Source organism: Theropithecus gelada, chromosome 4 (assembly GCF_003255815.1).
Source record: "Theropithecus gelada isolate Dixy chromosome 4, Tgel_1.0, whole genome shotgun sequence".
NCBI lineage: Eukaryota > Metazoa > Chordata > Mammalia > Primates > Cercopithecidae > Theropithecus > Theropithecus gelada.
In genome coordinates, this window is record NC_037671.1 from 22,653,699 (window position 1) to 22,725,680 (window position 71,982).

The 71,982-nt window shown below is 38.0% G+C and overlaps 1 non-coding gene and 2 pseudogenes across 1 annotated transcript; 1 reads left to right on the forward strand and 2 right to left on the reverse strand.

Annotated features, from left to right (window-relative positions):
* The first annotated feature begins 12,043 nt into the window (after positions 1–12,043).
* On the forward strand, positions 12,044–13,324 carry LOC112622997 (annotated as a pseudogene).
* Positions 13,325–36,263: 22,939 nt separating this feature from the next.
* Positions 36,264–60,623, reverse strand: LOC112622528 (annotated as a pseudogene).
* Positions 40,778–40,880, reverse strand: LOC112623905. The gene has a single exon (XR_003119261.1). It is a non-coding gene; the product is annotated as a U6 spliceosomal RNA (small nuclear RNA).
* Positions 60,624–71,982: the final 11,359 nt, after the last annotated feature.

A 71,982-nucleotide genomic window follows, 5' to 3' on the forward strand; every position in this document is an offset into this window, starting at 1 on the left:
TCTTCCAAAAATGCATACTTGTCAAGCAGAAGGGTCTAAAAGAAAATGACAGAGAAATCTGCGTATTGTAACAGGAAACAATAAGAATGATGCTATGAAGTCTGAGACCTGAAAGATTTCCTAGACTTTGTGCTTCCCTCTTGTCCACCAAGTACTTTTATTCCAGGAAGTTTGCAAAGAATTGGAAAGTGGGAAATTAAGAAGCATGCTTTCTCTACAGACAATAGGCTTTCACTGTCAGAATCTTGGATTTCCAGTGTGCAATGCACCCACCAGGTTTTCTGGGTTTTGTCCCTGTCCAGGCCCAGCAGCATCTGGCTACTAAGAGGGTGCACCTGCAAGCTTACAGGCATGGTTTCTCCTCAGGCTCCAGCTCTGCCTCTTCTAACTAGTCCTCTCGCTTTCAGAGGACACATTCAATTCTAAGATAAAATTGGCATCCATTAATTAACCATATATTGCACTTCGTTGTTTTCCTTCTATGTCACCTATTTTACCACTACAGAGACTCAGATTTAATTATCTCATCTGTCAGGACTATAGTCTAAGAAAGAAAATGTTTTGGATATTAACATAGTCTCTTTTCTCCCCCTGTAAATTTAATGGAAGTGTATTCCAATTTTTAATGATTTCTCAATTACTGTAAGATAGAAAAATAGCCAAAAAAAGTGCCTCTTTCAATTCACATAATTAAAATGAATATCTTCCTTAGATAATTTTCAAGTTGCCATTCTTGAAACTGAACATGGTTTAATTGTTCATAAGTGGTAGGACTAATGACTACAATGGAAGAGAACTTTACAGTTTAATATCTCATCTTTCCTCAACTCCTCTTCATATAAACAAATTCTTCCTATAAATGATAATTAGTGATAAAAGCCATAAAACACATTATATTTGAGGTAGCCAGTGTCTTCACATATACCAAGGCATACTCTCCCACTTACCATTTATAAAAATGTTTTGTCTCACAAATTTATGAAATGAATATCAGATAAATGAGTTTTCCAACATTTATAATTCCACTAAATTTGAAGATAAAGAGAACTAGTTCCTACCTGAAGAAATGAAATATTCCTCAAGCAAGTAGACCCCTAATTTTACACATGATGGAAAAGTATTTTAGTCATGGATAAGCTCCCAAAACCCTGTGATCTGAATTCAGAAATTAATTAAAAAGTAAATTTTTTTCTCAGTTTCCAAGTTAACTGAAAGACCTGCATGCAGGAATATTGGAGCCTCAGCATAGAAAGCATTCAAAAATAATATGATTCATTGTAAAGTAGTTCTCTCTTGAACTCCATCTGTTCTAATTATCTATTGCTGTGCAACAAACCACTCCAAACTCAGTGACATAAAATAGCAACCATTATGCTCACAGGTTCTGTGGGTTGGGATTTTGAACAGGGTACAGTGGGGAGGGCTTATTTGTGCTCCAGGACATCTGGGGCCTCAGCTTGGAAGGCTCCAGTGGGTTGAGGGTGACTCAACAGCCAGGGGCTGGAATCACCCGGATGCTTCTTCACTCACAATCTTTTATTTTAGGAAGTTTATTCTAGGAAGTGCCTGAGCTGGGGTAACTCAAAGGCTGAGCCCAACTTGGACTGTCAGTCAGCATGCCTGCACATAGTCTCTCCATGTGGCTTGAGTTTCTCACAGCATGGCAGCTGAGCTCCAGAAAAAGCCTTCTGAGATGGAGCATCTGGAAAATGAGTCTTCTAGAAGACCAGGGCTCACAGGACTTGGTTTTATTCCTGCCCAGCCTCAGAAGCTATACAGTATCACTTTCACCAAATTCCACTAGTTACAAGCGAATTCTGAAAGGCGGCCCAGTTTCAAAGGAAGTGCAATGAGACTCTTCCCCTTGATAATAGAGTTGCAAAGTCACATTGTCAAAGAGTATATGGGTTGGAAGTTATTGTTGAAGCCATCTTTGGAATATACAGCTTGGCCAACCATCAAGGGAAGAGGATTGAATGTGAAATGTTTTTATTATCTTTTATATAACAATCTATGCTAGGTAATTTACACATAATATCATTGAATTACCAACAACTTTATGCTTCAGTTCTAACACAAGCCACATTATATTAGCGATATCTATTTTTAATCTGTCTCCTCAACTAGTTGATAAATTACTCCAGAACAATAATTTTATTTTTATCTGTTCCCAGTGCCTTGCATGATACCAGGCATGTAATACATGCTCAAATATTCATGAAATAAAAATCTTCTCTGTAATAGATCTGGTCATAATTATTCATTCACATACATGTTCCCTGTTCAACTCTCTGCCTCTTGCTGGCTTGGACTTTGTCTTGCTTATCCCCAAAACTTAACACTATGCCTGGTACACAGTAATTTCCCAAAATATATATATTTAGAGCTGAACTAGTCTTTGTTAAGAAGATAGTCCCACTATATTGAAACCAATAATGGAACTGCTGTGAGGTTAAAGATAATTAACTACATCCATGCCCCTATAGTAATAGAAACCAAAAGTACATATTTCCCTTATCAAATAAACAAATTAATTTCTAACAAACTACTCCAAAAGCTATTGGGTTAACACAACAAATGTCTTATTATCATTTGAGATTCTGCACATTGACTAGGCAGTTCTGATATTGGCTGATTTGCAGTTACCCAAGCACTCAGTTGATCTGGAACCACCAAGAAGACTCCCTCCCGTTGCTGGCAATTGATGCTGGTTGTTGGCTGAGAGCTTAGATTGGCAGCCTGCTAGAAGTCTTGCAGGACGCTTCTCCCTGGGAGACATGAGCATCTCACTGCCATGGGGGCTGTGCTCCAAGAGGGTGGACCAAGAACAAGCATTCTAAGGGAGAAGAAATGGAAGCTGCCAATCTTCATAAAAGCTAGACTCAGAACTGCCACAGTATCCAGTACTTAGCCATATTTTATTGGTTAAGCTGTCACAGCACCAGTGAGATTCAAGGGTTGAGAAAATAAGTTTCATTCTGAAAGGGGAGTGATCAAGAATATGGAATCATCTTTAATCCACCACAAAATGGGAAAAAGGAAAAACAAATACAGACTACTTTGGTACAACTTCTTTTGTTTGTGAATAAGTAGAAGAATCCAACACTACACCAATGGTTAAGCAAAGCTCAAGGTGAAGATTCTAAACTGATTCCTGCACAGTTCAGAGACAGAAAACCTGGCCTTTTCCTGGTTGTCTAGTAAGATTTGGGTGCTCCAAAGAAGGGATTTATGTTCTCTCTTTATAAATCATTTGAGATAGCCTAAGTGAAGAACACAAGCCAGTTGGACATATACCAGCTAACACCCTGCCCACTTATTTTAACCAATGCTAATTAGGGAAAAAAGTTTCCTGGGAAAACAGTCATAATTTTAGCTAAAAAAGAAAAAAAAGAGTTACAAACTTGTATTTATAATATCATCCCAATTATGTTTTACTCGTGTGTAGTAAGTTGAAGCATGTTAAACAAATTTTATGGGAAGCCACTGTTTTGGGCTGAGCTCCTGCATTAGATTCCTATAGACTAGACCAAATCAAAATGGAGTCACTTGTGCTAAGTGCCACATAATCAAATTGAAACTTTAAGCATTAGGAGATATACCTAATGTAAACAATGAGTTAATGGGTGCAGCACACCAACATGGCACATGTATACTTATGTAACAAACCTGCATGTTGTGCACATGTACCCTAGAACTTAAAGTATAATAAAAAAAAAAAAAAGAAAGAAAGAAAGAACAAAGAATTTCCTGGCTTACCAAGCCAAAAAAAGAAAGCAGGTAGATCACCAAACAGACTAGTTTTTTTTCCTGAAAACAAGATGCTCACAACAACCAATTGGAATGGGCCCAGTCAATCTGATTCAGTGTAATAGGGAAGTCCCTTCTGCTTTAACCCTTATAAGATAGGTTAAAATGAAGTAATGAGATGTTAACCAATCCGCTTTTTCTAGTGTGTTGTTTCCTTGTTCCCATCTTAAAAAACCCAGCTCTTCTGTCATACCCTGCAGAATACATGGTCTATTTTATACAAAATGCTGTCCAGATCTAGGATGTCAAATAAAAGTTAATTAGATCTTTAAGTTAAACTTGTAATTTTGTCTTTTGGCAGGTGTTGGGCATTTGTTGCAATAGTATATGAAAACTCAAATTTGTTATCTTCTGCTGCTTTTAGACGAAGCTTCTTATGCATACTTGGAGGATGAGTTTTCAGGTATTATATGTCAAGACTGGAACCGCCTTAGCTCCTGGTATGTTAAATGGTCTGTGCTGGGTCTAAGGGCCTAGAATCTGGCCATTTCAAAGAGAAAGGTGTTTAGGTGAGTTTTTAAATACTATGATTCAAATGAACAGGAAATAAAGGCTGAGTATTTCTCAGGGTTGAAGGAGAGTGTGGCCTGATTTGGGATGAACAAATCAGCAATTAGAAGAGTAGAGGAATTCCTCAGGAATGTGAGGAAAGAAAAAGAAGGTTGCCGGTACCTTCAATGAGACAGCCTAGATGGCAAGTTTAAGTGTTCTTGTCTTAGTCTGTTTCGTGTTGCCAGAAAAGAATACCTAAATCTGGGAAATTATGAAGAAAAGGGGTTTATTTAGCTCATGGTTCTATAGGTTGGGAAGTTCAAGGGCATGGTCCTGGTTTCTGGTGGGGACTCTCCTGCTGAGTCACAACATGACAGAGACAGTCAAAGAGAAGTAAACACGTTGGAAGAGCTAAAACCCAAAGGGCATCCTGGCTTTCTAACAACGCACTGTCTCAAGAGTTAATCTATTCCCAGGAGAACTAATCTACTTTCACAGAGTAAGAACTCATTGTCAAGAGAACAACGCTAAGACATTCATGAGGAATCCATCCCCTGTGATCCAAACACCTGCCACTAGTCCCCACCTCCCACCACCACCACCACCACACGGGGCTCGAATTTCAACATGAGTCTTGGTGGGACAAACTAAATCACAGAAGTGCTTGAAAGGCAAGCTGGAGGTGTCAGGACCTCCACACGCAGGTGCATGGGAGGGCCTCTGAAGGCAGAACACTAAGCTCAGTGGATCTGGGAACCACAACAGGTCCCCATGTGGAATGGGGCAAGGGGACTGGGAGGTGCAGTCTCCAATTCACTAGATAAACCGAAGAACAGAGGTCCACCCTAACTTCTTGGATTGTAGAAATGCTGCCAATCTGTCCTAGCCTAAGAAAGGAGGAGGAAGGCACTAAAAATAACTAAGAGTAAACTGCAACATAATAAACAAGAATGCAGTCGACGAAATTTGATTGTACCCATTGTTAAGAAATGTGACACAGTGGCTCACACCTATAATCCTAGCACTTTGAGAGGCTAAAACAGGAGGATCACTTGAGCCCAGTAGTTTGAGACCAGCCTAGGCAACATAGTGAGACCCTGTCTCTACAAAAAATTTAAAAATTAGCCAGGCATGGTATGGTGGCTTTCACCTGAGGTCCCAGCTACTCAGGAAGCTGAGGCGGGAGGATTCCTTGAGCTCAGGAGATTGAGGCTGCAGTGAGCCATGGTATGCCCCTGCATTCCAGCCTGGGTGACAGAGCAGGACTCTTGTCAAAAAAAAAAAAAAAAGAGAAAGAGAAAACAGAGAGGGAAAAAGGAAGGAAAGAAGGAAGGAAGAAAGGAAGGAAGGGAGGAGAGAAGAGAGAAAGAGAGAAAGAAAAGAAAGAGAGAAAGAAAAGAAAGAAAGAAAGAAAGAAAGAAGGAAAGAGAAAAGAAAGAAAGAAAGAAAGAGAAAGAAAGAAAGAAAGAAAGAAAGAAAGAAAGAAAGAAAGAAAGAAAGAAAGAAAGAAGGAAGAAAGAAAGAAAGAGAGAGAAAGATGAAGGGAGGGGATGGGAGGGGAGGGGAGAAGGAAGGAAGACAGAAAGAAAGAGAGAGAGGGAGGGAGAGAGGGAAGGAAGGAAGGGAAAAAATAAAGAAAGGAAAGAAAGAAAGAGGAAGGAGGAAGGAAGGAAGAAAGGAAGGAAGGGAGGGAGGGAGGGAGGGGAGGGGAGGGGAGGGGAAGGGAGAGGAAGGGAGGGGAAGGGAGGGGAGGGGAGGGGAGGGAAGGAAAAGGGAAGGGAGGGACTAAATTAGATTACTATTTTTTTTTTTTTTGAGACAGAGTCTCACTCTGTTGCCCAGATTGGGGTGCAGTGGCGCAGTCTCAGCTCACTGCAAACTCTGCCTCCCAGACTCAAGCAATTCTCGTGCTTCAGTCTCCCGAGTAGCTGGGATTATAGGCGTGAGCTACTATGACCGCCTAATTTTTGTATTTTTAGTAGAGATGGGGGGTCTCACCATGTTGACCAGGCTGTTCTCGAACTCCTGACCTCAAGTGATCCGCCCGCCTCGGCCTCCCAAAGTCCCGGGATTACAGGCATGAGCCACCGTCCTTGGCCGAGATTACATTAAAGAGCAATTTAGACCTATTTCCTCCCTCTCACAATTTCTCTCTCATACACACACAAAGAAAACATGCTATAACTTAACAATTGTTATTTATATGCCATTAAATTATGGCTGGCATTGTTTAATTTTTCGAGTCTTTTTCTTGCAGTGAATATGCATTAACTTCAAAATTGCAAAATATACACAGGAAAAAAGAGCATAATTAGATGACAAGCCAAAACCCAAAGTATATTCTACTTTCCAGCAGTTCCTCTTGATCTGTAATAAGACACATGGCTCCAAGCAAAATCCAAGGCATGAGTTTATATGGTCAAAAGCAGAGCAAGAAGATTGAAGCAAAAATAGTTCTCCTAAGTAGAGAAGAACTAGCTGCCTAGTGTTTACACATGCTGGCATAAACCGCCTAACAGCTCTTACTTTAGCACACTTACTATCTATTTTCACTATTTCCAAAAGGTAGGAGATTACTCTGCAGTGGATTCTAGGAATATGTCTTTACTCTCATTTCAGTGAAATTAAGCTTTCTATGTTGCTCCAGAATAAAAGAACAAATAAAACAATATTTCAAAACAGTATCCATTTTACTTTCACGTGTCTGGATGAAGTGAGTTCTAGAGGGAGGTGAGAAGGAGAAGGCAACTAGAGAGCAGAATAGTCAAGACACTGTTTTCAAAAAATAATAACTAAAAGAAAAAGTATGAGAAAGGATGTCACTTTCATGAGAGTGGTATTTCTAACGTATGTCATACTAGAAACCCCCAAAATATACATTTCTTTCTCTAAGACTCAAGGAGTGACAAACAGAAATGATGTGGAAGAAATACACACTCTCTTTCATCAAGCAGTTTAAGGTTGAGACATATGGAATGGGACCAAGGCAGAAAAACATGACATGACACAGTGACTTCCAAGTTCATCAACTGTCTCTTTAAAATATTGCATAAAAACCCAGCTACTCGGGAGGCTGAGACAGGAAAATTGCTTGAACCCAGGAGGCGGAGGTTGCAGTAAGCCAAGATGGCGCTACTGCACTCCAGCCTGGGCAACAAAGCGAGACTCTGTCTCAAAAATATATATATATATTGCGTCAAGAAACTGAATAGGGTGTGTGTGTGTGTGTGTGTGTGTGTGTGTGTGTGTGTGAAGGGGGTAGAGAAAAAGAGAGATTGATTTTTAGGACTCAGCTCATATGATTGTCAGACTGATGTATCTAAAATCTGCAGAGTAGTCCAGCAGGCTGGAGAACCAGGGAAGAGCTGATGTTGCGGCTTGAATCCAAAGGCAGTCTCCAGGCAGAATGTCTTCCTCCTTGGGGAACCTAATTTCCTTTAAGACCTTCAACTGTTTAGATTAAGTCCACCCACATTGTGGATAGTGCTCTGCTTCACTCAAACTCTACCAATTTAGAAGTTAATCACATTTTTAAAATACCTTCATTGCAACATCTAGATTGGTGTTTGTTCAAACATCTGGGCACCATAGCCTGGCCAATCTGACACATAAAATTAACCATCTTGAAACCCAAACACTTGAAAAAACAGAGAGAACTCAGGAAAAAAAAGTAAAAGATGACTCAATCAGATGATTAAGTGCTGTCATAATGGATGTAATTTTTCTAAACAGACTATTCATTAACAGAATTCAGAGCATCAATTTGAATGTAGTTACTCTACAGTGGTTGGAAGTCAACCTCCCTGGTTAAAGAAAAAGGTATCAGATTTCATCTGTTTCTCTGAATCAGGTGAATGTTTCAAAGTACCTTGTCTCCAAGTCAGTTTTCACTATGACATTGCTTTTCAGAAAGCACTATTGATTCCTATGGCTATCTTGTGGTTGATGCAATAAATCTAAATTATTCCTGGGTCTCAAGTGAGACTCTCATCATCTGGCCACCACACTTAACCTTATTTCCTTTAATTCCCCAGCTGCAACTTCAGCTACAATCAACATGTCTCTTCCTTCTTCTACAGACTCTATACTATTCATGCTGTGTAGCTTTTATTTTCTTTTAGTCCACAATGACTTCCCCATTTTTCTCTGCCTATTCACCAAGCATAACTATCCTTCACAGATCAAATTAAGTTCTACCTAATCTATCAAATCAAGTTCATCTATGAATTCATCTCTGACTACTCTTGCCAATAGTAAATAGCCAACCTTCCTGGTTAAGGAGAAAAGGATCAAATTCCATCTGTTTTTACCAACAAGCCTTTCTTTACTGAATACTTTATAATATAATAAAGTAACATAATATCATTGATACTAGTGTAATAAATTCAATTCCATTAATTTTTTTGAAAATTTTGCTGATATAAGGAAGAGAAACAATAAACATTGTTCTAAGGAACTGCATCATTGTCCAAATGATTTATACTTATATAAGCATAAAATTTTATTTTCAGTAAAAATATTTATTGAACCTCTCAATAAATAAAACTAATTATATATAGTTATATATAATATATAAAATATGTATATTGAGGGTGTGTGTGTGTGTGTGTGTGTGTGTATAATATATACCAAGGCTAGGCTTTTGAGATAAATATATACTGGGCTAGGCTCTTGAGATAAATTAAGAAATACAATCACAATCTGGTAGGGAAGAAGAAACAAACCAAAGATCAAGCTTATTTTCAATATATCATGATACCTGTGTAGCAGATACATGAGCAAAGTACTAAGAAACCACCTAATGCAGCTGCGTTGTTTCAAAGCTGAAAATACTGAGCTCATAAAGAGCATGTATATTTAGGTAGTGGAATCTGGGACTGGACTCCAAGCTGTTCATTGCTTGCTTCGATCTAATTAAAGTCTACAAAGAGAAAATTATCTACAGAGAAAAGGTTTACTCAATAGCATAGCAAATCAGCACAGCTCTGGATTTCACCTGAAAAACATCTCACCACGCTCTCAAGACCTCCGGCCAGGAATATGTTTTGGTTTTTTTTTTTTTTTCTGGTTATAGAGAAATGGCCCAGCTGGGGAGTGGTAGCACATTAATCTCACCATTAAGGCTCTGACACTGCTGAGGTCTTTACCACCAGTGAGTAGCAATTATTTTTGTAGTAGAGGTCCATGTACAGAGAATTGATTCTCCAGTGCATATGAATATCCCCTATTAGCCCCACTTGATAAGTGGGAGCTGTGCTTTCGCCTGCCGTGGAGGGCGACGATTGCCCAATCGAACACTCCCTCTTCATGCATAAACATCACTCCTGCTATCACTAATGGGAAAGGGTTCCACAGGGCTGTGGAAAATAGAGCCCACAGTCTTTTGATAAATCTGTCAAATGTGACATGTTCTATGTGAAGAGCAGCACCACGGCTGATTAAATGAGCAACCCAGTGTACAGTACAATAATGTGTCAAAGCACTTCAGTGCAGACAGCTGTTTGCAGTTCTGGGAGAAATTCAGGACTTAAAATAAGAGTCATTAGCAGGAACCCAGGTAAAAATGTCCACACTGCCAACATCACAGACCTCTCTCATTAATATGCCCTTCACCTCCCTTCCCTCCCTTACCTTGTTTTGGTCACTTTCCTAGGACCAAATATGTACACCTGGACAAGGAATTCTGTGGTACTGAGGTGACAGGCTGGAGACAAGAACACAGCTTACCTGTCATCTGTGTGGATGCAGCACAGGCCTATGACCTCTCTCTTTCTGTCCTTCAACATAGTGGCCACAGGACATGCTGTGCCTGGCAAAATTCTCACCAATCAAAGCTTTCCCTTGATGGTCCCTGGTCTTCCTTCTGCATTCATGCACCCAAGACCCTCACACCGCTCCACAAGTCCCATCCAGTGTCTACCAGGATCCCCCCGGAGCTCCCACCTCTCCATCATCTGCCTTGGGGCATGCAAGGAGTTTCTAAATTCAGTAGAATAAAGGCTATAGTGTTATCCCTCTTTTTTGTATTTTAAGTAATTTGATAAAAATCTTACATGAATTGGTTGAAAGCAGGCTGATCCTTAGAACAATAAAATTAGCAGATCCCCTCTTATGCTGATGAAATGGACTTGTAAATGTCAGCTAAGGGTAACATTAAGAAATAACTGTACCTGGAGGCTAATTGTTACCAGAAATAACAGTTTAGCATTAGCCATGATAAAATGAAATTATTGTATGAAAATTTCCAAATTGGAGAATATTTTTTAAAATAGGTCAATTCATTCAGATACCTGGAAGAATACTTTTCACTTAATAATTATAAATAAGAGTATTAAGCACGTACCACATATTTAGCATTGTGCTAAGTGTATTGCCTCATATCAGTCTCACAACAGCATCCTGAACTGTGTAGCACCCTTGTGTATACTTTATAAATAAGAAAATTTATAATTAAAAGAGTAATTTGCCTGAGATCCCACAGATAATAAATGATGGAGCTGGGATTTGAAGTCAGGCTTATCCGACTTAATCATGTCTGGGGCTGATGGCTAAACAATATTGTTTCTCATGAGCCAATTTATGTCCATGAGCCCAAAACAAAGGTATCGCGTTCTTCTAAAGTCAGTTGCCCTACAGGGCTCTTTGATGGTCTAAGTGTCTAATTGGTAATACCAGTGCTTGCATTTTTTTCTTTTTTAAGGTAAAAAAAAAAAAAAAAAAAAGCTTCCTTTCATATTGTGTGTCCAGAATGCTAGAATCTTCTCTGAGTATTTGCTCAAACATGTAAGGAGATTAAACTCCATTTTAAGAATAGTAATGGCTTTGTTTATAACTATTCTTACAGCCTACCTCTACAGGTAAGGTTAAAATTGACATCCGAGTAACTTACAACATTCGAATTTCTTTTTAATAAACAATGAAAAATATTCTCCCTTTAGTCTGATCACATAATTTAATCATGAGCTAACTTTGATACTAAAGGTGATTGGAACGCTCATCTTTGAACCAAAGGAGCAGGAGGAAACTCACTGAATTAAGTTTGATTATCAGAAACATGTGATCAACTACAGTTGATCATCAATTCTAGTAACTCAGATTTTAGAAAATGCTTTCTATGAGTTACAATTTCATGTTACAACTTCAACTTTTATAGTCAATACACACTGCTCTCGATTTGTGGAAGAACTGTGTATCTTCTACAAAATAACTGAGCATAGCATTTATCATGTTACCCAGTGTCCATTCCATAAAGATACAAATGACAGATCCCTTCCAGAATTTATTGCAATTGTCTTTCCAGAATAACTTGTAGCCTCCATAATTACTCTTCAATAAATACCATCTAACCCACTGGATTTCCTGTATTGTTTTTGTGCCAAGACTATATTGTGCTTTGTCCTTTGTGAAACATGGAGCCCAATATAATCTTATCAATAGCAACTAACCAATCATGAGTTCCTGTCAAATTTCTGCTGTTTCTCTAAATGATTTTTGATATATCCACTTTTTTTTTCTTTTTAATGTTTATCTTTAGTGTCCAACTCTATTTATTGTTTAGTTTCATAAATTGTTGCTTATATTACATGGGTAAAGTCAATAGATAACTGTAAATCAGATAGATGAATGGATAGCTATACACATTTACATAACATACATAAATAAATACATACACTTGGTCGTTGGCAAAGCCTGAGTCCTGTCCTCTCGCTCTCTACTCACTCCTCCCCCAACCCTGGAGAGCATGAACTTCACCACTGGCTCCACCTTCTCGACCAACTACTAGTCCCTGGGCCCAGCTATGGGTCCAGCCAGTCAGCAGGGTGGCCAGCGTCTATGCAGGCACTGGGGGCTCTGGTTCCTGGATGTCTGTGTCCTGCTCCACCAGCCTCCAGGATGGCATGGGGTCTGGGGGCCTGGCCATAGGGATGGCTGAGGGTCTGGCAGGAATGGGAGGCATCCAGAACAAGAAGGAGACCATGCAAAGCCTGAATGACCACCCGGCCTCCTATTTGGACAGAGTGAGGAGCCTGGAGACTGCGAACCAGAAGCTGGAGAGCAAAATCCGGGAGCACCTGGAGAAGAAGGGACCCCAGTTCAGAGACTGGAGCCTTTACTTCAAGACCATCAGGGATCTGAGGGCTCAGATCTTCACAAATACTGTGGACAATGTCCGCATCTTTCTGCAGATCAACGGTGCCCATCTTGCTGCTGATGACTTTAGAGTCAAGTGTGAGACAGAGTTGGCCATGTGCCAGTTTGTGGAGAGCAACATCCATGGGCTCCTCAAGGTCACTGATGACACCAATGTCACTCGGCTGCGACTGGAGGCAGAGATCGAGGCTCTCAAGGAGGAGCTGTTCTTCATGGAGAAGAACCACGGAGAGGAAGTAAAATGCCTACAAGCCCAGATTGCCAGCTCTGGGTTGACTATGGAGGTAGATGCCTCCACATCTCAGGACCTCGCCAAGATCATAGCAGACATCCTGACCCGATATGACAAGCTGGCTTGGAAAAACCGAGAAGAGATGGACAAGTACTTGTCTCAGCCGATTGAGGAGAGCACCACAGTGGTCACCATGCAGTCCGCCAAGGTTGGAGCTGCTGAGATGACACTCATGGAGCTGAGACGTACAGTCCAGTCCTTGGAGATCGACCTGGACTTGATGAGAAATCTGAAGACCAGCTTGGAGAACAGGCTGAGGGAGGTGGAGGCCTGCTACGCCCTGCAGATGGAGCAGCTCAACGGGATCCTGTTGCACCTGGAGTCAGAGCTGGCACAGACCCAGGCAGACGGACAGCTCACCAGGCCCAGAAGTACAAGGCCCTGCTGAACATCAAGGGCAAGCTGGAGGCTGAGATCGCCACCAACTGCCTCCTGCTGGAAGATGGCAAGGGCTTTAATCTTGGTGATACCCTGGACAGCAGCAACTCCATGCAAACCATCCAGAAGACCACCACCAGCCAGATAGTGGATGGCAAAGTGGTGTCTGAGACCAATGACACCAAAGTTGTGAGACATTAAGCCAGCAGAAGCAGAGTACCCTTTGGGGACCAGGAGGCCAATAAAAAGTTCAGAGATAAATATAGATATAGACATAGATATAGATATAGATACACACACACATACACACACACACACACAGAGGTGGTACAGTAGAATGAAATTGAAGATGGGGACTTAGATTCTAATTCAAGATGGCTAACTAGAGACATCAGACATCCACCCTCTCCAGAAAGAAGAACCAAAATTATGAACAGACAATCATACCTCAAATAGAATATCTAGTAAAGAACACCAGAATTCAACAAAAAACCCACATGAAACATCTGAGGCACTGAAGGGGAAGGAAGCAAGTGACCACTCAACCAAGGTTGGCCGGGAGCCCCAGGGGCCTCAATATTGCAGGGTAAGAGTTAGCAAGACAGCTTTGTTGCCCCACATGCCTGCCATGGACTCCTGCCATCTGAACTGCAGGAGAGCTCTTCTACCCATATGTACAGTGATCCAAGTATGAGTGGCAGTTTGGAGACCCTGCGAGGTCATTGCAGCAGACAGGAAACTCACACTGGGCCACTTATTCCCCACCCCGATACTTGAACAGGTGTGAGAGGGTGCCATTTGGGGAGTGCAGCCATCATGGGACTTCATCTTGCCCTGAGAACAACAGCCCCCATATCTCCGTACCCTGGGAGCTCTCACTGACATTTCCCAGTGTCTAATAGGAGGGCTACAGCAGCACAGAGCTGGCTGGTCCTGAAGGTGTTACAGGGTCCTCAGTTCTCTAGCCCACAGGGAGTGCTACTCACTGGAGAAGAGATGGTACAAGTGTACGAAAAGGCAGCCGTTGAGACAAAGCAAAACAAAGCATGTGCTTTTCAGAACCCGAGAGCTGTCTGTCTAGAACTGTGAGAAGTGACCCCACCCCCAGTGGCAGCACAAACTCTGTGCTTGCCTTTGTAAGCAAAAGGTAAAATCCATTCCCACAGGTGGGGTGGCCTCTGTGCTTGGGCACTCAGGTCGGAAACAGGATCCCTACCCTTCCTCCACACACCCGCTTCTGCTGCTGTCAAAGGCTGGGGCAGATGAGTTAGAGGACTACCCGTCTGGGGGGTAAGTGGCAACTGTGACACCACTGGCAGAGTAGTCTTCTTGCCTTGGCTCATGAGTGAGGCAGGTCCCTCACCCTCTGCAACATGGCACTACAGCAGTACTGCTACAGAGATTAGGTGAGCCTGAGAGCAGAGTGTCTGAGGCCATTGGGTGTAAATGAACCACAGCCACCACCACCACCACTCAGGACGCAAAGTATCATCTCACCACTGCTACCGCAGTTGCACCCACCACACTACCTACCCAGAGGCCTGAGAACCTACTCAGCCACCCCCAGCCCACCACTGCCACTACCAGTACCTGAGCAAACCACCTGGAGTCCCAAGAATTGGCCTACCATTAACTGCCAATGCAGGTGCCAGTGTACACTGCCTTGGGGCTCAAAGTCAGGCATGCATAGCCCACCACTGCCACCACTAGGGCCTGAATATTGGCCCGTCTGGCTTCCCAGTCCCCCACAACTTCACCACAACCTCCATCAATGATTGCATACTAACCCCCATAAGAAAATCACAGAAAGCCCTAATACTGTTTATAGCCAAAGAAATCACACAGAGGTTACACTACTAGTTGCATCCAGAATCAAACTAAAATGCTGTACACAACCAACACCGTATATATATATTTAGGAAAAGTTCTATTCTACAAAAATAAATTCAAAAATAGGAAGAAGTGACTATTACACAAGATAGGTAGATATCCACATAAGGACACAGAAAACATGAGAAAGCAAGGAAATATGACACCTTTCAAAAATACAGTAATTCTCCAACAATAGATCTCAATCAACAGAAATATTCAAAATGCCAAATAAATAATTCAAAATATTGATCTTAAAGAAGCTCAATGAGATACAAGGGACTTCTGAAAAACAATATTTTTTAAAAATTCTAATTAAGGATACAAATGAGAAATTTACCAAAGAGACAGATATTTTTTTAAAAAACCAAATAAAAATTTTAGAAATGAAAAATGCACTGAAAGAAATACATAATATGTTTGAAAGCTTCAACAATAGACTAGATCAGGCAGAAGAAAGAATCTCAGAACTTAAAGACAGGTCTTTTGGAATAACCCATTCAGGTTGGGCTGTGCAGCAAACAAGCATGGCACATGTTTACCTATGTAACAAACCCACACATCCTACACATGTAGCCTGGAACTTAAGTGTTGAAAAAATAAAAGAAATAGCCCATTCAGACAAAAATAAAGAAAAAATAATAAAACAGAATGAGCAGAGGCTTCATGACATTTGAGACAACATGAAATAACCAAATATACAAATCATCAGTATCCTCAAGGACAAATAAAAGCAGAGGAAATATAAGAAAACCTATTTAAAGAAATAACAGATGAAAACTTCCTAAATTAAGCAAAATATTTAGTCATTCAGATAGAAGAGGCTCAGTGATCCCCAGGCAGATACAATGAAAAAATGGTTTTCTCCACAGCACATCATAGACGGTTTAACATCAGAGATACAGAGTGAATTCTGAAAACATCAAGAGAAAGCCCATAGTAATTTGTAAAGGAAGTCCCATCAGACTAACAGCAGATTTCTCAGAAGAATTCTTACAGACCAGAAGAGAATGTGAAAATATAGTCAAAAGGAAAAAAGAAAACACCTGTCAGCCAAGAATACAATATTTAGCAAAATTATTATTCATAATTGTCTTTCCCAGAAAAGCAAATACTAAAGAAATTCATTACCACTAGACCAGACCTACAAGAAACATTCATGGTAGTACTATTCCTGAAAGCAAAATAACAACATTTACTATCATGAAAACACACAAAATATAAAACCCACTGGTAAAATGATCACACAAAAAAGGAAGAGAAAGGACTCAAATTGTATCACTACAGAAATCAAACAGACCATAATGACAAACAATAAGAGAAAAAGAAACAAAGAATATATAAAACAACTGGAAAACAATATATAAAACAACTGGAAAACAATTAACAATATGACAGGAATGAAGCTGCAACATCAATAATAACCTTGAACATAAATTAAGTAAATCTCCACTTAAAATATATAGAATGTCTGAATTAATTTTAAAAATACAATCTAACTATATGCTTCTTACAAGAAACTCACGTTACCATTAAAGATACATATAGCCTAAACGTAAAGGAATTAAAGAAAAATATTTCACGGTCAGGCGCGGTGGCTCCAGCACTTTGGGAGGCCGAGACGGGTGGATCACGAGGTCAGGAGATCGAGACCATCCTGGCTAACATGGTGAAACCCCGTCTCTACTAAAAAATACAAAAAACTAGCCGGGTGAGGTGGCGGGCACTTGTAGTCCCAGCTACATGGGAGGCTGAGACAGGAGAATGGCGTAAACCCGGGAGGCAGAGCTTGCAGTGAGCTGAGATCTGGCCACTGCACTCTAGCCTGGGTGACAGAGCGAGACTCCGTCTCAAAAAAAAAAAAAAAAAAAAAAAAAATTCACACAAATGGAAACTAAAAGTGAAAAGGAGTCACTATACTTATATCAGATAAAACACACTTTAAGTCAAGAATAGTTTTTTAAAAAAGGACAAAGAAGGTTATTATATAATGATAAAGGGATTAATCCAGCAAAAGGATATATAAAAATTCTGAACACATATGCACCCAACACTAGAGCACCCAGATTCATAAAGCAAATATTGTTAGTGGGGTACTTCACAAAACTAGTGGGGTACTTCAATACCCCACTCTCAGCACTAGACAAATCATGTAAATAAAAAAACCAACAAAGAAAAATTGGATTTAAACGGTATTTTAGATTAAATGTGCCTAACAGACATTGACAAAACATTCTATTCAGTGACTGAATATATGAAGCGTTTTCTAGGACAGACCATGTTTGACCACAAAACAGTCTCAACAAATTTTTAAAAATCAAAACTATATCAAGTATCATTTCAGATCACAAAGGAATAAAACTGGAAATCAATACCTAGAGGAACTTTGGAAACAAAACAAATACATAGAAATTAAAGAATATGCTCATAAGGTCAATGAACAAATTAAAATGAAAATCAAAGGATTTCTTAAAATAAAAGAAAATGGAGAAACAGTGTACCAAAACCTGTGGAATACAGCAAAAGTAGTGCTGAGGGGAATTTGTAGCAATAAACCCCTAGATCAAAATGTAGAAGTGCTACAAATTAACAATCTAAGGACACACCTCAAGAAACTAGAAAAACAAAAACAAAATAAACCCAGAGTTAGCAGAAGAAAAGAAATAATGAAAATCAGAATAGAATTAAATGAAATAGAGACTTAAAAATACAAAGGATCAATTTTTTAAAAAGTTGATTCCTTTAAACCAGTAGCTACGCTAACCAAGAAGAAAGAAGACCCAAATAAACAAAATCAGAAACAAAAAAGGAGACATGAAAACTGATATCACAGAAATATAAAACAATACAGAGACTATTATGAAGAACTACATGCTGACAAATGAAAAACCTAGAGAAAATGGACAGATTCCTAGAAACATACAACCTCCAAAGACTAAATCAGGAAGAAATAGAAAACCTGAACAGACCAATAATGAGTAGCAAGATTGAATCAGTAATAAAAAGTCTCCTGACAAAGAAAAGCCCAGAACTAAATGTATTAATAGCCAAATTCTACCAATCATACAAAGAATTACTAATATTAATCCTCCTGAAACTCTTCCAAAAAAATCAAAGAGGAAGGAATTTTCTCTAACTCATTCTATGAGCCCTGCATCACCCTAACGCCAAAACCAGAGAAGGGCACAACAAGAAAAAAATAATTACAGGCCAATGTTTCTTTTTTTTTTTTTTTGAGATGGAGTCTCACTCTGTCACCCAGGCTGGAGTGCAGTGACATGATCTCAGCTCACTGCAACCTCCACCTCCTGGGTTCAAGCGACTGTCATGCCTCAGCCTCCCAAGTAGGTGGGACTACAGGTGCACTCTACCATGCCCAGCTAATTTTTGTATTTTTAGTAGAGACGGGGTTTCACCATATTGGCCAGGCCAGTCTCGAACTCCTGACGTTGTGATCCGCCCGCCTTGGCCTCCTAAAGTGCTGGGATTACAGGCATGAGCCACTACGCCCAGCAGGCCAATGTTTCTGATTAACATAGACACCAAAGTCCTCAATAAAATACTAGCAAACCAAATACAACAGTACATCAAAAAAATAATATACCTCAATCAAGCAGGATTTATACTGAAGATGCAAGAAGGGTTCTGCATACACAAGTCAACAAATATGACACATCACATAAACATAATTTAGGACAAAAACCATATGATCATCTCAATAGATGTGTAGAAAAAGCATCTGAAAAAAATCCATCATTTTTCATGATAAAAGCTCTCAACAAATTAGACATAAAAGGAACACACTTCAAACTAATAACGACCAACTTCAACAAACCCACAGCTAACATCATACTGAATGGGAAAAACTTGAAAGCCTTTCCTCTAAGCACTAGGACAAGACAAGAATGCCCACTTTCACCACTCCCACTCAGCATAGTACTGCAAGTCCTAGCCAGAGCAATCAGGCAGGTGAAAGAAATAAAAAGAATCCAAGCTGGAGGAGAGGAAATCAAATTGTTCCTTTTTGCTGATGGTAAAATCTTGTATGTAAAGGAAAAAACAAACAAACAAACAAACAAAAAAAAAAACTAAAGACTTCACCAAAAGCTCTTAGATTTGATCAATGAATTAAGATGCAAAATACAAAATCAACATACAAATCTCAATAGTGTTTCTATAAACCAATAATAATTTAGCCAAGAAAGAAATCAAGAAGGCAATCCCATTTACAATAGCTACAAAAAAATACTAAGGAATAAATTTAACCAAGTAGGTGACAGTACTTTACTAGGAAAATTGCAAAACACTAATGACAGAAATTGAAGATGACACAAACAAATGGAAATACACCCCGTGTTCATGGATTGAAAGAATCAGTATCATTAAAATGACCATATTGCCCAAAGCAATCTACAGATTCATTTCAGTCCGTATTAAATTAATGGCAATATTCTGTACAGAATTAAAGAAAACAGTCCTAAAATTCATATGGAACAAAAAGCCTGAAGAGCCAAAGCAATCCAGAGCAAAAAGAACAAAGCTGGAGGTATGACATTACCTGACTTCAAAATATATTACAAGGCTACAGTAACTAAAATAGCATGATACTGGTGTGTATATATATAGAGAGAGAGAGACCAATGGAAAAAAATAGAAAAAAATCCCAGAAATAAAGCCACATATTTATAGCCAACTGATATTTAACAAAGCCAAGATCTCTAGGGAAAGGACACCCTCTTCAATAAATGCTGCTGGGAAAATTGGATAGCTACATGCAGAGAATGGAACTGAGCCCCATTTTTCACCATATACAAAATTCTAATCAAAATGAATTAAAGACTTAAATGAAAGACCCAAAATACAAAAATACTAGAAGAAAATCTAGAAAAAAACTATCCTGAACATTGGTCTAAACAAAGAATTTATGATTAAGCCCCCAAAAGCACAGGCAACAAAAACAAAAATTGACAAATGGTACTTAATTAAACTAAAAAGCTTCTGTACAACAAAATAAATAATCAACAGAGTGAAAAGACGACTTATTGAATGGGCAAAATATTTGCAAACTATTCATCCAACAGAATACTAATATTAAGAATATACAAGGAATTCAAACAACTTAACAGGAAACAAATAATCCCATTAAAAAGTAGACAGGAAATAGACATTTCTCAAAAGAAGACATACAAATGGCCAACGGGTATATGAAAAAATGTTCACTGTCACTAATCATCAGAGAATTGCAAATCAAAACTACAATGAAATATCATCTTAACCCACTCAGAATGGCTATTACTAAAAAGACTAAAAAAACCCCAGATATTTATTGTTATTGGTGAAGATGCAGAGAAAAGAGAATTCTTATACACTGTTGGTGGGAAGGTAAACTAGTACAGGTAGTGTGAAAAATAGTATGGAGTTTTCTCAAAAATATAAAAATAGAATTACCATTCAGTCCAGCAATCCCACTACTGGGTATCTACCCAAGGGAAAAGAAGTAATATACCAAATGGATATCTGCACTCTTGTGTTTATTGAAGTACTATTCAGAATATAGCAAAGATATAAAATCAACCAAAGTGTCTGTCAATGGAAGAATGGATAAAGAAAATGTGGTATATATACGTAATGGAATACTATTTAGCTATTTAAAAAGAATGAAATAATGTCATTTGCAGCAACACAGATGAAACTGGAGGTTGTCTTACAAATGAAGCCAGGCACAAAAGAAAATTATCATATGCTTTCATTTGTATGTGGGAGCTAAAAAGTCTGATCACATGGAGGTAGAGAGTGAAAAGACAGAAAACAGAGACTGGGAATCATGAATGGGGGAGCTGATGTGGGGAGGATAAAGAAAAATGTGTTAAAGAGTACAACCACACGGTAAGATAGAAGGAATATATTCAATGTTTAATAGCGAGTAGGATGACTATACTTAACAAAAATGTATTGCACATGAGTGATGAACACCTTAAATACCCTGATTTGATTACTATGCATTATATACATATTACAAAGTCACATGTACTCCATAAATAGGTACAAATAAAAAAAGAAGATGGGGACTTGATTCATTAGTAAGCAATTATCCTTACAAGGAAAGAAAAGTTCTTCATCATAATATTCTATTTGCTTAAACATTGGCCAGCCATTTGCCACAAACAAGACAAAAACGTTTGGATGAGTCTCTCCAAGTCAATACTTCATTGGAAAATCAACTTAAAATGCGTATCACACCATGAGTACCCAAGGAAAACACATTATAAGACAGTAGATGGAGAACCAAAAACTTTCCTATCCAACTGAGAACACTAGAGGTGACCAATAAATAGAGGATAATGATGGTGTTATCAACACCTATCTGTAGCTCTGTGAATATAAGAATAAATATTTTCTACATATATACATATAATACATAACCTTTCATAGATTATTCAGTCAATGCTCAGGTCATACCCGCCAGTCCTTATTCCCTTATATTATCTTTAAATAAAGGCCATATATTTAAAAATTTTTAAAAATTATAAATTAGTGTTTTACATTTGTCACTAACATAGAACAGAGTTTTAAAATATGGCTAACCTACACTTCAGGTCACCTCCTGCAGGCTGATGGTGGTGCCTATTCAGAATAGTAAAATTTCACCAAGCAGATTTCCTCCAGTTGTAGATAATTGTGAAAAGAATAAAAAAATTAAGTGAACAAAGAACATGAACAGATACTTCACAAAAGAAGACATTCATGTGGGGAAAATATGAAAAAAAAACTCATCATCACTGGTCATTAGAGAAATGCAAATCAAAACCACAATAAGATGCCATCTCATGCCAGTCAGAGTGGCAATTTTTAAAAGTCAAGAAACAACAGATGCTGGTAAGGTTGTGGAGAAATAAGAATGCTTTTACACTGTTGATGGGAATGAAAATTAGTTCAACCATTGAGGAAGATGCTGTGGTTATTCCTCAAAAGACCTGGAAGCAGAAATACCATTTGACCCAGCAATCCCATTACTGGATGTATACCCAAAGGAATATAAATCACTATAAAGATACATGCACACATATGTTTATTGCAGCACTATCCACAATAGCAAAGACATGGAGTCAACCCAAATGCCCATCAATGATAGACTGGATAAAGAAAATATGGTATATAGACAGAATGGAATATTTTGAAGTCATAAAAAGGAACAAGATCCTGTCCTTTGCAGGAACGTGGACGGAGCTGGAAGCCATTATCCTCGGCAAACTAATGCAGAAACGGAAAACCAAACATTGCATGTTTTCTCTTATAAGTGGGAGCTAAACAATGAGAACACATGGACACAGGGGAACAACACACACTGGGGCTCTCGGGGGATGGGGTAGGAGGAGCTAGACGTCAGGAAAAATAGCTAATACATGCTGGGCTTAACACCTAGGTGATGGGTTGATAGGCGCAGCAAACCACCATGGCACACGTTAACCTATGTAACAAACCTGCACATCCTGCACATGTACCCTAGAACTTAATATTTAAATTAATTTTAAAAATTAAAGCATATTATTAAGACAATTATACATATTTGAAATAAAAAATATTACGTCTTGGGTAATATTAATATAGCAACATAATTAGGCAACTCTCTAAAATATTGATGAATAAAGAGATATATTCATGAAGACTGAAAAGTTATCAAAATGACTCAGCATAAAGCTGTAATACATTAAAGTACAAGGGGGCACTGCCTCCACCCAACTATTTTTTTCATTTATTACATTAAAAAAATTAGTAAGATACTGCTGTATATAAAGTACTATTCTGGACATGAGAGGAACATAAAAATAAATTGAGCAGTCTCTACCTTCGAAAATTTCATGACTTATTTAGTGTTCAAATACACTCTAATTTGGGGGTTAGAAGCCTCAGAATCTGTGTCTGGCTCTGTCCATCCTTAGTTGCATGTTGCCACCTTATCACACTTTAACTTTGATTTATCCATCCTACTATTTTAGGATTTTATGAGACTCTATTCCTATTTAAGGTGAAAAGCTTTGTGTTTCCTTCTCCATTTCTGTATTTTTTTCTCTCTTCATTGACAGTTGAAAGAAAAGCCTCCAAGAAAATCTCCCTGCCCATGGGCTTCACTTATGTCATTGGCGAGAGTGACTACTACTCAGCTACTCAGGAGTGAATTCTCTACAGAAGATTCTCTTTGAAGGTCAGGTAAATTACACTGCATTGAATGGGGCTAACATGTTTAACGTATTAATTACTGAATTGCTGCTGACTCTTCAAAGCGTTGGGGTAAAAACTTTAAGAACCATTTTAAAACAAAAGTATACAGTGGTTATTTTGGATGGAGCAATGAGCAACTTTTTTGCAATTTCTGACAACTAAAGGCACGCTTGAGACTCCAGTCCTGTATCACAGGCATGAGGGTTACCATTACGAACAGAAAATGCAGCATTTCAGGGTTTGAGTAAGATGAGTTTCTACACTTCTTTTTTCTACTGATCAGATTAAGTCCTATTTAAATCATTGTCAGCCACCTGTCAGATTACCTCAGAAAGAGAACATACAGAAAAAAAATAAAGAAAAAAAAGACAAGAATTTTCCAAACCCTGGGTTAGCTAAAAGTATAAAGTGTGATAAATGTGATGGGTTCTTTCTATTTGCTATGACTCTAAATTATTCAGCAGCACTCTTGGACATAGAGAAAAATACACAAATCTTGAGTTTTTATGTTTGGTCTACTTAATGTCACAGGTTCTGTACAATGTGACAGCATTGCATAAGGTACACTGGAAAAAATGCATTGTTCTATTCATTTCATTCTCATAAAGCTTAATTTCAAATCTTACAGTGGAGGTAAATTTAGTGGCATTGTCCTAAAGGCTATTATTTGAATATCTGCAACCTTGGGCATGTAGTATATGACTATTCACTAATAAAGTTATTTAGCCTACAGGTCAGAAGGGTGTTCTGAAATCTATTTCAGAACAATTACTATAGAGTTTCCAGTTAAGAACATGGCAAAGTCTGAAGACTATCTTGATACAAACTTTTAGAAACAGTTAATAAAAGATAGCCAGACTCCTTTTAAATGCTTAGCTGAGCTTTCAGGAATTAGAAGGTAATCTCTAGAAGCCAGAAAGAAAAAAGAATTTAAAAATCAGATAGTAGGACTTGAGCATACTCTGTGGCTGTCTTGCTTGGGGAATGGGGAAGATTCTATCTTGGTCACTTATGGGCTGGTTTTTAGTATCCACGTGATGAGCAAACATAAGGCCACCCTCTATGTAAAAAAAAAAAGAGAAAGAAACCAGCTCATAAAACTAGGATCCTTGAAAAGCATATAAGGTAAAGAGGACAAGGGGGAAATTTGACAGTAGGCACAGGAAGAGAACAAGAAAGGCCAAAGAATCTTGTACTTTTCTGGGCTCTGCTGGAAAAGAAAAACAAGCAAACAAAAAACCTCCCTTGAAAATTTTGGCGGGAGGTGGTGGTTAACCCTTGTAATCCCAGCACTTTGGGAGACGGAGGTGGGCAGATCACCTGATGTCAGAAGTTCAAGACCAGTCTGGCAAACATGGTGAAATCCCGTCTCTACTAGAAATCCAAAAAAATTAGCCAGGCATGGTGGTGCATGCCTGTAGTCTCAGCTACTGAGGCAGAAGAATCGCTTGAACCCGGGAGGCAGAGGTTGCAGTGAGTCAACATCGCGCCACTGCACTCTAGCCTGGGTGAAAGAGTGAAACTCCAACTCAAAAAAAAAAAAAGGGAAAAGAAAATATCAACCCACATATATCTTCTCCATGGTCAGATACTATGACGTTGTCTAGGAAACTCCAAGTTGATAAGTAATATAGAACTTGGTCCTGAACCATTGACAGTCCTGGAGCACCTAGACATTTCCAAAGCTCAGACACAAAGGATTCTCATAGAAAGAATAAGCCCTACCTAAAAGATGTGATCACAATGAAAAATTGCCAAACACAAAATAAATCAATCCAACATGCACAAGCAGGTTTGCATTGGAAGAACTTCAGATGATAAAACAAAAATCAGAAAGTGAATAAAGAATAAGTAAAATAATTAAAAACATAAAAGCCAGTTGTCAAGTTGCTTAGGCTAAAATAAGACATTGGGGGAAAAAAACTGGAAAAAAAAAGTCATATAGAACTTATACAAATAAAAAATATAATCATTGAAATTAAAAAGAGAAAGAGACTGCAGAAGTAACAACAACATCCATCAACAGATGCACAAAAATGAATAAACAAATATGGCATAGCCATACCCTGGAATATTTTTTGTCAATAAAAATAAACGAAGTACTGATACATGCTACAACATGGATGAAACTTGAAAACATTTGGCTAAAAAATTATGCTAAAAATTCAATGCACAACTTAAAGAAAAGATTAGACACAGCTGAGAGAATTTGTGAACTATAATATGGATCTAAGGAAACTGCACAGAAGAAGGCAGTGAAAATCACAAAGTTAGAAAATATAAAGCAGTGATAAAGAGACATAATAGATTAAAAATGAGGACTTTCAATACATGACTAAGATAACTTCCAGAAGAATAAAGGGAGATAATTTGCAAGGACACAATAGCCAAAATTTCTTAGAAAAAATGAAATACATAAGTTCTCAGATTGAAGATGCATGTCCAGTGACTCTAAAAGAGCATAAACAAAAATAAATCCACACCTAGACACATTATTGTGATACCAAAGAGTACTAGAAAAGAGAAATGAATTGGCCAGGCGCGATGGCTCATGCCTGTAATCCCAGCACTTTGGGAGGCAGAGGCGGGCAGATCACAAGGTCAGGAGATCGAGACCATCCTGGCTAACATGGTGAAACCCCGTCTCTACTAAAAATACAAAAAACTAGCCAGGCAAGGTGGCGGGCGCCTGTAGTCCCAGCTACTCTGGAGGCTGAGACGGGAGAATGGCGTGAACCCGGGAGGCTGCGGTGAGCCGTGATCACGCCACCGCACTCAAGCCTGGGCGACAGAGCAAGACTCCGTCTCAAAAAAAAAAAAAAAGAGAGAGAGAGAGAGAGAAATGAGTTCAAAAACCACCAGAAAGAATAGTAAATTATCTGCAAAGGGACAAAATTAAATAGGTAACAGCCAATAGAGGCTACATGACAATGGAATTATATGCTGAAAATACTTACAGAAAATAATTGTCAAACAAGAATTTGTCTCTAACTAAACTATATTTTCTTAAAAGTGAGAAAAATAAGTGTTGACAAAAAGAAAGAAAATCAAAGGAAATATACCACTTACAAATGTTCACTAAAAGAAATGCTAAGTAAAGCCGGGTGCAGTGACTCACGCCTCCAATCCCAGCACTTTGGGAGGCCAAGGCAGGTGAATCACGAGGTCAGGAGATCAAGACCATCCTGGCTAACATGGTGAAGCCCCGTCTCTACTAAAAATACAAAAAATTAGCCGGGCGTGGTGGCGGGCGCCTGTAGTCCCAGCTACTCGGGAGGCTGAGGCAGGAGAATGGTGTGAACCTGGGGAGGCGGAGCTTGCAGTGAGCCGAGATCGCGCCACTGCACTCCAGTCTGGGCGACAGACCCGAAACTCTGTCTCAAAAAAAAAAAAAAAAGAAAGAAAGAAAAAGAAAAAGAAAAGAAAGAAATGCTAAGTAATATTTACTGAAAAAGATAATTGAGGTTAAATTGAAGGAGTAAATGTGATAAACAATACTAAACAAATCAATCAATGAGCAAGTATGGACTTCATAAAATAACACCAGCTAAATATAAGACAACGTGTAAATTAAAATATTATACAAAATTACTCATATATGGCATAAGAGGTTTGCAGATTTAAAAATTTAGCTTCTTTTGTCTTGAAAAGTTAAAGATAACTAATACTTAACTTTAGGTTAAGTTTAGGATTTCTTATTCAAATTTTAAGTATAGCTATTAAGAAAATACAAACAAAATCTTTATTTTCAAAACCATTAGAAAAGGGAAAAAAATGAAGACAAACAAGCTTTAATACATTTAATATACCCGTAGAGAAGGAAAAAAGCCAAGAAAAATGGAATAAATAACAGCATAAAAGTAGGAAATAGAAACAAATTGAAATAAATGTAGATAGACACAAACCAACAGCTGAAAAACAGGGATTCTCAGATTGGATTTAAAAAGTTAAACCTAGCCATAGACAAATTCGGCACTGTTGATACCCCTCATTTCACCTGAGCTCCCCTGCAGCTGCTACCTGTATCCTGACAGCTCCCCAAGTGTCCAGTACCTGTGTCTCTAATATCTCTGTGCAGGATCTGTATGCTAAAAACTGCAAAACACTGATGAAAGAAATTAAACATGTCTATATAAAATGAAGAAATATATCATGTTCACATATTTAATAACTTGATATTATTAACATGAAAATTTTTCTCAAATTGATGTATAGATTTAATATGAACCCAATCAAAATCCCAAAGGGAAAATTTTGAAAAAGAACAAAGTTGGAGGATGCATACTATGTGACTTTACAATCTACTATAAAGGTGTAGTTATCAAGACTAAACTCATAGTATCAGAATAAACCCACACAAATATGCCCAACTGATTTTTATAAAGATACAAAGGCAACTTGTTGAAAGAATAGGCTTTTCAACAAATGTTACTAGAATAATTAGACACTTGTATTCAAAAAGCTACTCAACCTATACTCACACCTATTACTGTAATTAAATTAGAATAGATCATAGGTATAAAAGCAAAAAAATGTAAAACTGTTAAAACTTTTAAAATAAATCCGAAAAAAAAAAAACCTTTTGACCTTGGGTTAGGCAAAGAATTCTTAGCCACAATACCATAAGCACAACCAATAAAAGACAGAAAAAAAAGATCATTTGGACTTGCTCATAATTAAAATTGTTTGCTCTGTGAAATACATAGGAGAATGAAAGGCAAACTACCAACTGAGAAAAAATATTTGCAAATCACATGTCTGACAAAAGACTTGTATCCAGAATATATAAAAAACTATTAAAACTCAACAATAAGGAAACAAACCAATAAAAGAATGGACAAAAATCTGAATGGACACATTATCAAAAAAGTTACAGATGGCAAACACCTGAAGCACAATGAGAAACTGCTACACACTTATTACAATGGCTAATGTTAAAAATTCATAAATAAGTAACTGACCATGCCAAGTGCTGGCGAGAATACAGAGCAACCGAAACTCTCATAGAGTGCCTACGGGAATGCAAAATTGTACAGTCACCATAAAAAGCTGTTTGATAGTTTCTTATAAAATAAAACACACTTACTATACAGCTGAACAATTCTACTCCATTTGCCCAGTTAGAAACAGACTATTGTAGGTATATGAGCTTAGGATATGACAGAGCTGCCCTTACAAATCACTGGGGAAAGATGAGCTATTCAATTAAATGGTGATAAAATAATTACTGACGTATGGTAAGAGATGCAACTAGATCCTTACCTTGCATTGCAGACATGCATATGCACACATGCAAACATATACACACAGACAAATGGATTAAGACCTAAATGTGAAGAGTAAACTCTGAAATTTTGGAATAAAATATAAAGAATAATGTACCATATTTGGGTCAAAGAGAATTTTTTTTTTAGGTTTTGCTTTTCATTTTTACCAGGAGCTCACTCTGTCACCCAGGCTGGAGTGCAGAGGTATGACCTCGGCTCACTGCAGGAGATTCTCCAGCCTCAGCCTCCCAAGTAGCTAGGACTACAGGCATGTGCCACCATGCCTGGCTAATTTTTGTATTTTTTGTAGAGACACAGTTTTGTCATGTTCCCCAGGCTGGTCTCAAACTCCTGAGCTCGAAGCAATCCACCCGCCTTGGCCCCCCAAAGTACTGGGATTATAGGTGTGAGCCATCGCATCTGACACGAGGATTTTTATATAAACACCATACCACAATAAGATAAAAGAAAAGATGCTCAATCTGACTATTGCAACTAAAAAATTTCAATGTGAAAAGCATTCCTTAATTAAGGAGAAACAAACAAAAATGATCACAGATTGGGAGATTTTGTAGCACTATTTTGTAGAAGTCTGTTCTGTATTATACAAATACAAATGACTAATACTATCCAGGACGTAGGAAGAAATCTTAAAAAAAAAAAAAAAAGAAAAGAAACAAAAATTTCAGTCAAACAGTGAGCAAAGGATATAAATTAAAATGTTCTAAAAGCTTGAATAGCTGTTAATTTATAAAATACACTGATATTTTTATTTAGTCCTTCAGGGAAAAAATTCATGAAAAAATCTGTGGTTTATTAATACAATGGAATACTACATAGCAGTTTAAATAAATGAACATATATCTACACAAACCTTAAAACATTTTGTTGAGTGAAAAAAATAAGTTGCAAAAGGACACTTTCAGGGGAACATAAAAAATAAACATTTTTAAATCATACTGTAAGTTTTCATGCATTTATAGTTTCAAAAACATTTCAAAATGCCTGGGAAAAGTTCACATCAATTTCTCAAAAGTGTGTTCCTCTGAGAGTGAAAATGTAGATATAGCCATAGAGTGCTGTTTGTATAAAAATCTGTGTGTGTCTGTGTGTGTGTCTGTGTGTGTGTGTGTTGTGAAAACGAAGAGACAGAGAGAGAAAAAGAGAAAGAGTTAAACTAAACATGGCAAATGTTAACAACTATTTATACTTGGTGTTGCATACATTTTCTGTGTGTTTGAATTTTTTATAACTTTTAAACAATTTATTTAGAGAATCACAGCATTTCATACATGTTTTAAACAATGTCAAAATTATTAGAGCACTCATTTATCCTCCCAAATAGCTCCATAAAAGGGCAACATTCTTATGTGCTTCTGAAAAATAAACGTTATTCCTATTTCACATGTCACTCTTGTTTAAAGACTGAAGTAAGCCTGGCACAGTGGTGGGTGACTATAGTCCCACCTACCCGGAAGGCTGAGGCAGGGGGATCCTGCAACCCAGGAGTTCAAGACCAGTCTGAGCAACAGAGGAAGATTTTGTCTCAAAAAAAAGGAAAAAAAAAATAGATTGGAGTAAAACATTGAGCTTTAATATCATTAAGAATTAAATTCATATCATTAAGAATTTCCAGCCAGGCATGGGTGGTTATGCCCGTAGTCTCAGTATTTTGAGAGGCCAAGGTTGGAGGATTACTTGAGGCCAGGAGTTCAAGGCCAGCCTGGGAAAGAGGGAGACCCTCTTTCAAAAATAATAATAATAATTTCCCAGGAAGAAAAGGGGTATAGTTTCAGACTAAAGCTATATCACTTATGACCTGTCTCTTCAATGTTCTTATCTCTATTTAATTATTGGCACTGTATATTTTTTCAGCAAATATTAGAGTAACATTCTAAGAACATTTCTTCCTTTTGCCTGAGGGGGCAGAGCCTTAGGTAAAGCAATGAGATTAGGACTGGAAACTAAGGAAAGTCAAGATTTTAATTGTATGCCCCAGTCTAGTTGCCCCCACTGATGCCCACAATTTACAAGAAGTTGTCAAAGCTGAACCCAGGAAATGATATTCAGAAAAGTCTTCATGTTTCCTCCACTTCTTGCAGGATGTCATGAATTATTTAATTTTCTAGAATTCCTTAAGCTTCTTTTTGCAAAAAAAGTTTTCCCTCTACTTTGACAGTCATATCACTTTTTCCTCTTCCGGTGTCTTCATGAAACTCTTGATGTGAAAACCTTGCCTTCCTAGACAACTGCTATTTGAAATGAAAAGCTGCATAGGTCTTGTCAGCCTCCATCTTACACTATTTAATTTTCACTCTGGAGTTCACAAAATGGCCATTTCTATAATGCATTTCATGTTTCCGGATAGAGAAGATTGCTAGCACAGTAAATATCCATCTAAGCCTCTTTCTCATCAACAAAACATGTCGTTTGTAGTACTCACACATCAACAGAACTTCCTCAAGCCTGCCACTATTGCTTTTTCATAATTATATTTTATAATCCTCCTTTACACACGAGAGCTCAATTCACTTCCTCCTACAATGCATTAGCATCCTCTTCAAATCCATTAGTGGTATCACAAGCTCCACAGCATCATTCCCTCTTCAAAATATTTTATTATTAAGTTACTGTACTGCGAGCTGGGAGTCTATGAATATTTAAGCAAGGCATCGTATGTTTATGTACACTCTGCCAAGCCAAAAAAAAAAAAAGCCTATTCACCCTAATATTTTGGCAGTGGATTAAAAGCTGCTATGTACCTTAAGAAAAATGTTTGCTGAAATTGCAAATGATTGTTAAAAATAAGTAAACAATTTATTTTTAGAAATTCTTTATGATTTAATCCTTACCTGTTCTTCATTCTGCAAACGAAGTCTCAGTGCGAGCTAGCAGCAGGGATAGGAACAGGCAAACTGACTCTAGTATTCCAAGAAACGTGGACAGTCCTTAGCACTGAAAACTCATTTCACTTTTGCTGGCTCTGCTTCACTTTTTAGCATTTGAAGCTCATCAGCTCTACGTATTGTTGGTTATGGTAAAATAACCAACATTATTGTTTATAATTTTCTAAGCCATACTACTCTCTTGAGTTAATTTGGTACGTGGATAGCCACTAATATCCATTAACTTCATCCGGAATAATTATATGATTTGATGCACTGCATAGTTGAGATGCAAAGATACAAAAAGGAGAAAGAGACTGCAGAAGTAACACTAATGTCCATCAATAGATGAGCAAAAATGAATAAACAAATATGGCATAGCCATACCCTGGAATATTTTTTGGCAATAAAGATAAACGAAGCACTGATACATGCTACAACATGGATGAAACTTGAAAACATTATGCTAAGGAAAAGAAGCCAGTCACATACACAGACACACACACACACACACACACACACACACACACACACAGAACATGAATTATATGATGAATTCATAGGAAATGTCCAGATTAGGAAAATCTATTAGTGGTTATTTAGAACTATGGGTCTCAGAGGGAGGGATAAGAGACAAGGGGGTGATAGCTAAAGGGTAGACGGTTTCTCTTTGCAATGATGGAAACATTATAAAATTGACTGTGGGGATGGATACACGTATCTGTAACTACACTAAAAACCATAGAATTGTCCAGTTTACATGAGCAAATTGTATCATGCGTGAATTATATCCCAATACATTTTTTTTCAGAAAATGAATTTAGTAATCAACTTCATTTTCTGAACAAAAAAGCCATGAATTAATTCATTAGTTACACCATCTTGGACCCTTGCCATCAGGTTCTCAAGGTGTGTGTGGAAAGGAAGGTGGGATAGGAAGAGTATTGATGTATGAGATGGCAAGGAAGGGATGACCTAGAGCAGAATCACTGAGCAGTTTATCAAACTACATGCATCTCTTTTTCCTACAGATAGAGTGCGGTTCCCCACCCCTATGTCAGGAACTACTGCTCCATGAGGAAGCTATTGAAGGTGATGGGTCATCTGTCTAAAAAAGAGTGATGGAAAATGCCTGTTTGACTGATGGTATCTATAAGGTGCTAACAACAATAAATAAATGCAGTGATCAACATTAGAAATGTATTAAAGGAAACGTCACTACCATGCTATCATTTAACAAAGATAACTGGCAACCTCTTTCTCTTTAGCAATGTTTGACCTTATTCCACGCAGGTTAATGTGCACAATAAGGCGGCGGGGGGATGGGAGGCATTTTTTTAAGCCAAATCAAGCTGGCAATACTTAGGTCAGCCAGATCCGCAGTAAAAGTTTCCGAAGGAAACATGATGTGGAGAGATGAAATCATTGTGTAAAATAAATAAACGCTAACTTTATGAAGCCCTGAGCATTAGGTTTCCTTCCCTGTTTGATTTTTTTTCTTTTAATGCTGAGAGTCTTCCTGAAACCATCCTCCCTTTATTCTTTTGACAATGTGTCAGCTACTGCTGCTTCTTTTCAAATGATACCTAACTCTTGCATAGTATTTATTATGTGCCAATCACTGTTCTAAGGGTCTTATTTACCCCATGTAATCCTCTCAACAACTCTGCGATATGGTACTATTAACCCTATCTTTAACCATGAGGAAATTCAAGGGCAGAAGTTTAAGTAACCTTTCACTTATACTCTTTCTGCTCCATCTTGAAGTGGCTTCTGACTCCTTCATGGAACACGGGCCGGGGAAATAGAAGTTTTCATTCAACTGATAATTGTTGTGAGTTGGCATCCCACACTGAAAGTCAGGAGGGTGGTGAGAAGTATCCTCTCTCAGGGTTCCTTTTGTGGGTTCTTGGAGACTCCCATCACTGGGAGAACTTTCACCTGCCGTTCCCTTGAGGCAGGCAATGCAATGATCCTTGGTTACTGCTGCCTCTGCTCCTGCACTCAAGGAATTAGAGAGATTGGATCTATTTGGTGAAGTCTGTTTCCTTCTTCAAAGATGATTTGACCTTAGAATCTGAGATCATCTCAAGCTGATGTTCTTTCTCTTACTTGTCTCACATTTAATGCACAGGAAACATTCACTTGTCTCAGCCGCACCTGCTAATCCAGGCTTTATAACACTGCAGTCACTTCTTGCTCAGCTTTTCCAATGGAAGTCAGCCAGTGGATCCCATGCCTGTTACATGTCTTAGGCAGGAGTTGGACTGTCTCCTGGGTCTTCTCACTTTGAGGAACATGCATCAACCTTCAGGATTATCTCAATGAGTCCTTTCTTAATAAGTTGAGGAACTGAACTCAATTAATATCTTTTATTGTGATGAGGTGGGAAAGAAGAACTCACAGAACCCATGCAGGTCTCCCTAAAAATTCTCTCTCTCTCTACATGATCCCCTTTCTGGACCCTTTTAAATCCTTTATTTTTAGGGAGGGAGTTAAAAGTTTTCTACATGGTTTTTGCCACCTACTTGTAAAATCTTAGTTTAGCACCACTTCATTTTGGAGACATAAAATGGTGTCTGAAACATCTATTTTATGTATATGTTCATATATAATATAAAGGTATGTTCATGTTTATTTCTGTTTCCTCTATAGAACTATTTGTTCACTGATGGCATGAACCAGGTCTATTGTATTCACCATACTAGGTGAATACCTACATAATAGGCGTTCATACAATATTTGTGCAGTGAATGAATGCATAGACATGTATTTTGTACTTATTCATACAAATATAGAGAGAGAGCTCAGAAAGACACATCACCCAGCTCTAACCATGAAGCCATATGGTCCCAAAAGCAATTATCATTGTTTCTACCAAAAAAATGTTTTTTGCATTTTTGAGCCTTTCCTGTAAATCCATCAGTTAAGTAACAAACATTATTTTCAGAGTTCTACACAGTTCTGCCAAAATGTCAATCACGCCGTGACACAAACAGGCACTTTTTAAAATAAAGCAATTTACAATACAATTGTGTACTAAGTGCCATGAATTCTCAGCTGTACAAAAATATCTGGCCTCTCTGCTAATGAAATGAAGGAAAATGTAATTGACAGTTATCTTATGAGATTTCATTGTAATGCACATGATGTTATAATAAATCTGGTTACTGGAAATTCTGTGGTACACTGTTTAAAGGATATTAATTGATTGCCTTGGAGTCAGCTTATTTTGAAATTCCTGTTGGCGAGCTTTGATATGACTGTGCTATACATATGAAGTAGGTTATAACAGGTCTTTTCTAAGCCCAGTGCATATGATCAGTGAAATAGGAGTTTTATAAAAACCTCTGTTACCATCTATGGCCAACTTATAACAGATGTGGCAATAAAAATTCCAATGTGAAACTAATAAAAGATTCTCCATATTAGCCTTTCCATGGTACCTTTTCTGGATTAGTAATTCTAGATCAAATAAAGGAAAACTAACTCTCTGCAAAACAAAACCACCCAAAAATTTAAAAAATGAAATAAAATAATTTTTAATATGAAATAATCTGACAATTGTGTCATGAGTGAGAATGTGTTTAACTTTTAAAATGTAGGGGCTTTGGGCTGGGTATGGTGTCTCACGCCTGTAATCCCAGTACTTTGGGAGGCCGAGGCGGGCGGATCACAAGGTCAGGAGATCGAGACCATCCTGGCTAATACATTGAAACCCCATCTCTACTAAAAATACAAAAAAATAGCCGGGCGTGGTGGCAGGCGCCTGTGGTCCCAGCTACTCAGGAAGCTGAGGCAGGAGAAACACTTAAACCTGGGGGGAAGAGGTTGCAGTGAGCCGAGATCACATCACTGCACTCTGGCCTGGGCAACAGAGTGAGACTCTGTCTCAAAAAAAAAGACAAGACAAGACAGATAGAAAGGAAGGAAGGAAGGAAGGAAGGAAGGGAAGGAAGATGTAGGGGCTTTGTTGGTTTAATTTTAAGAAAACAAATGGGAGGGTATTGTTTTTTCCACTGTTGGTGTTTTTACAGCAACACCCTAACAAGATTCATTAACATAAAAGTTGAGTGAAGGTTTATAGCATGCTTCAGAGAAAATCTTCAAAATTTGTGAACATCAAGTTAGGAAAGTAAGTTGTGATCATTGTCATCTAAAGTACACAGAATACCTATACTTAAAGTTAAAATTTCATTTTTTACTTACAAACATATAAACTTAATTTGAGTAACATATGGAAAAATATGTAGATGTTTTAATAAACTTATTTTTATTCTTCCAGTCATTCTTTGATAGTGTGTACACATAATTTGGGTTCTGAAACCAGGCATTGGCAGATGCACAGAGCAGGGGCTGAAAAGAAACAAGGAAGGAGCATCCAGATGTAACATGATGGGGAGAAGCAACCCGGCAGAGCCTACCAGAGGTCCAGAGGTCATTACAAAAGGATGGAATGCTCGAAAGGTCTCCCAGGTTCCATCCTTGCTGCTCACCTTCCTCACTTGGTATCCTTTCCTGGTTAAATGCATCCACTCCCTGGAGAACCAGAGACTGAGAGTGGCCTCCAAATATTCACTGTTCTCCCATATTTTGTTTGTACACCAGTCTGTAATTTTTAATTAAAATTAAGTAAAACATTAACATTTTAATTAAAACTAGCTAAAAGATATTGCACTTTTCAAGTGTATGACTGAGCTTAATAATGTTTAACCATGGCTTTATTAAGTGAATACGTGGGTCTTCAACATTAAATTCAACTTACTTCACATTAACATTTGCAAATACATTATCATCCATTCTTACATATTTCACATCAACTAACTTGAAGTGCAGAAGGCTTGCACTCAAATAACTCTTCTGAGGTGACAAAAAAGCCCAAGACTTGAGGCCAAGTCTCTAACCAACAATGACTGTATCAACACTGGTGAACTCATAAGAAGGAACTTCAAGGTTGGGAGGTGCAGGCCCCTTCCTAATCATGCGAAAGGCATCATAGTGTGACCCATGGCAAGGGCCGTAATAACTACCAGAATGTCCTGCAAATGCAGTGAGTACATAACCAAGGCGAATGCAAACACTTATCAGGATAACCTACTTTAAGTTATGGGATACATGTGCAGAACATGTAGGTTTGTTACATAGGTACGCATGTCCCATGGTGGTTTGCTGCACCCATCAACCCGTCATCTACATTAGGTATTTCACCTAATGCTATCCCTCCCTTAGACCCCCACCCCCTGACAGGCCCCAGTGTGCAACGTTCCCCTCCCTGTGTCCATGTGTTCTCATTGTTCAACTCCCACTTGTTGGAGTTGTTTGGTTTTGTGTTCTTGTGTTAATGATGGTTTCCAGCTTCATTCATGTCCCTGCAAAGAACATGAACTCATCCTTTTTTATGGCTGCATAGTATTCCATGGTGTATATGTGCCACATTGTCTTTTTCCAGTCTATCATTGATGGTGAAAAACTGGATAAAGAAAGTGGGGTTTCTTTACTTGTTCTAAATCATGCTGTGGATCCTGCAAATGGGGCCTTCCAACTGCAGCTTCCTAGTCAGTTTCCTTCTTGGTTCTGTGGCCCACAAACAGGAGTTTGCCTCTTCCTTTGAAAGGCATATTCTTGCCTTCTGGAATATCGGATAACTTGGATTTGATTTCGACATGACCAACACATCAGCAAAAGCCCTCGTGCTGGGAACAAACTGGGGAAAGATATTGTTGGCACCATATGCAACAGTAGCTGTTGCAGTTAACAAATAAGAGAAGCCTTTTCTAGCCTTGCTGCTCTTTTTTGAAGACTTTGTACTACCTAAAACTTCATTGTAATGCTACCCAGAAAAGGCAAGCACTTTGATGTCCATAAGAGAACAACGAACAGAAGCAGGGACATTGAGGCCCACGTCCTGGCCACTCAGCGGCTCCCAGCACAGGAAGGGCCGCTTCATGTCCAGCACAGGCAGCTCTGGAGCAGCAAGCACCACGGCCCACACCAGGGGTCGCAGTGCACCTGCCACTTCATGGCATGTGGCCAACAGAATGGGCGCTAATCTACATTTATAACAGAACTCCAAGTAGCTGGGCATATATCCATCCAGTTAAATTACTACATTACCCAGAATCCCATGACTTGACTATGTTCTAGTCAATGAGAAATAAACAGAAGTGTGGTACTCCCAAGGAGTTTCTTTTGAAAGGAAGATCGCAGCCTTCTTTTCTTCTCAAATTGCAACCCACAACAACATGCAAAGATATGAATGTTAGAACTCTGGTAGCAGCTTTTGACCTAGGTAGCTGAGAAGTGAGCTGGAAAGAGACAAAACTGTCATAGAGTTATGATTCTCTCTCTGAATTATATATCTCCAAAATTATTTTAGGTGAGATAGAAATGCATTTTTATCTTCATTAAGTCACCATCACGTGCAGTACATGTAGTAAAATGGAAACCTAACTCATAAGTGTGGCTTTAGGACACAACTCCAAAATCAATGCTCCAAACCCTGCTTTCTTCCCAAAGATTATGACCTAGATATCCAGTCATCTTCTGGATAACTTTATCTGAATATATCAACACTCCCCCAACACACACACACACACACACACAGAGAGAACTTAGCAAGAATAAAACACAACTCATATTGCCTCCAAAATATGCTCTTTATGCTATTATTTCCTAGCTCAATTTGAAGGAAGATTCAACCATTTATTTGCTGAGTGACATCAGGGGAATCTTTTTGCTTCCCATTCCTTCATCATCTGCCAGTAACCAGCATTCCTCCTGCAAGATGTCTGGGATCTTCCTACCAGCAGCTATCACGTATTGCTCTCCCTCCCATTGTCACCATTCTGGTTTTGACCCTTACCAAGCCTTGCCTGAATTGTAGTAACAGCCTCTTAACTGGTGTGCCTGCCTCTAGTTTCAACTCTACTAACAGCCTCCTACAATCCTATATGAAAATCTAATAGCATCATTTTCTGGCTTAAAATCTTTTCATGGCTCTCATTAAGGATGGAAAAAAGCCAAGTTCCTTGGCATGGTATTCAGGGCCCTTCAGGATCTAGCCAGCACTGAGTCCCCTAAAGCAAATCCTAATATACCTCTCTTTACTCTCTTCTCCCATTGCCCACTAAAGCAATACTCACTCTCTGGAAAGCCAGGCTTTTCTAGTCCCCAGCACCTTTGTCATAGTGTTCCTGTCATCTGGAATGACTTTTCCCTTACTTACGTGTCCAGATAATTCACCTAAATATCCAGCTCAGGTGACAACATTGCTGTGAAGCTGTCACTGATGTCTGCCCAATAAAATTCATACATACCTTTAAACTTGTACCTTGAAAGTTGCATGGCAATTGTTTATTTGCACACTTGACTCCCATGATAAACTGTGAAGTTGTTAAATCGAGGATTATGTCTATTCATCTTGTCAATCCCACCTGAAAAATAATAGGTATTTATCACAACAGTAATAATAATAATAGCTAACTCTAATTGAGAATATCCTATACACTGATACCTTTGTAAGTACTCTATTTGTATCTCAATTAATTACCAATGAGGAAGCACTATTACTATTTTACATGTAAAAGGAAACAAAGGCACAAACACATAAAGTAACACACAGCTAGAGAGTCAGGCTTTGGACCTAGGAAGCCAGCTTCGTATCTGTGCATTTAACCTTGGAATGGCTACAGTAAGATGCTCCCAAGTAAGCATCCTTGTTTTCTTCTCATCTTTCTCAAATTGTCCAAGACCTTATCAGGTTCAAAAACAGATGCTAAATCTATAAGTAGAGAGTGGAGTTCAAAAGAAATGTATTCATATTTGCTAGAAAAAAAAAATGGATTGCCCAATTAAAAAAAAAATGGATTGCCCAACATAGAGATTTCCAAACACAGAAGATGATCAGAACTCCCTAGGGAACTTTGTGAAATACACATTCCCTGCCGGGCATGGTGGCTCAGGCCTGTAATCCTAGCACTTTGGGAGGCCAAGGCGGGTGGATCACGAGGTCAGAAGATAGAGACCATCCTGGCTACACGGTGAAACCCCGTCTCCACTAAAAATACAAAAAATTAACCGGGCGTGGTGGCGGCGCCTGTAGTCCCAGCTACTCGGGAGGCTGAGGCAGGAGAATGGCGTGAACCCGGGAGGCGGAGCTGGCAGTGAGCTGAGATCCGGCCACTGCACTCCAGGCTGGGCGACAGAGCGAGACTCCGTCTCAAACAAAACAAAACAAAACAAAACACATTCCCGGTCCCAACCAAGATCTAGTAAATCGGCATCCCAAAAGTTAAAGGGAAATTTCTTTAAAGTAAATACAAAATTTCTGGGATTTTTAAGCAATATGTTGCTATTTAGACTCAAGTCCAGAAATATATTTACATACTATGTCTACAAAATTCCCCAAACATGTAAGTCTAATTTATTAAAATGTGAAATTAGCGACCCTGGCATTGCTCATTCTCAGTGAACCCATGCTGGCTCCTCATGACCATTCCTCGGCAAACTGTTCCTTTCATAACCTACTAAAGAGGGCTGCAGGGTTATCACTGTGCAGTTTTGCAGCTTTAAAACATATATTTTGTCTCCTTTATGATGATTGAGGCAACATTTTCCATTCAACAGTATTTCGTTTCTCCATAAATTCTCAAAATATTTCTGGCAGTAATTCTACAAGTTACTTCTGTATCTTAGGGTGTGATGGATCTAAATCCAGTGTGTGCAACTCATTTCAAAGAACTGGGCATTGTCTTCCTCTTAGCTATGTTTGTCCTATGCTTTCAAAATGATAGAGAATTTAATAATGTTATTCTTTCAAATATTATTTTATGTTTATATGACTTCATATTAATTTAAAACATGTTTTTTAGTGTTAACTGTTTTATTCATATTTTATTTTACATTTCTTCATGTTTCATGGACAAAGTGAGATTAGTGTCAGAATTAGAACACAGATCTTCTGATTCTTAAACTGAGACCCTTCTCACCTTATCACCTAAGTGGTTTTCAATGCAGTATGATGCACATACAACACCAGTTTGAGCATTTCTTGAGTTAGAATGATTGTATCCAACAATCAGGGTTCAAAGGCAGAAAATATCCTTTACAAATAAAGTGACTCTGGACAGGTCCCCCATCCTCCCTAAAACCCAGTTCCTCATCTTAAAGTTGTCCACATCTCATATTCTCACTATTTGTGTTGAATCAAATGAGTTAACACATATAGGGCTTTACACAGTGTCTGGGGATACTATTATTAGTCAGATGATATCCCTTAACATGAATAATAGAATGGCAATGACAGAAATAATTCTTGGCATAATTATCTGGTCTAAAACAATAGAACTTGTTCTATTTTCTGAAATCTTCCTTCTCATCTTCCTTAAATGTAATTGCTATATTTATTTCTTTTAAAATATGGAATGCTTTTTATGAATGTGAATGTCATTCCTGTGCAGGGACCACGCTAATCTTCTCTGTATCCAATTTTAGTATATGTGCTGCCAATGCCAACACTAATGGACATATTGAAATATATCTATTTTTATATCTCACAGAATTTTATGAAACAGCGTTAGTATTTGGCATTTTGAACTAATCAAAAGCAGGATGCTTAAGAGTTTAACTCAAATTAACATTAACATTGTCACTTTCACAGGGATGGTATAAAAAGTTATGATGTTACTAAAGACTCAGCTGGATTCCTGTCAGTGCTAATAATGCTTGAACTTCATCAGTTATTAGTGCAATTTAAAAATGCTTTCAACATTTCCTCACAAACCACACCTCCTCCTAAATAATTCCTCTTGATCATTCCAAAGCATGTCTTTAACTTGCTGACTTCATCAGCTCATCAGACTGAATAGGACAAATGAGGAGAGGAACTTTGACCCCTCTCCCAGTCACATATCATCAGAATGCAGAGCTTCTACGTTCTCCAAAGAGGAACAAGGGATTTACTTATAAGAAATAATTCCCAACTGGGCGTGGTAGCTCACGCCTGTAATCCCAGCACTTTGGGAGCCCGAGGTGGGTGGATCACCTGAGGTCAGGAGTTTGAGACCAGCCTGACAAACATAGAGAAACCCCGTCTCCAATAAAAACACAAAATTAGCCGGGCATGGTGGCACATGCCTATAATCCCAGCTACTCGGGAGGCTGAGCCAGGAGAATCGTTTGAACCCGGGAGGTAGAGGTTGCGGTGAGCCGAGATCACGCCATTGCACTCCAACCTGGGCAACAAGAGCGAAACTCTGTCTCAAAAAAAAAAAAAGAAAAGAAAAAAAGAAAAAAAGAATTCCCAAGCCCCTTGATATGAGACACGGTATTGGGTCTCCAATTATTACAGAGCAAATTAAACTTTATTTCATTTAATTTTTATTAAATCCATCACTTAATGTTTTAAAGTAAATAGAGTGGGTGCTTTATAATATGGTTGCATTGGGGAGACAGCAAATGAAGAGTGTCCCACACAAATATTGATGGAGCCATCACTTTTTTAAAAATTAAAAATCAAGACTTGAGACAGTGCAGTACTGAATGTTTGTAATTAACTGTGATAAAAGTCTAACAATCAGACATTTCTCTGTGGTAAATTTTACATCTCCCTTAAAAATTTCATACCTTGTCCATTGTGACAGATCAGAGGAAAAGTTTGAGGGTTTACATAATGCGTTAAGTATGAAAGTTATCTAGCTTCAAGTAAAACTACTTTTTTATTCAAAAGAATTCAACAATAACCCTTCAAATATGATTGATCATTAAATCCATCAAAGACACAGTACAGGACAAAATTTTTATCACTACCTAGTAAAATCTGTCTAAAGAAATTCAAGTGAAAAGAAGGCATGATTAAAGTATTTCAGTTCTCTTTGGGGGTATGTAAATGTAGGTCAGTATATTTCAGTGGTCAAAAAGAGGTTAACACCAGCTCTAGACTTATTCAAAAGGTCCATTTCAGGTTATAATAATTTTGATAGCATGGTAATAATTTCTGGACATCCCCCCCACCTTGCCATTTTCCCAAACCTTGAGAAAGCCTTCTGATTCTTCCCATATATGCCACTTTTACAAAGGAGCAGAGGCTTTGAAAGAAAAACATTTTTGGCTCTGTTAATGCTAGTGTATTCTTCCAGCCCAGTATTCAGTGTTCAGGACTGGACAGGCAATTACATGCAAATTTGTTGGGAGCTAGGAGGTTCATTTACTACATTCAACCCCATAGAGGAAGATCAATAGAAGTGCAAAACTTAATCCTAGATGAAAGCACCATGTTCAGGTAATGGTTATAGAGTTAAGGCCCTCAGAAGAATGTTAGGAATCAAAAGGGCATGCTAGAGAAAGGCATTATGCACAGTGCTTTTTTGAACCATATGGGAAAGACAACAGACAAAGTGAACCAAAGAGTTGGAACACAAGAAGGTAGACATGCAGTTCAACACAAATTGTTAGGGTTTTTCAAAAGATATGAATGAGGATTGGACCAATTAAAAATGGCTGCCTCGAAAACCTTTTGTTGGCTATTTAAAGAATAGTGAGGTACAAACAATTGCTCAAACGTAAACCATGCAAGCCATGCTTGCATTTAACTCTGAACTAAAAGGGGGACTCTTTACTGCTAGTTTTCCTGTCTCTTAGTTTTTGTGTCGGTTTTCCTGATGTCTCCCCCTGCCCGAGGCCACATACTTTGTTGACATTTAATAAAAGTTATTGAGCAGTTCATAATAAATATCAAGAAGAATATATACATTAAGAATTATCGTCGATTTCATGGAAGACAGATAATGGAAAAGAACAGGGTGAGAACTAGTTTGTGTTGTAGAGGCTAGTGATTGTTCTGATTGGTTGTTAAGTAATTTGAATATCACCACAGAGTATGAACGGGTATGTAGCCTGCATTACCAGGGGAAGATAAAAGTCCTTAAAGCATATAATTAGTCTTCATCAATACCAACTATCAATGTCTTCAGAAAGAATTCTGGGGATACTTGACCTGGTGTCCAGTGGATTTTCAGAGGATCCTTGAGTTATTTCCAAAATTCTCATGCACCAACTAAAATTGCATGCAAATTTTTATGTACGTTTTGCCATTTATTGTTCCCATTTACTGAAGAAAGAAGTCTTTAAGAAGATTTAGAAATTTTTTGAAACAAACAAACAAAAAAAACAGAGTCTCTAAGGAATAAGAAAATTGGCCAACAATTTCTCTGTAGATTAATCTAGGTCCCCTAAGAAGGAGATGTCAAAGACAAGATTAAACATGCAAGGACTTTATTAGAGAAAATGGCCGTGAGAAGAAAATGGGGGAAGAATCGGAAAGACAAAAAGACCCATTAGACCAAGATGCAGTTCTGACCCTGAGAGAAGAGAGGAAAGAAATCACCCCCAGGCCATCATGTGGTCTATGGAAGGTTATAGGAGAGTTCCTGAACCAAAGTTGGTCATCAGTGGAGTTTCATGTCTCACAAGAACAGGTATGCCTTGGTTATCTCTGCCATACTCAGAGAAACAGGTGGGAAGCGTGGCCTCAGCCCAGACATGGCAATGGATTTTAGAGCCTAGCAGCTAGGGCCCTTCATCAGTCTTGTTTGCTGTAGTCGAAAGTCTGCAAAGCACATTTCTTTTGACACCCCCTCCCCAAACCAACACACACAGTCTAAGTCATGTTATTGGTCAACTCTGGTCTCCACCCAGCCCATACACTTGTTCAGGAAATCAGACTGAATTACATGCAGTTGGAACTAGTCACTTACTTTCCTCATGTTTCATTGTCTTGATCTATATGATAATTCCAATTTGAAACTTGTTTAGATATCTAATCCTTTAATACATTCTAGACATACTGCCAGGTTTTTATTCTTGCTTTTATTCAAAACTGAAAAAAAAAAGATTTCTCTCTTTTTCCACCTAGTTATCTTTGAATTAGGCATCCACAAATAGAGTTCAGAGTTCATTATGGTAAGATACTATATTAGGTGCAGTGTAGAATATGATTAAACACAAGCTATTAACTGTATAATCCCAGATTGAGTTTTTTAAACTGAATGAGAGAGGCAGGCAGGAAAGAGCATGATCAATAGATAAAATTCCATAAGAAAACCTCAGCAGTCACAACCTAGAAACATAATGTATATGCCTCAACATGATTACTTTAGTGAATTACAATGTCATTTCAGAAAACCGCTCTCACAGTACTTTGATAATGATACATATAAGTGACGCATTAAAGAAAAAAGTATTCTGGCTAGAAGGCCTTAGTTTAGTGACATTGACCCAATTCTGTTTTTGAAGTTTACAGTAGCATGTTTAATCTATGTTACTTAATGGAACCTAATCAAAGACAGTTATTTCCATGAGAAAATTGTCTAAAATCTTGTCTTAATTCTCTGTATTGAAACTTAAAGAAGGGAGAGAAAGCAACTTCAAGAACAACAAAAATGTAATTTAAAAACAAATAACAAACTAGAAAGTATTTACAGTACACATTGCAAATCCTTAATTTATGAAACACTTTAACAAATCAATAATAAAATTATAAACATTCAAATTTAAAAATTCGCAAAAGTAATAAATACAAAATGTGCAGAAGAAATACACACAGATCATATATGAAAAAAATCACCTTCACTTATAATGAATGAAATGCAAGTTATATAATAAGCTTCCATTTTCATTTATATAATTGACAATTCATAGAAATAATAAAATTTACCATTGTTAAGGATATTGGGAAGCAGTTCTCTCCTGGAAATAGTTTGAAATTTCTGTTGAAGGCAATATAATACACTAAAGGCCTTAAACAAGGTCTGTTTCTGACCTAGATTCTACTTTCAGAAATATAGCTTAAAGAAACATTACAGATATGTAAAAAGCATATAACAATATTTAATAAATGGATTCATAACTATAAAATAGAGGCTTGTTTAAGGATATTAATAAAATAAAATATTACATAGCCATTAAAAATCATGTTTAGAAAAAATAACTATTAAATGACAGATAACATGTTTCGATAAGTTTCTGCATTAGTTTGTTCTTGCACTGCTATAAAGAACTACCTGACACTGGGTAATTTATGAAGAAAAGAGGATTAATTGACTCACAGTTCCACAGGCTGTACAGGAAGCATGGCTGAGGAGGCCTCAGGAAACTTACAATCATGGCAGAAAGTGAAGCAGAAGAAGCCACGTTTTACATGACCAAAGAAGGAGAAAGAGTGTGAAGGGGAAGGTGCCACACACTTTTACACAATGAGGTCTTGTGAGAGTCACTGACTATCTTGAGAACAGCAAGGAGGAAATCCACCCCCATAATCCAATCACCTCCTACCAGGCCCCTCCTCTAACACTGGGGATTACAATTTGACGTGAGATTTGGGTAGGGACACAAATCCAAACTATATCAGTTTCTAAATGAAATGGCAGGTTACATTTTTGTATTTTGTATCTACATTTTTATTGATTTTGCAGGACAGTTCCAAGATAATAATAATTTGATGGCAGCAGATTTCTGGTTTCGATTCAAAGTTCTGCTGTAAAATCAATAGCTCCATGCCTATTACTTGAAAAATACGCCAGACAATAGAGTTTTTGACAATGCACCAGTGCTTATTTCATGTGAATTTAAAAAACATATGGGCAGGGATATTATTCAAATACTCCAGTCATGATTTATCAACCCCAAACAAATAGCCAAGCTGATAGTGTGAAACAGACTATGGAGGATGACCTAAAGTAAACTCTTAGAAAAGAGGACCCGGTATGACCTGGTAAAGTGCAGAGAGAGGGCCACCCTCACAGTCAGCAGATTCTAGGCAGAGCCCTGCTCTGTCACCCTCCAAGGATGGAGCCCTTTTCATCTTTCAACTTCAGTTGCCTCACCAGTAGGATAAGGATACTGCCCTCCAGAGAGGACTCATACGAAGATTAGGGATGATGTATGTAAAGGCTTCACCCTTCCCATATCTAACAGAAGGTCGGTATTTCTGAAGCACTAGCAATTAAAAGTGATTTCATCACTTTTAAAAACAGGAGTATCCTACTGAATTACTAATGGAGCCACAACCCTATCCAGCCAGACTTAAAAAAAGGATTCACAAGGCAAATAAGCAAATGGATGTTTATTTCACCCAAGAAGACAAACTTCAAGAAGAAAACCTCAAAATTTGTTAGTGGTCCTACCAGTTTGACCTGGATTTATTTATCATCATGCACTTGAAATTTGGGGATACTGCATGCTCTGTGGACCTTATCTAGATGTGTGTGTCTTTGCATTGTTTTCGGAAGAAAAATCATCTAATGTCCTATCATTGCCTATATGATAATAACTAGTGTGATTTATTAAGCAACTATTATGTGTCAAGCCCTCAGTTAGATGCTCTACATATATAACTTTATCTACAAAACTCTTGCTAACTATGTACTCTTCCCACTTAATAGATAGGAAAATGGCGTCTAAGGAATTAAAACTCCTAGGTCAGGAACAGTGGTTCCCGCCTGTAATCCCAGCACTTTGGGAGGCTGAGGTGGGCGGATCACCTGAGGTCAGGAGTTCGAGACCAGCCTGGCCAACGTGGTGAAACCCCATCTCTACTAAAAATACAAAAATTAGCCTGGCATTGTGGCAGACACTTGTAATCCCAGCTGTTTGGGAGGCTGAGGCAGGAGAATCACTTGAACCCAGGAGGTGGAGGTTGTAGTGAGCCAAGATCACGCCACTGCACGCGGCCTGGGTGACAAGAGCGAGACTATGTCTCAAAAAAAAAATGTTCACGGTTATTTTAGGAGTCACATGTTCTTTAGCATGGCACACAAGGCTCTTCACGACTTTATAACTAGGCTGCAATTTTCTCACGCATAAAATGTTTAAAAGACAGTAGTATCTGGGATGACAGAGGATAGTGGTAAATGAGGATCACCTTGAGCTGCGTTATTTGTGGGAAACTTGATAGAGGTGGGGGAATCAATTGGTCCTTGTGTAGAAAAGATTTAGAGAAGCAAAGAGCAAGATATGAACCCCATGTATTACAGGAAAAAAAATGATGTTCTCAAGCAGCGTCAGTGGCCCCGATGGGGAAAGTCCAAATGAATTTGTAGTGAACTAGCTCCATAAAGAACTGGAAAATATTCAGTAAATGGTATTTGTAATTGTAGATCATATTTCTTGGAGGGTTCAAAATTAGAACCCAAACTGTGATATCAATATATAGAGGGAAAAAATAGAAAAATACACGTGCTAATCCTCTTGCCAACTCTAAAGAGAATAACAAGATTGCAAATAATGCTAATTTGAGCAATACATTGATAGATTCATATAAGCAGATATATCTGTAATTAATTCAAGTAAAAATGTTTTAAAACTCCATGCCATGTTTCTCACTGCAAATACGCACCTTTTTCATTCTTAAAGTCTTCAAAATAGAAGTGCATCTTAGAGTCAAAGTTACCTTAAAGTCACTGTAACCAGGCAGCACTCTTGACTTAGTTATCTTCTTACTCATGAGCAAAGTTGGTTGCTTTTCTTGGTGGCTTACCTGGCAAACTGCAACTTCTTAGTTTTCAGCCAACAAAACATTTAAGGACCATTAGAAAAAAAAAAAAATATGAGCTCTAATCGTTGCTTGAAATCCTTCCATTGACATTTTCTGGGAAGACTGTGTAGACATAAAACTAGCGAAAAGTTGTCAATTACTTAGAATTTAATGCCAATGACAATCGTGCAATAGTCCTGGAAATATCCTGACTCACTAGTCCACTTCATGCACAGAAGAAGACACTTTGTGGGAAAACATGGATATAAGTGACTCTGAGTCGAAAAATAATTCAGAAGAGTCAAACTGAATTTGAAGACAGTTTGGGAATACCTTTAATATACTTTACCTCTGTTTTCCCTTTTTTAATGTATAAGAGTAATATGTGATTAAAACTTCTATATCTGAATCAGTCTAAATAATAACTCTGTCAACAAGTATGAAATAAAAATTCTTCAGTAATAAGAATACATTGTGTCAGAGTTTAATTAGCATTTTTTTCTGCCTTGGTATAATAAATGGTGTTTTGGAGTTGAGGAAATATAGCACTAACTGAAGAATACCTTTAAATGCTTTCAGAACTCCTTAATTCCTATCAAAACAGATGGAAACCCTGTCAAGAACAGTGGTCCATCAGCTGGTAAACAGAATAAATAATGCAGAAATTGTACAGTATATTTATCCATTATTATGGCAAACATGTTCCTTTAGCCCCAAAATGAGTAATCCTATAATGAATTTACTCCAAAGTATCCAAGATGAGTAAGCAATTCTTTTGTAGTAAACTACTTGCTGCTATGAGGTAAATTAACTCTTCCAGATACCATTTAAAAAAAATCACTTCTTACAGAGTACTAAATTATACATTGATGTTCTAGGCAGCTAATTCGCCACACAGGAGAATTTTTCTCCTGTGGGGTAATTTATTCCTCTTACCTCACGTGGATCATGTAGAGTCTAAGAAAGTCATCTAGATTACTGTGACTATTTGAATTTGTGCCATTTAAATGAAATACACTGTGAGGTTCATAACAAAAATAAGTTGAATTGAATATTGTTAGAGAACTTGGTAGAATTTCAGACAACAATTTGGGGAGTGGTTTTTAGTGTTTTGTTATTAAGGAAAAAAATATGAGTAGGTTTAGGGTTTGATGCTTCTTTGACTCTAGTTTCTTACAGAGTCTCTGTTTTGATATATATATTTTATTACCTGTCCTCTTTCTGTTGCTAAGCAGATGGGACATGTTGCTATGTGACATTTTACATGACCACTTTTATGCAGTTTCAACAATAATGACCAGGGGTCATGAAAACATAATCACACACACACTAAAAACTGGAGCACTTGCCTTTTTGTTTCTGGAAAACTACAAATAATATACTCAAAATAGTTTCTCAGGGTATAACACTCACGGTAATATATTTATTAAATAAGTTTTTTTCTATATATCACTCCTTTGGAAGTTCACAAAGATCCAGTATAAACATCGTCATCATATTTCAGGTAAGAAAAATGAGACTATGAAAAGTCAGATCAAATGAGAAATACATGGCAACGAGGGGAAATGAGTTCTATTCACTGGATTTTTTAACCCAGAAAATATCAAAATTATCTCCAAAGCAAAGGAAAGCTGGAAGTTTTACACTTGCACTAACAGCTAATTTCAAGGTATATTTTTACTTCCTGTAGCTCTAGGTGCTAACTTTAATCTTTCTTACTCTTTAATGATAATAATAATGTTGACAGATATCAGTCACCTGATACTGAGTTCTACTAGGCAGCCAAATAAATGTTTTCCCTATACCAGCCCACAAAATCCTCACAACAGTGGAAGATTATGAAGAATCCAAGACTCAGAAATCTAAAATCAAGGTCATTGAATAAATAGTGGAGTCAGGATTAAAAGTGACATGTGCTGACTTTTAAACCTACACCTCTAACCACTACACTGTACTGTCCCAGCTGCCAGGTCTTTCAGAATTATCAGAAGTTTCTCTTTCCATTTGAGTACAGGTTGTTCTTTCATACCTACAGTTTTAATTAATGTTTTTCATTCTCAAAGAACACAGTACAAGTGCGTTTAAAAAGCAATAAAACATTTGTCTGCAGAAGGCATGGTAAATAGCTGGATGATAGAAAACTGAAAGACAATTAGCATACAATGAAAATAATGCAGGTATATGTGCATGTAATTAATTGCTCTAGAACACACGAAATAGAGAAAAGCCAGTGGCCAGGTATGTGGTTCACTAGAATGAACATTGCATCAGGGACCCAAAACCTGATTTTTGGTCCATTTTTAACATGCATTTATTAAATATTGAATAGATGCAAAGAAACATCTGTAAATATCTGTAGTTTAAGAACCGCAGCAAAATCAATGCTTATCTCTGGACCATACTGTTAAATAGAGCATTAATGTGATCGGTGGAGTCCCTGCTTCCCTCCTTCCATGAGGAACTACTTTCCTAAATCTCATGTTTCTCATTCCCTTTGTTTCTTTGTAATTTTACTACACAATTTGCATCCAGAAACAATGTATTGCTTAGTCGCTTATAATTTAGCACATAAACATTCCTATATTCATCAGTAGTATTATGTGACTCGCTTTTTCCTTAACATTAGATTTCTGAAATTCATGCATGTACTTGCTTGTTGTTACTTATGGCTGCAGTTCATTTCCTTGAATTTCTGCATGTATGTGGATACATTATTTTTTGTATGACTATGCCATATTTTTTATCCATGCTCATTTTAATGGGCATTTTCATTGCTTCCAGTTTTTTGCTAGTATAAAAGTTACCAGCCTAAAGATTTTAGCCTAAAGAGTTTCCTATCTTTCTTATACAAAAATTTCTCTAGAGTATATCCCTGCAAGGAAACTTGCTGGCTCACAGGATAAGCATATGGTCAACTTTCCTAGATAATGTCTAGTGATATTCCACAGTGCTTGTACAAGGTATACACCTGCAGTGTGCAAAAGTTACGGTTGCTCCATAAACTTACCAACAATTGTTTCAGTCAACCTCCTAATTTTCACCTATCTGCTGATGAGTATGAAATGCTGTTTCATTATGGTTTTAACTAGGATTTCTTTGAAAACTATTGAAATTGAGCTTCCTTTCATTTATTTAGAAACCGTTCAAGTTTCTTCTTGTGTGAAGTACCTGTTCTAGTCTTATCGTCCATTTCCGCACTGGGTTTTCTTTCTCAGTCTGATTTGCGTGCATTCCTTACGTGTCCTGAATACTAATCAATGTTTCACTATGTGTGCTACAAATACTTTCTCTCAGTCAGAGGCATATATTTTCACATTCTCTGTGAGGTCTTTTTATGAACAAAAGTTCTAAACATTATTGAAGTCAATTTTTCAAGTTGGTGGTTCTTTTTAAAGACATCTATCCTTACATTAAGGTTATATGGATCATCTCATACATCATTTTCTAAAAGCTTCAGTTTTGCCTTTCACGCCTCAGTCTTCAATCATCCTAGAACAGGTATCTGTGTTGTATAAAATATGAGGTCTAATTTAACTGTTACAGTATATGGGTGGGTCCAGTGTCATTTGTTGAAAAATTTATATTTTCCTTAGTGCCCTGCAATGCCATCTGGGTCATAAATCAAATTTCCAGTCATGTGAGGATCTATTTGGGGCCCTCTGTTCAATTTAATTATTGTCTTTGTTAGCCCATTTGGTGATATCATATTGTCTTAATTACTCTACACTCACATTAATTCTTGGTATCTGGCAGGAAAATTTCTTTACCTAAGTTTTTGGTTCTTGACCCATGTCTGAGTTCTACATGGCTTCTGACTTTTTCAAATAAATTTTAGGACCAGTTTTAAAGCATCACCAAAAATATTATGTTATGAGTTTTAATGGAATTTTAATCTAGGTAATTTTTATTAAAATTTGCATCTTTAGGATATTGAATTTTCTTGTCCATGAATACCATAGAGTCCTCCATTTATATAGGGCTTTTCCAATGTGTTCTCACAGAGCTTTATTATTTTCCGTGTAAAAGTCATGCATATCTTTTACAGATTTTGTTCTGAAAACGCTGTACATACTTTTGCTTTTATAAATCACACTCTCTTGCCTACTTATTTTTAAGTTAATAGAAATGTATTGATTTTCGTACATTGATTTTATATCTAGCCACCTTGCTAAATTATCTTGTTAATTCAATAAATAATCTGCATATTATTTTGTGTTTTCTGCACAATTATATGCAAATAATAACCATCTCTTTTTTTACAATCCATATATCGTCACAATTTACTTATTTATTTATTTTTGTCTTCTTTTTTTTTTTTTTTTGAGACAGAGTCTCGCTCTGTCATCCAGGCTGGAGTGCAGTGGCCGGATCTCAGCTCACTGCAAGCTCCGCCTCCCAGGTTTACGCCATTCTCTTGCCTCAGCCTCCCGAGTAGCTGGGACCACAGGCGCCGCCACCTCGCTCGGCCACCTCTCCCAGCTAGTTTTTTTTTTTTTTTTTGTATATTTTAGTAGAGACGGGGTTTCACCGTGTGAGCCAGGATGGTCTCGATCTCCTGACCTCACGATCCGCCCATCTCGGCCTCCCAAAGTGCTGGGATTACAGGGTTGAGCCACTGCGCCCAGCCCTATTTTTGTCTTAATGAGCTGGTTGGAATCTCTAGCGTAATGCACATAAGAAGTAGTAATGGTACGAAAATTTTCATGTTCTTGATCTTGAGTTAATTTTAAATTAACTGCGAATTATTCCACTAAAATGCTGCATGTTACTTGAAGATAAATATTATCTACTTTTAGTCTGCTAAAAGTTTTTATAATGAATAGATTATAGATCACGAATTTTATCAAAAGCTTCTTCCTTTGTCTGCTGAAGTGGTGTACTTTTCGCCCTTCATTAATAATAAATTATAATTTAATTTCTTTCCATGTAAAGCAAGCCTTGCATTTCTGGAATGATGCCAGTTTAGTCCAGTATTCTTTTTTATATAGTGTGTGATTCATTTTATTAATGTTTTGTTTAAGAAATGCTCTTCTGGCCGGGCGCGGTGGCTCAAGCCTGTAATCCCAGCACTTTGGGAGGCCGAGACGGGCGGATCACGAGGTCGGGAGATCGAGACCATCCTGGCTAACACGGTGAAACCCCGTCTCTACTAAAAAATACAAAAATAAACTAGCCGGGCGAGGTGGCGGGCGCCTGTAGTCCCAGCTACTCGGGAGGCTGAGGCAGGAGAATGGCGTGAACCCGGGAGGCGGAGCTTGCAGTGAGCTGAGATCCGGCCACTGCACTCCAGCCTGGGCACCAGAGCGAGACTCCGTCTCAAAAAAAAAAAAAAAAAAAAAAAAAGAAATGCTCTTCTCTCTCTATGTGCAAGATCAGACTTTCTAGTCCTTACATTCATTTGTATGAAATTTGAATAATTTATTCCATGAATGTTACATAATCCACATTGACTAATTCAACTGGAAATAATGTTTTGTTTCAGTTTTGTTTGTTTCTTTGTGAAAAGGGGAAGTTTTTAACTGCTGAATCAATTTCTTTAATGATTATAGGATTATGTGATGATCTATTCTTTACTGCATTAATTATGGTAAATTATATTCTGAAGACTGTTTCCAGGTCTAATAAGACTTCAGTGTTAGCATAATTTTGTTTATTATTCTTTGATTATGAAGACTCTGCAGTAATATCCTCTTTTATTTCAAAATTATTATTTTTGTGCTCCCTTTTCTTGATCAATTTGGCTGGTGGATTGGGATTGCCTTTGTAAAGAACAAAGTTTGGTTTTGTGGGTTCTATTGTACTTTTTTATTTTATTGTAAATTCCACTTAATCTATTTTTAGGTTACATTCCATTAGGTTTTTTTAGTGTTATAAATAAAAGTCTTAGCTCATTAATGTTCTGTCTTTTTTTCTCTTTTAATGTATAGTACTTTTGGTTTTGTTCTATTCTAAAAATTTTCTAATTTTTATTATAATTTCCTATTTGGCCCATACTTTATTTAAAATTATGTTTGTTTTGGGGTGTTGTTGTTTGTTTTGTTTGTTTGTTTTTGAGATGGAGTTTCACTCTGTCACCCAGACTGGAGTGCAGTGGCACAATCTTGGCTCACTGCAGCCTCTGCTTCCCAGGTTCAAGCAATTCTCCTGCCTCAGCCTCCCAGGTAGCTGGGATTACAGGCATGTGCCACCATGTCCAGCTAATTTTTGTATTTTTAGTAGAGATGGGGTTTCACAGCTTGCCTCGAACTCCTGATGTCAAGTGATTCACCCGCCTCAGCCTCCCAAAGTGCTGGGATTATAGGCATGGACCACTTTGCCCAGCCTAAATTTATATTTCTTGATCTTCAAATGCCTATGGTTTTGTTGGTGATAGTTTGCTGTTGGTTTCTAACTCAATTGTTTAATGCTCAAAAAAAAAAAATACTCTGAATGAGATAAATCCTTTGAGTTTGTTGAGTCTTATGTGGTGGCCCAGTATATGATCTTTTTTTCCATAAATAACTTGAGATAAACATGGGGTTCACAATTAGCTCTGGTTAATTAAGCTCTTTAGGTCTTCTCTATCTTTACTGATTTTTTTTGTCTTAATCTAACAAGCACTAAGACACAATTACTATAACGATAGACTTGGGTATCAACTTCTCTTTGCAGGTCAGTCAATTTTTGCTTTATATGTTTTGAGGCTTGGTTACTAAGCACATATAAGTTCAATACACACACACACACAAACACATAGACAACTTCTTGTTAGCTAGAAATTTTTATCTTATAATCACTCCTTATCTCTAGTTAGCCATTTGATTTAATGTCTGTTTCCTCTGTCATCAATAGAACTATCTCAAATTCCTTTGACTAGTATTTACCTAGTTACTTCTAAATATGTATATATATTTTTATATATATATAATATATAAGAAGTATATAAAAGTGTAGACATATATGTGTGTATATGTACGTACATGTGAAAGAGATATATATTCTTCATATATGTATATGTTTGTGTATATACATATGTATGAAAAAGATAGGTATATATCTTTTTCTCTCTGTCTGCTTTTAAGATCTTCTGTTTGTCTTTGGTGTCTTGAATCTACACTCTAATATCTCTATGTGTAGATTTCTTTGTGACTATCCTGTGTCATTTATTATGGTCTCTGGCTTTGAGGATTGGTAACCTTAATATCTGGAAAAATTTTCAGCCATTATTTATTTAATGATTGCCTCTTCTCTATTTTCTCTCTCCTTTCTTTAAGGACCCTATTCATTTTAATCTCTCTTTCTCATTTTTCACCTGTTTTTCCTTATTCTGTATTACAAATACTCCTAAATATATCCCTATCTATCCTAATGTGTATAATCCGTTTGTACCATTTGTTGAATGTTTATTTTCAAATATTGCCCTTTTTCTTATTCCTAAAAACAAACTATATTTGGTTTTTTAAATCTACTTGATCATGAAGTCTCTTGCTCATTTTCAATTCCCTTTTTGATCTTTAAGCATATTGATAACGTATATTTTATTCTCCCTGCCAGATAACTCTAATTGACGTTTTTGAGATTGTGCCAACCTTTGTTTACACCAAGCCTCATTCACAGGGCCATATTTCCTTGTATATTTTGTTATACTTGTATCTGAATGATGAGGTTCAGGGCATGCTACCTCAAAACATGGCACCTTGACATTTGAAAAAAACAGCAGAAGCAAGAAGGTCTCGCCGACCTTCTCCTGCCATTAGGTCATCCAGAAAAGAATTTTCTAAACTTCCTCCAGAGTAGGTCACAAGATATTGAGGAAAGGATTAAAGACACAGAGTTGCTAAGAAGCATCCGAACAAACAGATCGTGCTATGTCCCCCCCCCGGTTTGTTACCATTAGACCATACCCTTTTGTCCTCCAATCATACTTCTGCAATAGTCATTCATAAAAACAGATTTCCCTGTTTCTTTGTGTCTTCACTTCTGAAGGCTCCCACCTCATGTAAAAGTTATAAATAAATTTGTATGCTTTCCTGTTCTAATCTGTCTTTTGTTATAGGGGTCTCGGTCACAAACCTTGTAATGAATGGGTGAGGAATCTTTTCTCCCATACATGAGTTTATCTTTCTCAGCATCAGTCTTCGCTTCTGTCAGATGCCTGGTCATACTGGTAACAAAAGTACACTTTAAATTAAATTATTGGCTTGAGGTTCCTGAGACTATGCAGGTATAAAATTCAAATGTGAGTTCTCAGGGTAAACATTCTCCCTTATCCACAGCCAACACCGAGGTTCAAGACAGGAAATTGCTCCTTCTGTCAATGCTACCTGCTTCCACACATACAATCCAGGACAGGGACCAGATTTAATTCTAGCGACTTTTACAGTGATGATGTAGCCTATTGGGGTCTCAGTTTTATTCTGCTGATCTCTTACTAGATTCCTGTCCTCTCCCCACCTCTGTGGGAATGCAGAAGCCAAAGCTCAAGGTTATCTGGATTCAGCAAATACCTTCTTGGTTGAAAGCAGCTTCCATGGTAATTTACCTCTCCAGATCCCTGCTTTCACTTAGTTCTTAACCTCTGAGTAAGTTGTCAAATTTAGCAAATAAAAATGCAGGATGCTCAATTACATTTGAATTTCAGATAAATAATTTTGTATACATATGTTTCATGCAATATTTGAGACATACTCATATAATCAAATTATTTATTGCTTATCTAAAATTCAAATTCGACTGGATTGCCTGTGTTTGTTTTCTGGCAACACTGCACTGAAGAAATTCTTATTTTCTTGCCAGTTCATTGATGTATCTAGGGAGGCTTTTAAAACTTAAACAGCATTTTTTGCCGGACGCGGTGGCTCATGCCTGTAATCCCAGCACTTTGGGAGGCCGAGGTGGACAGATCACGAGGTCAAGAGATCAAGACTATCCTGGCCAACATGGTGAAACCCCATCTCCACTAAAATACAAATATTAGCTGGGTGTGGTCACGCGCACTTGTAGTCCCAGTCCCAGCTACTCAGGAGGCTGGGGCAGGAGAATCACTTGAACCCAGGAAGCGGAGGTTGCAGTGAGCTGAGATTGCACCACTGCACTCCAGCCTGGCAACAGAGTGAGACTCTATCTCAAAAAAAAAAAAAAAACCGTAAACAGCATTTTTGTTGTTTTCTGCAAGAAGGTCAGTCAAGTTTGCATACTGCTAGAAGCAGAACTCATTTTTGCTTTTCTCTTACCACCTATCCACCTTATGAAACTGAGGAAGTCACTGGCCTCTGTGAACCTTAATCACTCACAGTATTCTGACTGCATATCCTGAAATTTGGAAAGGACCTTAGAGATCATCTCTTATAATCTCCTTATGTTAAAATACAGAAAACTGAGACTCAGACAAGTAAAACACCAAGGCCAATATTATACCCAATTTAGCGTCAGGGTGGAAACCAGAAATCCTGCCTCCTCACTCATTCAGCATTCTTTCCATTCTACCATGTTGACCATGAGGATCAAATGAGCTAAGTAACATCAAGGCACTAGGCAGAACATTGAAAGTACATAAAGCATTAGAATAAAATTAAGGTATTCAAAATGATTTTGATTACAGAGTCTAACAAAAATTGGGCAGCTTAAATGTGAGATTTACTATGGAAAAATATTTATGGAAGGAACCTCATAGGAATATAATAACATATTTATACATTCTTTCCTTCTAGGAATCTTAAACATAACAATGAGAATTTTCTACAAATATTTAAAGAAAATGATATTAAAATAAAATATCTGGCCAGAAATATAGTATATCCAGCAAGAATTTTTGACCTAGAACATAATATATTCTCCATAGCAAATAAGACAAAAAACAGAACTTAATTAGCAAAAGCCCTCTCTTCTTTTTTCCTTCCTCTTTTCTTACAAAGAAATGCTTTCAGAATGCTTAAGACTCTCACCATGCTACTTTCTTTGCTACAATCAGTGCATGATTGCCACTCAAATTGCTATACTGGTCCTTTTTCCTCTAGCTCTGCATAAAAAGAAGATGCAGATGAATGGATTTTCTGTGGGTTAATTTATTAGGAGTGCAAAGCAATTATCAGCAAGGTAAATCATGGAACATGAAGTACACTGTTACATGCTGGTTGCTGTATAATGTAGGTCCCTTGGCCACAAATGCAATTAAAGTGTTGTATTTTATTCCTTTTAATTTTATCTCCTAGTCTATCCTTGGCTTAACCCAGACAAGTTTAAACACATGTCAATATGTGATCAATAGGTAGAAGTGTATAGTATTTACCACAAACAATTTCTTTATTTTTGGTGACATGGGATAAATTTTCATGATATTATAGCATAAATCTACAAAATGGGGGTTAGAAAATTTAACCGTAGGACTCCATTCCCAGGACATCAGCTTGTCAGTTTCTTGTGTGGCTGTAATCGGGTGAAATTATATTACTGTCATGTGACCAGAGACTGGAGGGAGGTGAATTAAGCAGTGCTTGCAAATGCCTGTCACATGAATAGTATCTAAATCTTCTGTTTCTAATTTTAAAGGGCAGGTCCAAAGAAAGTCATGTTTACCAGGCTTTCAGGACTCCAAAGAAAGCCCTAACAGCAGAAGCAAGGCTTTTACCTCACAGACCAGTCCAAGTCTGAATACTATGAACACGATAGAAAGGCACTACTTCAACAAGGAGAGTGGGGCTAAAATCCCAGTCCTGTCATAGCTAAATCTGGTCATTAGGATGACTAATGATTTAAACCCTCTTTCTTCAACCCCTACAGTGAAATTCTAGTACAACCCGTATCACGCTGGACTGTAATGTGTCCTTATGTGTCTCTCTCCCTACCAGCTCCATCTTTAGCTCTTTGATGATGCTGAATGAAGGACAGTCTTGTAAGAATCAGTGCTCCCCTGCTCAGAACCATTTAGATATTTTAGCAGCTCACCAATAACCAAGGCTTTTATTAGTTTTTTTTTTTTAAAAAAAAGGTTTTCATGGCTGTTTGTACCATGATTTAGAATTTGACCTTGATTCAGTTTTCTCATTCAGTTTCTCCTTGCCTCAGTTTTCTCACTTACAGAGTGGTGATAACAACTGCCTGGTGGGATTATTAATAACACATGAAAAAAATATCTATTTTGTAGATTAACAGAAGCTATCGTGATGATGGTGGTTATTCTTTGTTCACCAAGAGCTATAAGCCAAGAGCAATATTTAAAATGATACCTCCGAGGCAATACATCAGGAAATACCAAGAAACAGGCCATTAAACTTGAAGAAAGTGACAAAACGGTACCAGTAAAGTAAGTGGTCAGAATAAGTAAGGTTAGAAAGAAAAGATGATTGGATAAAGTGAGTCTGTATTCTGAAACAACACACATAGGTTAGAGGAAAGAGGACAGAGGCCGGGCCCAGTGGCTCATGCCTGTAATCCCAGCACTTTGGGAGGCCAAGAGGGGCGGATCACCTGACATCAGGACTTCAAGACCAGCCTGGCCAACATGGCAAAACCCTGTCTCTACAAAAATACAAAACTTAGCCGGGTGTGGTGGCATGTATCTGTAGTCCCAGCTACTCAGGAGGCTAAGGCAAGAGAATTGCTTGAACCCAGGAGGCAGAAGCTGCAGTGAGCTGAGATTGCATCACTGCACTCCAGACTGGATGACAGAGAAAGACTTCACCTCAAAAAAAAAAAAAAAGATGATGGCAAATGTGAGACCATAGGGATTGCTGGGATTTAGTGGGAAATTGTTGATTTATTGTAAAGAGACGAGGTGGGAAGAGGTGCTCTATTAAAAATAGTGTAAAAAAAAATAGTAAAAAAAATACTGTCATGAGGTTGAAACATTCCTATTTGTCCTAATGAACAATTAGAAACTTTCAGGGATTCTGGAGTAACAGAGTAAGGCAGAGAAAGTCAGTAGTTTGACTATCATTCTGGCACATCTGTAGGGGAGGAAAAACATATTTTCCTCACCCATCTCAAGTTCATGGCTAAGGTCCCTGTAACAAAAGAAAGATTAACAAGGGGAAAGCATACCATTTTATTTAATGTAAGTTTTTCATGACGCAGGAGCCTTCAAAAGAAAATGAGACCCAAAGAAATAGTTAAACCTGTGTGTTTTAATGCTAAATTTGAAGGGTGGATAGTCGTGAAGAAATATAATATGACAAAAGCGGTATGATCTAATGGCAATAAACTGGGGAAAACTTAGCAGGACCTGTTTGTTCCGATTCTTCTCTGTGACCCTTTGTCTTCAGAAATAAGGATAGCCCTTTCCTCTGGGTATAGGGAGGGTACCTCCCACATGAAGTTCTCATGAACTGTGTCAGAGGAAGGTCAGAAAATCCTCCCTAGGTTTTATGACCTACTTTGGGGGGAAGGTCAGGCAGACCTTCCTGCTTTTGTGGCTTTCCCAAATTCCTTTAGCCTAAAATATTCAGGGATACTATATCCTGAACCCCAATACATGTTTATATCTTCTTCTTCTTTTTTTTTTTTTTTTTTTTTTTTTAGCTTACTAGGTTCTGTTACAGAAAAAGTCTTGAAAAATGGAAGAAACCCACCCGAAGGCTGCTGTCATCACACAGATAAGAGGTGGTGAAGGCGGTAGGTGCAGTAGGTGACTGATTCTGTGATGCATGCTCAAGGGTGAAGAAGATCAACATCTGTTCAGACTGTTTCTTCCCTAAACCAGCTGAATCCTCAAAATACAAGCAGACACCTTCCCTGTAGCAAAAGTCTCTGTCCATAGTGATAGTGTAAATGCCCCACAGAGAGAGTTAAAATTAAACTTCTCACATTTTAGCACCTCTGTGTGAATACACTTGCTTGTTTGTTTTTCCTAGAGCAGATGCCCATAAGGGATTGTCAGGAAGGTGGTAAGAGCTCTGAGCCCTAAGTGGGTGGCAACCATCACTGACGCAGAGAAGGACATTAAAAGGGGTGGCTAGGGGTGTTGAATGTTGGTTCTCTTCTGCAATTTTGCCTGAGGCTGCCTTTGAGGATGATAGTGCTGACCATGACAATAAAACTCTGAATAATAACTAAATGTGGTCGGGGGAGAATTAAAAACTAATGTTAAAATAAACAGAGATGTTAAAACAGTGTTTGTCCAAACTCACCCTTTTGCTTTTGGGGGAATTCAGTTATTGTGCATGCCCCTGCTCCTTTGTGTGAGCAAATTTTAGCTTCAATTCAGTCTGCATTGCACTTCTATTACACAAATGTCTCTTTGGCTTCGTCTGCCTTCCTTCACTTGAGATAACCCATCATTATTGTCTCCACTTATCTATGAAACATGTGTTTTATGTTTAACTTGCATGTACAAATTGAAGCGGGTTGTCAACATTACTATGGACTGATATATTCTAAAATAAGTAGATGCAATGATATTGCCTCAGTGTTGTAAGCACCCTCTTTGCATCTGCAGCTATCCCCTCTCATGCTAAATTGTGTTCTTTTGAATAATTTAACGCTTTTGTTATTTAAAATGTGATGTATTCATGCTTTGTGTCCTCAATGCCAGTGAAAGCTCTTAGAGGCTTTATTCACCTCTATCCCTCAGCACCCAACACTGGTCTCTTTACTTAGGAAAATACTTGAGTTTTTCGGGCTTAACTACATATTACTCATTATGGATGGGAGTGCTTGCTCTTTTTAGGGTTGATAATTTTGCACTGTATGATACTTTAAGTAATTATGTTTATAATCAATTAGTGAGGGCAGGGGATGAGGGACTCTCAAAACCACTTTTGAGTGCATAGTGAAACATGATTAAATCAGATTCCACAACTTCGACATTTGTGTACATTTGAATGTGATTCGTGCATGGAGCTGTTGAGTCCCCTGTTCATCAACTTGGGGTACAAAATAAGATTTCATATTCAAAATAATTCATTTTGAATACTCATGCTCTCTTCATCTTGCTCATAGCTGAATTCTTTTCCAAAATGCAGCTCTCTAAATGAGTCCTGGGGACCTCCAGGAATTCAATCACCATTCCTGACTCTGTTCCCTCTATTGCTTGCCTTTTGTCAACCATCACATTGTTCCCCGCACATCATACTCTTGCGGCTGCATGGTCCATTGAACCATGACATCAGCACGTCCTGCTAATTCTACCTTTAGGTTCTAGGCTGCAACTACCCTCCTAATTTCCTCTCTTACCACTCTCTCCTTCATACTCCAGGTATTTTCACAGGTCTCTCATGGTAATCACACATTCACCACTTCCCACAGGCCCTTCCCACCATTCCCTCTGCTTAGAATGTCCTTTCTACACTGCACACCCCTCGTCCAAATAGGCAAACATTTAAATCTTGGCAAAATTGTTATGTCCTCCTTACCACTATTCCTGACTCTCAGAATTAGCCATCCGCCCTCCTTTCTCCAATCCCTACCATGAAATTCTAGTATAACCTCTATCACATGGCTGCCCTGCTCAGAACCATTTTGATATTTTAGCAGCTCACCAATAACCAAGCCTTTTTGTTAATTATTTAAAAAAAAAAAAAAAAAAAAAAGGTTTTCATGGCTCTTTGTGCCATGATTTAGAATTTGACCTTGATTCAGTCCAAATCACATTCTAAGAAAATCTGATTTAGGTGAAGCATTATGTGGGTATTATGTTAGTACATTTGGGAATGGCAGAGAAGATATGGATATATACAACAAGTCGTATAGAGGATAAGAGAGGTGGGTAAAATTAACTTACCTATTTAAACGTTCCAGAAAATTTTAAAAACTGAGCTGTCAGAGAAAAAAAAGCAAAGAACCCACATATTGCGACTCAGCATAATTTTGCTTAGAAAATAGCATTATTTCTGCTTGATTTGATTTCATGTGGTTAAGTTTGGAGGAAATGTTATTTATTATATCCACAGCTAAGCTTATGTAATTATCCACAAATGTTCTAGTGTAGTACATACAGCCAACAACAGGGATGCTTGTTGCATCAATTTGGAAAAGAGAGGAAAAAAATTAGCCATGTAATAGTTAATTCAATTTATAAAATTAAATGTGTATTAAAAATATGTCTGGTAAATATTATGCCATCTGCACATGCTCAAACAGTGAGCCTGGTTAATATTTTATAGTTTATCTGATAAAGTTAACAAAAGAATTTAGTCAGAGTGGAGACATACACTGAATATTTCATCACCTTCTTAATTGCAGAATATAGACAAGACATTTTTTTCCCTTTGGGAAAAATAAATGTTAAAAGTTATTACAGATGGAATCAGTTTGGCAATTAGGTTGAAATCCAACTGAAACCAAGCAGAAATGGATGGCTACAAACATCATAGTCCCAAAGTATTTTGAGCCAATTCCATCCATTTACATGATGAAGCAGAAATGTTGATAGCAATGCTGTGAAACTCGGCTAGCAGAGGTTATATTAACACAGAAGAAAAACTGGCTTTGTGCCTTTTTCCCCAATAGTTAATTCGCAGTCATCAAGAGCTGTCATTCTTATGCACAGCAGACAATATGATATACCTAAGGCTTTTCAGTCTGACTTCTGATTTAAAGGTCTTCAGCTTATGCTGTGGACCTTAACCTTGAAGCCAAGTGCAAATTAGCTTTAAATCAATGAAGCTGATTAAAGCTCCATTGTGGTTGAGCCCGTAATAGAAGAAGGGAGGGGAAGGAACCACTTGAAAACAGCAAGATTGGCCTCTCTTAACTTGGAACATATGTAATGCTTTTCAACTCTTCTCTACCCTGACAAAACCATGAATGGTTTTAAGGCTATTTACCTGCTAAGAGAATGGAACCAAATTTTCCAATTCAGTGGAAGAGGTCAAGTGAGAATCAAAGGTATTTTTCACAAGCACTAGGACATAAAAGGTTATTTTAAAAAGAAATAAAAAGGAGAACATCAAAACACCTCCCTAATGGAGGCCAAGAGAACCAAGTTTCTATCATGTGAAAAAAAAAAAAAAATGTTAGATTTGTAAAGATGCTGTGGATTTCTGTTTGTTTTGTTTTATGTTTTTAGATTTACCATTTCTCAAAATAGGAGGATGCTGCAACTTCTGACCATCTATAGAAAATGTTTTTCTTCCTCACAAATGAATATGTCTGTAAAAAATATGCCTACAGAAAAATTATTTGTTTTGAAAGTGGCCAGAATAAACTCTAGCCAAAAGCAGGGTCATTTGTTTATTTATAACCCACCATCATTACCACCTTTCTATAGCCACAGGAATCACTTTACCTGAGTGATTTACCAATTCTTCCTGATTTTTCTGGGGCTATCAGCATCTGGACAAATTCGATTTTTACAAAAGAATATATATATATATACACAGAGAGAGAGAGAGAGAGAGAGAGAGAGAGAGAGAGAGAGAGATGGGGGGCTCAGTCTTACTGTGTTGCCCAGACTAGACTCTAACTCCTGAATTCAAGTGATCTTCCCCCTCTCAGACTCCCGAGAAGCTGGGACTCAGCTACTGTGCCAGGCAAGAACAATTATTTTTGTAACATCTTCACAAACACTAAAATCATAGACTAGAAAGACTACTTCAAATAGAGAAAGACTCACTATTACTGCCTAATTTAATTCTTTAATGTTGCAATTCAATTTGCCCTTCACAGAAACACCATCCCACTGTAACAGATTATAGGGAGTGACCTTCTCAGTCCCATCCAAGGTATGGATGGGTCTTTGTCTTTATATTTCAGGCATGATGAATTTTAAATTAGGGAAAAGAAATTGTTACCAAGAACACTGAAGAAAAAAAGCAAATACAAAAAGGCAGGAGCTAAGGAGTCATAGAGTACAGGTAATTTAATAATACAGAGTTGACTATGCCTAGTTATTATTTATTAAGTGCTTACAACCATGTTTAGCAGAAAGCATGTGCTCAATGCATGTGAGCTGTTGTCTGTTACTCCGCCAACTTGGATGCACACTTGACCAGTACAGAGTCCACAATCCTTCTTACTCCTCCCTTGAATGTACATGTTGCCAAAACTCTGCTTGGAAGCCCTCAAAATTTCCTCTCCCACTCCAATTTCTATGAAACTTTAATAGAGAACAAGAGAGCTGAACTAAAAAAGAAATCAGTCACTTTGACCTAATCAAGTTACTAAAAACATGCTAACAGTCACCAAAGGCAGAGAAGTATCAACACATAAAACCATGTACACTAGAAACAGAGCAAAGTACTTAATTCCCCAGTTTTGAAAGTCAAACAGGCCAGGCGCAGTGGCTCACGCCTGTAATGCCTGCACTTTGGGAGGCCAAGGCGAGTGGATCACAAGGTCAGGAGTTCAAGACCAGCCTGACCAATATGGCGAAATCCCATCTCTACTAAAAATACAAAAATTAGCCGGGCGTAATGGTGTGCACTGGTGGTCCCAGCTACTCAGGAGGCTGAGGCAGGAGAATTGCCTGAACCCAGGAGGCAGAGGTTGCAGTGAGCCAAGACCACGCCACTCTGCACTGCAGTCTGGGCAACAGAGTGAGACTCCGTCTCAAAAAAAAAAAAAAAAAAAAAAAAAGAAAAGAAAAGAAAAGAAAGTCAAAGAGAGCTGTTTCCCCGCACGTATCTCTACATCTCTAGTTTATCTTGTATAAGCTTCCAAGACAGGGCAAACTAAGGAACAATAGAGACATGAACTGGCCATTGAAAATAGAAAGAGAATAGAGAATGGAGATAGGGGAGGCAGTAGAATGCTAGAAAAGACAGGAGAAAGAAAGGGAAAAAGACAAATTGCTGAGAAAAAGGAATGAGGCAACAGATGAACAGAATGAGCTGAGACGAATTAGGTGTAATATTCCCCCAAGATGAGTGTGAATGGCAACTGACAAGAACAGAGAGCTCTGCTCTTCACAGTCTCTGGGTGACAAGGTTCTGCCCATTCACTGAACTGTTGCTACATAGCTCTAGAGGGACAGAAAAGTCAAGGAGAGAGAACAGATGCATCAGCATGACTAGACAGCCAGGACCCAGTGAGTGATAACCATCATGATTTCTTAAACCACAACCACCTTCTGTCATTAATAGGATGTTGTGAGAGCAAGGAATTTTCTGTCAGATGCTGAAATCTCTGGAAAATAGGTACCACTTAAATGCTAACGGTTATTATCAATGGTGATGGTGGTGATCAAGATGATGATGGAATGATGATGACTTTCATTCAGAATCTCCGTACCTAGAACTATCTGCCTCAATGATGCCCAAGCACTTTTCAAATCTCATTAACTCTTACCTGTGTTTTAATTAATAATCATTTTAATAACCCTGGAAAGCATTCTAGAGGCTGCTGATAAAATGAGAAGCAAAATTAAATGATTAAGAGTAACTTTCATCTGACCATGGGAAAATCACAGGCACTTTTGATGGCCTCATTTTGCTAGCGAACAATGCCATTCATCTGGATACATCCCATCCATGACTAGGACTAACCTTACAAGTAGATAAAGGCAGCACGCCAGAATGGTGTAATTTAAGAAGCTTTCCTTGCCCCAAAATATCTCCCTTGCCCAGACATAAAAATACCCAACAATCTGTCTTTAAAGGTCTGTTCCTCTGGATTTCTCAGCAACGAGGTCTCCATTTTTAAAATGCAAATGCTTCTGGATTTTATCAAGAAACTCAGCTATCTTCACATCCTATAAATAGCTGTGGTTGCTTTTAATCTGACGTTTTTCGACCTCTCTGAGGAGGGATCCCTGGCTGCATGAAATCATTAGTCATCCTAAAAACTGGGGTGGCACCAAACAGTAACGAGCATTTGAAAAATTAAAATAAATAAAAGAGAACAGCAAGTCCCACAAACAAGTCATTCATTTGGAGATTTTGCTTAAGACTGATTTACCCCAAGTTATTTTACACATTCAGAGCTAGAATATGCAAGATTGCAAGTTAAAAGAGGACGCAAAGTAAAACATCTTCTGTAGCTCTAATGAAAAACAGCATCCAGGGAGCCCTAGTGGTTGCGCCCAACTTTCTTCTGCTAATACTCAAAGCAGGGAGCCCTTAGCCCCACACCCACCCCCTGCCCCGTTATTCTAGCTCTCATTTTTGCAGCCACAGAACTAGAGGAAGGAAGTTCTGGAATTGCTGGCAGAGGGACCAAGACATATATACCCCATCCAGTCATTGGCACTCTCACTGCCAAAATTCCTCCTTCATTTAACAAATTGCTCCCCTGCAGAGTCAGGGCTCTCACCCCTCACAGAGGGCACAGAGAGGTGAGTATCTTTCTAAGGACCTACTGTACTTCCTTCCAGATGAAGGTGCCAGCAAGCTTTCAGAATTTTTTAAAAATCTTTTTATGCATCATGGAAAGCAAAGAGAAACTTGTTTGAGCCTTGGATCCTGGAGGGGAAGTAGACTAACCTTCCACAGACCTGGATGCAGTTCAACACTTGGTTAGAAGACAATTGCTTGTTAGTCAGCTGCACAGGCTGAGATAGGTCATCAGCCCACAACCTAAGCCTCTCACCTCAGACAGACCACCCAAGTTCACCCACGGGGCAGAGCTGGCCCAGCACCTCAGGCACCCTGCCACTGACATATATGCACCCCAGGAAAAGGAAATTTCACTTTTCTTAAGCATCATGAAAATCTCCGTGTATTGCCACCAAGTTGTTTGTGAGTGTGTGTGTATTTGTGTGTGTGTGTGTGTGTCTGTATTGATATCTAACTATATGTAGATACACACACAAGGACAGAAACAGGGATATTCCCAACAGCAATACTGCATTACCTAGAGCTCATTTTCATCTGGCTGGCCAGCACTACAAAGTGGTCGTGTATTCTTGTGTAACACTCCCTGTCACCTACACCAAAGTATGTGCACTGCCTAGAGAAGCCAGACTGAATCATGGCAGGGAAGACATCATCTCAAGTATCTTTAAGCTCATTATCAGCAAAGTTTATGTTAGCAGGGTTAATAGATGCTCTTCTGAGTCTATTTCTCTTCTCCCTACACTATCTATATTCCTATAACTCACCACTCTCCCTACCCCCTGTAAAACTTCACTTTTCCCATTGTTTGTGAGTAACTCAGTCTAGGGCTTGGGTTTTCATATGGGTTTCAAATGTGGTTCCATTGATGTTGAAGTGCATGAGAATCCTCCCAGATCTTGCCTGCTTGTGTCATCCACATTTTATCCTCCATATTTCAGCTAAGAAAGTTTCAAGTAGGTCAATCCACATTTTAACTTCTGACTTTGAAAAATCTTGATGGAACCAGGATGAACTTCAGCCTGACGTTACTTGAGGATCACTTGTCTCCTCTCCACAGTAAGTCATGTTTACAGATGACAAAGGCTATCATCTAAGAAAGCCACTTTGTGAGAGCAGCAGAAGGGCCACAGGAAGTTGCTTACTCCAGCTTTGTTTCATATTCTACCGGATGGCAGAAGTGTGGATAAGTCTTGGCAGTCACTGCTGGTTGGATGGCATTTTGCTTAGACTCCCCAGTGACCCTGAAGAGCGTGCATACTTCTATCTATTTTCTGAATAAGAGTTTCTACAAATCCCCAGAGATAGCTTTTCAACGTACAAATGTCCCATCAATCTGCTCCTAAGACCACTTAAAGTCAGTATTTGCTCTAGTCCATATGACACTTAAGGAACAAGGGCCATTTTTTAGTGCAACATGACTCACAAAATCTCTTCCTGGGTAGCTTATGAAAAGAAAGGAAATCAACTAGGGGAATATTGCTTTTATAAGTCAGCCTTAAGGAAAATAAGACAAAATAAATTGATTTTCAAAGCTATTCTCCTCAAACAAACTCAATATGTAGCTATTGAAATAACATATTTTGTGGTGTGCCCCTAAAATGATGTGAGTAATACAGGGGAAACATTAAAACAGAAAGGCTTCCTTTACAGGTGCTACTTAAGAAACTTAGACCCCAGAATTAAATTTAAATATTTTAATGCCTTTTTACATTCCCTTTTGCCCCATCCCGTTCTTCAAAAGAAGATGTTCTATGAAACAGAACAAGATACCACTGAACACCAAAATAGCTAAACTTTCTAGAGGGGATATATTACTGTTTATTAGTTGATTTGATTGGGTGAAAGATTCCTCACGTGTATTTGATTTTTGTGCTGGCATTCATTACTCCATTGAGTAGGAACTATTTAATAGCTTCCAAATATTTAAAATAAGTTCAGACGAGCTACGGGTATAAAGATTGTATCTATAACCAAGGCCAGGCACTGTGGCTCACTCCTGTAATCCCAGCACTTTGGGAGGCCAAGGTAGATGGATCACTTGAGGTCAGAAGTTCGAGACCAGCCTGGCCAACATGATGAAACACCATCTCTACTAAAAATACAAAAATTAACCAGGTGTGGTGGCACTCACTGTCATCCCAGTTACTTGGAAGGCTGGGGCAGGAGAATCGCTTGAACCCAGGAGGCAGAGGCTGCAGTGAGCTGAGATTGTACCACTGCACTCCAGCCTGGGTGACAGAGCGAGACTCCATCTCAAAAATAATAATAACAATAATAATAATAATAATAATAATAAAGATTGTATCTATAACCAAACAAAGCATACATGATGGAAAATAATTTACATCTCAGCCTACATAAAATATGGAGGAATGTCAGATATCTCAACAGTGGTATGATTACTTGCCCTCAATTTGGGGAACTATTATTTGCTTCTCCAAACCACACCCCAACCTCAACTCCAAAAAGCTTAAAATAAATTGATCCACACTGGGAGTACAAAATATATAGTTTCAGATAATTTCTTCACTCAGAGATTTAAAAGTGTAGGTCAATTTTGATCATCTTCTAAATTTTTTTAATTAAAAATATTTTAGAATTTGACAAGAACCTAAATCTACTTTGTTGCAATTTGATAGCTGTAACAAGAAAAATTGACATATTGGTTTACAAGGTAGCATGTAGGAAACACTTATGAAGGGAAAAAAACTAAGACAAAAGAAAGATCTATATGTAGAAAATATGGGCCTGGCACAGTGGATCACTACTGTAATCACAGCACTTTGGGAGGCCAAGGTGGGTGTATTACTTAAGGCCTGGGGTTCGAGACCAGCCTGGCCAACATGGTGAAACTAAGTCTACTAAAAAGACAAAAATTAGCCGGGTGTGGCCTGTGATCCCAGCTACTTGGGAGGCTGAGGCAAGAGAATCTTGCCACCTGCTTAACTGGCAGGTGGAGGCTGCAGTAAGCAGGGATCGCACCACTGCATTCCAGCCTGGGCAACAGAGTGAGCCTCTGTCTCAAAATAAAGAAAGAAAGAAAATGATTTTAAAGCTGATAAAAATAATATATGATGTTTTCCCCCCAGGAATTGGTGAAAAATCTCTATACAAAATATCCCAAGGCTTCCCTTAATTTCTAAAGCAGACATTCTTGGGACTAAAACACAAGCCAATCAAAAAACCATATGTTGACAGTGTAAGAACGTGAAAAAACTTTTCTGTTGGTAGAAAATTCCACCCCTACGGAAGACAAAAAAAAAAAAAAAAAGTGTTTAAGTAGAGTTAAGGGGAAAAAAAAGACCCAGTGAGTTTAATAAGCGCCATTATTGCTGAGAAATCTAAAAGGGTGATAATATGAATCACAAAAGAAGTACAATAGGGCAGCTATTTGAAATTTGTTTTTCACACATCTAGTGTAAAAACAACGGCTCTTGCAAGAAAGGTCAATCCACCCACATGTTAATCTCCAATCAAACAGCACTTTGAGAATCCAAATGTGATTGCAAATCTCTCACATGCCAAGATGAAGGGGTTTTTCATTTCAATCTATCTATTACTACCAGCATTTTATATTCATTATGGTCAGGGGTTGAAGGGCACATTAGGTACTTGGCTGGTGCTGAATTCCAGCACTTCCCTCATTATACTAGAATAGAATTAACATATGAACACACACACAACTATGCTATAGTAACATGAAGTGTCTGACTTAACCTCACCCAAGTAATGAGATTCCGATGTAAGGCTTCCTCTCCAACCTTATTTCATCCCCCTGACACCATTGCAGGGGGGCTCCTCAGCATGTCACAGCTTGCCACATGTGCCCTAATAACAAGGCGCACCAGGAGGAGTGAAGAGCAAAGTTCAATTAGCAGGGTCTGTCCTTGCTTTTGTAAGTTTAGGTGAAACCCTGAAACTTCCTTTATCAACACATGTGATTGTGTCTTCATTTTCGTTTTAAACATAGTTCAGGTACTTTATTTGTAATTATCAAATATAATACATAAAGAGAAGTGCCTAAAACAAATGTACACCTTAATGAACTGTTGACATGCACAGCAACGTAACTGGTACTCATGGCAAGACATAATATAAGAGAGTCCCAGACTTGCCACTTCTTCAATATAAATGCCTCCCGTCCTGCAGCTGTAACCAGTATCCCTGAAATACCTATTTGCTTCCTGACTTTAAGATTTTACATACAATTATACATGCCTAAAATATGATTACATTATGTCTGTTTTATTGATGTGATTCCATTTGCATAGGATATATCATGTCTGGCCTTTTTTTGTTCGACATTATGCCCTTAAGGTGGATCCACATTTCTTGTGTATTTGTAATTTATTCATTTTTATAGTTACATACTACTCCAATGTATGAGTATGTCATAATTAACTCATGTATTTGATTGTTGATGGGCATTTTGGCTCATTTTAATATATACACATATGCATGCACACATATATTTTGGTCCATTGCAACGCTACTTTGAAATATGTCAAGGCTGGGCATGGTGGCTCACACCTGTAATCCCAACACTTTGGGAGGCTGAGGTGGGCAGATCACTTGCAGTCAGGAGGTCAAAGCCAGCCTGGACAACATGGTGAAACCCAGTCTCTACAAAAAATACAAAAATTAACCTGGTGTGGTGGTACATGCCTGTAGTCCCAGCTACTCGGGAGGCCAAGGCAGGAGATTTGCTTGAACCCTGTAGGCAGAGGTTGCAGTGAGCTGAGATCGCACCACTGCACTCCAGCCTGGGTGACAGAGCAAGACTCCATCTCAAAAGAAAGAAAAAAGAAAGAAAGAAAGAAAGAGAGAGAGAGAAAGAAAGAAAGAAAGAAAGAGAAAGAGAGAGAGAGAGAGAGAGAGAGAGAGAAAGAAAAGAAAGAAAGAA